This window comes from Helianthus annuus, chromosome 1, assembly GCF_002127325.2.
Source record: "Helianthus annuus cultivar XRQ/B chromosome 1, HanXRQr2.0-SUNRISE, whole genome shotgun sequence".
Lineage (NCBI taxonomy): Eukaryota > Viridiplantae > Streptophyta > Magnoliopsida > Asterales > Asteraceae > Helianthus > Helianthus annuus.
The window spans coordinates 116,882,682-116,954,770 of record NC_035433.2 but is presented as its reverse complement, the minus strand read 5'-3'; the positions used below and the strand labels follow the sequence as shown (position 1 = coordinate 116,954,770).

Sequence of the window (72,089 nt, the reverse complement as noted above, 5' to 3'; positions counted from 1 at the left end):
AAAGTAAATTCAAGGAACAGCCATACTAACATGCTCAAATTCCTTTCCATCGCTGCCCTTAAAGAAACCTAATCGACATTCCTCTGAATCAGGGGCGGTTCTTAATAGAGCCGTGGCAGGGCCACGGCCCGGGCAAGTTTTTCGGCCGTAGTGCTAATTTTCCGCATTTCGATCGAAATTTTTTATATATACTATGTTTGGCCCGGGCTTGCCCGGGCTTTTTTTAGTGCCCGTGTCTTTTGGCCCTAGCACGTTTAACGGGCAAGATCCGCCACTGCTCTGAATCAAACCGAAGATTGAATGCTACGCAAATGAAACGGTGAAACGGTGGGAAGCAATCAATCATGATTTGAGATATAAACTTGCAGATACAAGATACAGGGAGTCAGGGACGGATCATTTTCTCTTTCCCTTCCTCTGGATCGCGTCTTCCGAATTCCACATCTGCAACCACAAAAGGGCTCTTTAAAGTCACCGTTTCACCCTTTCACTAACCCTAAATCCTCTTCGTTTGGTCGTCATAAGGTGCTGTCCAAGATCAAATTAAAGATAAGGCAAGGTCTTAGGTCAGGCTTCAAATAGGGAAATCGATTATCATCAGATCAGGTTAACAACAACCGCTATCACAGATTCAATCTCTTTATTCTGCAGTTGCTTGGATACGAACAGGTGAAGCAGTAAGTCGTTATGATTGATTTTATGTTTCTCTAGGGTTTTTTGTATTCAGTGGATCTACATAAATGATCAACCAGGTTTGAATTTTTGGAACTTCACTTTTTGCAACGCTTTTGTTTCACCATTATGATTTTAATTTTTTTGGATCTTTTTTTAATTTTGTTCCACCAGGTTTGATTTCTGCTCAGATGGAACGATTTAATTTGGGATGTGGCTGATTAAATTTGAATCATCATTATATATAAATGGTTTGCAAAACGTCTCTATGGTGATTCTCGTTACTTTGCTTTGCTCATTATTTGCATTGTGTTTAGTACTTTACTTGCAAAACTACGTGAATTGAATTTGAGACTGAAGTGGAGATGTGGCGTTTGGAAGGAAGGAATGGAGGATCCTTGGATAGCAGATGGTGAATTTAGCATTCGGGTCTCAATCGGCTAAGTTTTTAAGATTATCTCAAGGTTTCATGTTCTTTTGTGCATCCTGTAATGTTGTGATCTATATGAATGTAGGTGTAAATACTATCATTTGTAATCTGATGTGTATATGCAGATAATATGATTATAGCTTTTCCTGATCTAGATGATAATTCGGCATCGTTTTGCTTTTGGGTTTACTAAAGAGTGATTTACTGGTATGTAGGAAGAGTTGGACATTGGATAAGTGCTTGTAAACGTTCAGACTTGAAAGCCGACGGAGAACAAAATCATTTAAATCACAAATGTTTTTATTCTTTATATTTTGAATTTATTTACTTATTATTCTTGTTATCTGCAGATGCTTTAGTTAATTCGCTTAGGAAACTTATATTAGGAGGTGACGAATATGGGTCGAGATTTGAATATGTGAACAGGAACTTAGAAAGAATATTGAAAATGGAGTTGATCTTGGATCCCCTAATGGAATATTGTTTAACGGGCTTGCCCATATCGATATGTTAATAGCATTGTTACTGATGGTATTACATATCGGATGATAAATGTTGAACCAATATGTTCTTGAGGTTCTTTAAGCATAAAGTTTAAAACTTTTGAGCGTTTTGTACGAAATCAGCTTGAAGCCAACAAGAAAGTCCTAATATTAATTTTCATTTGACTTTAATCCATATCAAGAAGCAAGACAGTTTTGGGTTTCGTAGAGGTGACTGCGTAGGCTGCAGTTAGCCATGTACTCGTAAACGAGGATAACCTTGGATTTATGGTAGCAGTATCCTATTAATGGGACTAAGTTGGGATTCCTGAGTTGAGATAATGTTTCAATCTCTTTGCAAAAGTTAGACATCAAGACTATTTTTTCGACCAGTTTTCGATCATGAACTTCTTGAATCGTTTCATGGCGACCACTCTGCTTCCGTAGTCGATGTAAGCTTTATACACAATGCGGGAGTCACCGGTGCCCATGATTAGGCTTTCATCGAAATCGTTTGTGCCTGAGTGAATTTCCGAGAGAACGAACCGTTGACAACCATCTTCGTACATGTTTCAGCTACTTACGGAGATAAACGAATCCATTTTTGCTGCTTTCACTCCGTTCCAAAGCAAATCCCATCTCCAACTCCTGAGTTTTTTGAGCTCCAGACTTATGAGTTTACTGGGATTGTAAGGGGTAGAAGAAGCGGGATGGTTGAAAAGGTTGTTGAACGAAGACAGAGACGAATGATAAAAAACCGCGAATCAGCTGCTACATCACGAGCTCGTAAGCAGGTTAGTGTTGTTTTTGTGAATTTAAGGTGTTTTTTGTTTGTCTTGTTCTAAATGTGAAGTAAATGTTTTGTTTGATTATAGTGAAGAATGAGTTGAACAGTTGGACGCTTTATGCGGTGAAAAATTACATACAAAAAGTTTCTTAAATCTTAAATTAACTCAAATATTAGTTGGCAATAGTTCTTGGAATAAATATTATGGTTTAAGGAATGAAGAAATGTGTTTATTCAGGCTAAAACATTAATAATGGTTTATCTTGTTTACTTTTTTTCGGCTTTTCGTAGGCATACACAATGGAACTGGAAGCCGAAGTGGCCAAACTGAAAGAACAGAATCAAGCATTGAAAAGAAAGGTAAAAAAAAATGCTTGTTTTTTCAATGAAAAAGATTAGTTTAAGACCGTACCAACTTGATAGCGTTGTTAAACTACTATAAAATGAAATTACAAAACTGATTCTTGTAAGAATTTTGAATGTTGAAAGTATGATGATCACATTGTTTATTTTCTGCAGCCTGAGATGATGGAAAAGCAACAGAATCAGGTATCATTCTAAACCATATTATTTTGTTCTAATTACTAAATTGTGAATTAACTTACTTTTTATGGCATTTTACTAAGTAACTATGTTCCTCTATAATGTTGTTGTGATGAATGTGAATACGGTTATAGTAAGATTGGATACTGAGAGTCTGTTTTCTGAATGCAGATTAGTCGAAACATAACAATAAACGAATATGTAAATGCTACACGATACGGGTATCTTCAAGGAGCAAATGGGGGGTTTCATAACCCGTATAACCACGGATTTGTGAAGAATTGTTCCGACTTTCTAATTCGAGGCTATACAGATGATGAGGAAATTACGTGGCCTCCTTTGCAACAAGTTGCCAGATAGTAGTACCCATCATACACCACAGTTTCCCCCATTGGCCTCCGGTTTTCTTTTCTTTTTTTTTTTTTTTCAGATTCTTCCTTGATCGGGCTATACTTGTGTTGGCCAGATTACCATAATTGAGTTATCTTACAAGACTTTTACATTATTTATCATCCAATTTGTGTAAAGTTTTTATTATATTTTTTGAGATGTGTAGTTTAGTTGATTAATGCATAATTGCATACCATCTCTATATGCACAGTTTTCAGTTTAGTATAACCATTATAAAAATGGTGTTTGTGCAGGGACATTATCAGTTTATTTAAAAAATTGCTAAAGTGAATCTCCTTCGACACAAATCTATTATTTCACTCATGGGTCGTGGTTCGTAATACACATCATAATTGAGTCTGATATCAGTCAGGACACCCGCCGCAACGCGCGGACTTACCCCCTAGTATTTTGTTAAACGTATGGCTATTGAAATAGCCTTGAAGATAATTTGCTCAAAGTTGTCTCAATTTCTTTTCCGTAATATGGCGAGCTTGGGGTGAGAACCGTGAGATAGAGCTAGCTCGTTCGCTCGCTCGAATAATGTTAATTTTATTTTTATTTTAATGTTTATTTTAACTTAATATCATACCTTATGTTACAATGTTAATTGGTTCACCAAATTTTGCCCTGGATGTCTTACTTGCTTTTCACATAAAACATGTCATTAGTTTTAATATCTCTTTCCAGCTTTCTCCTTTAAAAAAAGTCATTGCTTTTTCTTCTTCGATTCGTTGTTTGTTGTCAGGTCGTCTTCTTCTTCTTCGATATGACCCATGCTCACCTTAACTTGTGAACAACCCTAGTTCAGTGTGTAGGTGAAAATGGCCTAACTTTGATTATGGTTTCTTTAATTAAACTCAAAAGAATCGGATTTGTATAATTAATGGATGTCGTAAAAGTGAAACTTAGAAAAAAATATAATTGTTATTTTTTCCGGATGTCCTAAACAGGGACGGATCTATATCCATTTAGGGGGTTCCCGAGAACCCGTTCGATTCGTAATTTATAGTGTCGAGGTATATACAAAATTCTAAAGGAACCCCTTAATATTTTTTAGGGGAACCTTGAAATCAAATCTACAGACTGGTCAATTGGTAAGTATGCACGCTTTTATAGTTGATCACGTGTTCGAGTCGGGTTTAACACTTTTTTTCCCGAGTTTTTTAGCTTACCATCCACTTTTAGCATCATTTATTTATCATTTATTTGTTTTCTTTTTCTTTTTAAAAAATTCCCAATTTTATGATTTGCAGTATCATTTCTATTAAGATGTATACAATGATTATCAAATTAATGAATGTTGCAGTTAATATTATCATAAATCAAATTAATGAATGTTGCAGTTAGATATTATAATAGAAGATTATACAATTTCTTCAAGTTCTCAACAATTAAACCTTAAATGAATGATAGTAACAACTAATACAGATAAAAGAATCAGAATCACTTCTGGGTGATCACCATCTTTCTCTATTATGAACTAGGTTAGAACCCCGTGAATTACACGGATTGAATAAATATAACTTTATAAAAAAAATTACATCTTTAAAAACGTGTACTGCATGAGTTAAATAAACACGTGTATTATACGGGTTGATTAAATATAATACAATTTTTTAACACATATGGTCGTCAAGATATGTTTTTGAAAAAAAAAATGAACTTTGATGTATTGTAACATTTTACTTTGTTTTTTATTTATTTATTGTTATGTTAGAAACTTGTGTATTACACCCGTTAACATTTTTACTTTATTTTTTATTTATTAGGGCTAGAAACTTAAGTATTACGCATGGTTAAATCGATTAAATTTTCAATTAAATAGTTATTAATAAGCGGAAAAAGTAAAAGAAAACGTTAAAAGAAAAAAATGTTATTTTTTTTTTAATTTTCAGTATGATGTTATAGTTTTACTTTCATATTTGATTAGGTTAGTATAGTAGTAGCAGAGGAATTAACAACAAATAATTTTTTTGCTCCTTTTGAACTGATTGATTGGAAGATAACCCTAATATGATGTTATAGTTTTACTTTCATATTTGATTAGGTTAGTATAGTAGTAGCAGATGAAGTAACAACAAATATTTTTTTTGCTCCTTTTGAACTACTTGTGATTGATTAGAATTTGGAAATAATTCTTAACTGAGTCCGGTTCGTCATCAGTTTCCTTACCCATCGGTTATTAGATAGTAAATAAAGATAAAGATTATAAACTTTTATACAAACAATTAAAATTATCTTTATCTTTATAAATAATAAAAGTTTTTAATTTTATTAATTAATATATGGTTATCATTTATCCTTATTATTATCATCAAAATCTTTTAATTTTAATAATTAATTTATGGTTATCAATTATCTTTATCTTTATCATCAAAATCTCTTCTATAAATTTTCTTCTATAAATTTTAATTGAGAACACCTCATAAAACGACATGTGTCATAAATCGAGTAACAGTTATCCATGCACATGTGCATATGTATCATTACTTCGACAAATTCAGTAATACGTTATCAGGAATAGACAATTGCACTTTAATTTACAATACCATTCGTAATACACTACTTTTTACATTACCAATATTCAAAATGCACATGTGCATCATTAGGTATAACCATGATATAACGTGTTTTGGTACAAAAAGTTTGTGATTTTGAATGGAGAAATAGGCTCATATACATGTTTTTGGTTAGTTATATCTAGTGGTTGATGGTTTGGTTATAGTTGTCAATTTATGATGTAATATGTTGATTGGATGGTATAAATGGTGTTTACATACATGTAATAAAGTGAAAATATTGGTAATGGTATTGTATTATGGATGGTAGGAGGTAATGGTATTGTATTATGGATGGTAGGAGGTAATGGTATTGTATTATGGATGGTAGGAGGTAATGGTATTGTATTATGTGTCCCCAAAGTGGTTTCTTTTGCAGCGGAGGGATTCATTGGTTATATATCATGTTAGATGAAAGGAAAATGTTTCTTACATAATCACGAGCCTGTGTGTAAACCCGAGAAAAAATTAACGAAGTCAATCTCTGACTCGCACGTTGCGACAGACCTATCAAACGGGAAAAATAGACGTTCTGCGACGGACATTTCAAACAGGAAAAAAATAGATGAAAAACTGTTGAACCCCACACGCACGTTGTGGCGTGTTAACTCAGAATTTTAGAACGACACGTTAAACGGAGAACTTATGAAAGATGAAAAGTATATAAGAGACTAAAGTTGAAAGTAAAAAAAAATGTTGAGATTAAATTGTAAAAGATGAAAATCTTTGGGTTGAAAGTAAAAAAAAATTAAAGGTGTTAAATTGCAAAAGATGAAAACTTTTGAAATTAGAAGTGAAAAACCAAATTAATTAAAGGGGTTAAAATACCAAAGATTGAAACTTTAGATTTAAATTTGCAAAGATTGAAACTTTAGAGTTAAAAAAGAAATCAATTTCAAATTATGAAAACTAAAGAGATAAATAGATTTAGTTAAATTGATTATTATTATTATTATTATTATTATTATTATTATTATTATTATTATTTTATAAAAGAGATAAATAAAAATTAAAAGGTGAGAAATTACCAGAGAATGACACGTGTACAAAAAGGATTTTTGTTTATTAGTATAGAAAGATCTTGACCCATTGATAAAAAAAGGATTCATTTGGTATTTTGGTTCCTAATATTTACCGGTTTCGTTAAAAAAACAAATGCACACAACCATCCCATCTTTAATAGACTATTTCTTTTTCACCCATCTACAATAAATCATCATCTTGATTATGTCCATCAACTTGAGCATCCCCATCAACCATACCACCAACATGCTGTATATTCTGCATAATTTATGAAAGGTGATGACTACTACCACTATTTGAGTTATCCTCAATACCACTTGGCTGCCCACTCCACCGCAAAACCATCCCGAGCAACTGGCTTGTGAGATTTTGTTGCTCGTTAGTCGTCACTAGTTTTACCGGTTGCAACGACTAGCGTTGAAAGACATATACCTTACCCGACCCGAACCGAACCGTTGAACCGACCCATATTTTTTATCTTTGGACATATGATATTGGAACATTTAAAAAAGTGAACCCCTTAAAAAAAATTTCTGGATCCACCACTGATCCTAAAAGTGAAACTTAGAAAAAATAATGTACAATTGTTATTTCTCCAAAAAAAAAATTGATATTCATTTGTAACAACCATTCTTAAATTTAAATCAAGAAAACCTAATCAAACCTAACCAAATTAATACCATAATTTTCTTTGAGTTTGATTTCGCGATTCCAAACCTAACCAAACTATAGATGTTTGCCAATTACAATGAGCATTTTATCAAAAATAAAAAACAAAATAAAATAAAAAATAATGGCTCATTGTGTTAAATAAAATCCATAAACTTTAGTGGGTTATACCAACTTTTTTTGTCCTTTTATACTTTTGACTCAATATTTTTACAATTTTTACAATTTAAGCCTAAACTTTTTTATTTTCACTTTTAGTTCCTTATGCGTTTATCTTTTACATTCTTCATTTTACATTTTGGTTTAAATTCTACGAGTTAACACGCCATAACATAACGTGTGTGTGTAATTCAACATTTTTACGCCTATTTTTTTCTCATTTAATGACCTTAGCGTCATTGGTGTTACTTAACACGGTTTTTCATTCACCGCCACAACACGAGTACTTATACTTAGGGATGAGCAAATGGTACCAAATTTACCGAACCGGGTACATTTTCGGCACCGATTCGGTAATGACTTTTGACATTTTCGGTACCGGTCCGGTACGAACCGGTTCGGTACCCATTTTTACATTAAAATATCTGTACCGTACCGGTACCAAACATACCGTACCGGGTATATTCGGTACCGGTATCCACTTTAAGGGATTTTCGATACCGGTATTTTCGGTACCAATACCAGTTCGATACCAAACGGATACCATACCTAAGTTATACCAGCTTCTTCTAAATAAACAATATATATATATATATATATATATATATAGGGTAAGGATGGTGTAAAAGGGGCCTAAAGTGTGAGAAGTGTATTATAACACTATATATAATACTATATAACACCATATAAACACCGTATAACAATATGTAACACCATATAATACCATATAACACTATGTAACACTATATATCATTATATAACAAATATAACACTATACATCTATCATAGACATCCTATCAGACAACCTATAGTGTTATATTTGTTATATAGTGATATATAGTGTTACATAGTGTTATATGGTATTATATGGTGTTACATATTGTTATACGGTGTTTATATAGTGTTATATAGTATTATATATAGTGTTATAATACGCTTCTCGCACTTCTCACACTTTGAGCACTTTTTACAGGATCCTCTACCTATATATATATATACATATATATATATATACGGTAAGGTTCATGCGAGAACCACCCTTATTGCGAGAACCGCGAGAATCAATATGAACACAAAATAAAATCTAAAAAAAATCAAAAAAGCACTCAAATTTTTTTTTTAAATATTTTTCTTCAAAAAATCGCTATATTTCATTACCATAAAAAAAAGTTTTTTTTTTCGAGTAACAGTTATCCATGCACATGTGCATATGTATCATTACTTCGACAAATTCAGTAATACGTTATCAGGAATAGACAATTACACTTTAATTTACAATACCATTCGTAATACACTACTTTTTACATTACCAATATTCAAAATGCAAATGTGCATCATTAGGTATGACCATGATATAACGTGTTTTGGTACAAAAAGTTTGTGATTTTGAATGGAGAAGTAGGCTCATATACATGTTTTTTGGTTAGTTATATCTAGTGGTTGATGGTTTGGTTATAGTTGTCAATTTATGATGTAATATGTTGATTGGATGGTATAAATGGTGTTTACATACATGTAATAAAGTGAAAATATTGGTAATGGTATTGTATTATGGATGGTAGGAGGTAATGGTATTGTATTATGGATGGTAGGAGGTAATGGTAGTGTATTATGGATGGTATGATAGATAAAAGGGAAAGTGTATTCAAAGTAGTGTACCAAAACACCTTATTTCATGTTGATACATATAGATGCACAAGTGCATTTCTAATATTGGTAATGTAAAAAGTATTGTGTTACACATGGTAGTGTAAATGAAAGTGCAATTGTCTAATAGTTGTAATGAATTACGGAATTTCTCAAAGAAATGACAAAAATGCACATGTGCATGTTTGTGTATTATGGATGGAATGATAGATGAAAGAGAAATTACTGTACCAAAACACCTTATTTCATGTTGATACATATAGATGCACATGTGCATTTCTAATATTGTTAACGTAAAAAGTAGTGTATTACACGTGGTAGTGTAAATGAAAGTGCAATTGTCTAATATTTGTAATGAATTACGGAATTTGTCAAAGAAATGATACAAATGCACATGTGCATGGAAAACTGTGACTCGGAACTTTTTTTTTTTTGAAAATTTTTTTATTGTAAAGGAAGTATATAGCGAATTTTACAAAAAAAAAATAGTAAAAGAACAAAAAAAAAATTTTTTGGGTGATTTTTAGATTTTTTTAGGTATTACTGTTTGTGTTCAAACTGGTTCTCGCGGTTCTCGCAATAAAGGGTGGTTCCTAATGGATCTTTGTCATATATATATATAGGGCTTGGCTATATAAGAAACTCTATCTTTTTAAGAAAACTATGAAAACCCATTTTCAACCATTGATTACCTTTCATCAAACTTGATCAATGGCTATGATAATTTTGGTATGAATTATATTAAAAAGAAATCAATTAACTGCCATTAGTACAAATGAAGGGCATTTTCGAAAGTGGGAAATGAACATTGGAAAACAAAATCCCTGCCATGCAGTAGCCGTCTAATCAAGAACTTCAAAGCAATTCAAATTTTTTTCTTCTTTATCTTCCCCACAAGATACTCATTACTCCTTGTTCATGTTTCTCTCTCATCAAAACAACATCGATACGTACTTCTCTAACCCTAACACAGGAGCCGATAGTCTCGATCTTGAAGAATGAGGAAATCGTTCATAATATTGTCGTCGTCGGTTAAACTGAAACGATTAAGGAAGATTAAGAGTTCAATTAGAGGGTTAGTTCTTGTAATCGGTCATGTTAAAGGAGGTTTGGTTCAATCGATTTCCCCCAAAAATGGCAACTGATTTTGTTTTGTTTTATATATATAGGACTTCGAGACCTATATTAGGGTGGAAAAGGTCTGAAAGCCGTAGTGTTGTGATTATCTCCGACGAATCCAAGGCAGGACCCTCCAATCAACAATCTGTCTTTGGTCCGACCTAAAGGGAGTTAGGTTAGAATTGCATAGTGTATGAACCTTCAACATAGTTGAAGGTGATGTATATATGTATAGTGTGATGGATTAGTAACTGTTCATAACAGACTTTTGTTGGCTGCGTTGCAGTGTATGATGATACCGATAGTGGGTCACCAAGCCCTAGGAAACGACGGAAAACTGGTAAAGGTTAACCAGTAATATTGGGTATAATCTGTATCATTTGTTGTTGGAGTAATCGTTTTCGTTTCTAATTTATCAGGGCGTAATGAAGGTTATGTGGAAAGAAAAGGGGGACATACCAAAAATCACAAGGGTAAGTGCCTTTGGTTACAATAGTTGGTATTTGAGTATCAAGTTTAACCTGAGTAACATGTGTTAAACGGTAGGGAACAAAAAGCATTTGCTTTGGTTACAATAGTTGGTATTTGAGTATCAAGTTTAACCTGAGTAACATGTGTTAACCAGGGAGTTGCTGTTCCGGAGCCCTGCCCATGTAGAAGGGTCTCGGGCTATGTTCAAGAGTTTAAACGTTGGCAATGGGGTGTCGGATGGTATTATCGACTGTTGGGCGGAGGTGCTAAACTTCCAAGAGAAACGGAAATCAAGGGAGGCTTACAGTAGGCACTTCTTTGGTACTAAAATTGTGGTGAGTGTTTTGTATATAGACATTACGGTGTGGCGAGTGCTTGTCTTTACTAATTTCTCTTTTGTGCTCAAAGTTTACGTGGATGTTAACAACTGAGGAAGGGGGAGTCGAGGCGCGGATGCACAAGTTTCGGGTTGGAATAAAAGGTGCGGTTAACAGCGCTGAAAAAGTTCCTGACTTTAGAAATGACGACATTGTTTTCTTCCCGATCTTGGAACACAAACATTTTTACTTGCTAGTGTTTGAGTTACGGGACCCCGGAATTTATGTTGTTGATAATGACAAAGCAAGACAAGGTCAGGTGATAGAAGATAGTGTGTACTACCTCCACAAGGACACACCGTATAAGTTTGTAAGTTATTAAAATGACCCATGTTGAACCGTAAGTGTGATAATATTGAAGATGTGTTTTTTTATTGAGCATGGCTTGTATATGTAACACCTCGAAATTTTGTGTCCAATAATGTGTTAACATGTGTCATTAGTTTACACGTGGCCTTAGATAATAAATAAAGGACTAAAGTTGACAAACCTTGAAAGTATGTAAATTCGAGGGTTATAAATGTCAACGAAGGGTATATATACTGTATAGTAACCCTAAACGATGCTCGTGCCTTCAAACGAATAAATCATGGATCGTACGGAGCAAAACGCGGAAGAAAGTGAGAGATTACAAGCTAGAGGGGTTAACTGTGTCAACATGTTTAATTATACCTCTGAGTGACCCTTTGACGAACCCGAGGCCTTGTAACAGTAAAATACGCTCACTAGAATGTACTATATAAATTTCGCGAAGTTCCGTTTTAAAACGAGAAAGTTATGATCAAATTCGTACGAGAGGGGTTAAAAGCGTCAACAATAAAAGTTAAGGCTTTTCGGATAGTAATTAAACTAACCGGGGACTTAACAGCGCGGGTAAAAGGCACGAGGCCCTTAACGGTAAATAATCGAGGGCCAAATCGCAAAGTTACCCCTTCAAAACCGAAAGGTTAGGTTATTAATTACCAAAGATTTGGTTAATGATTACAAAAGATTTAGAAATCTTGAAAATCAAGTCTAATGCGGGCCGCGTTAAGATTATGCATGAGTTGATGCGGGCCGTGAGCCACCTGCAAATACGCGTTCTGACTTAAGGATTTAGGCGGCCCGCGTACAAGTTGCCTGATCTCTCATGCGGGCCGCGTGAAAGTCCCAGATGCAGAAACTTCGGACAGATTCAATGATTTAGCTTGTGAACGAACTTGTGAGCATTAATTGAAGCATGGGCGCCCTCTACTTGCCCCCTACCACCAAGGGCCACCTGCTGATCATCCATGACTCAATGTAGGGTGAGTTGTGATGATCCTAAGCCTCATTTTTCACTATAAAAGCCAATGCATTGTGCACAATTGAATCACACCTCAAAACCTGCCTTCTGATCATTCTTGGAGCTCTCAAGCATTCCTCTATCATTCTAAGTCGTGCACCAAGCTTCTGTAAGTTGCCTAACCCTTTGTGGTTTCTTTTTCCATAGTTTTAGCCTAAAAGTCAATCCGTCGTAACTAACGGTTGACTTTGCGATAAATCACGAATGGTCCAGTGGTTTGTCGAGTCAAAGATAGTTATATGATGGTAATCATGTGGGCATTAAACCCCTAAAAGGGCACCCTCTGATTCCCACTCTAACTAGATCAAATGTCGAGTCAAACGTGCTTAGAAAAAGTCAACAGAAATGTCATTTTGCGATTTCTTGCATAATCTGTAATGTAGATGATATGTGACCTGTTTGAACACTCATAAAACATAATAATAAGTATATAAACTAGTCTAAGCTTGTTTGATCCGACCATTTTCTGTTTAGACCCGGTTCGGAGCCGAAAGTCGCAAAAGTTTGACTTTTGCATTGACTTCAGTTCTGACCCGTTAAAGTTTGATTTAAATATGTCTTAGGACTCTCTTAGGACCAGGTTACATGATGGTATAACCCTCTGTGACCGGTTCGTCGTTTGTCCGAGTCTTTTACACATTTCCGTTAAATGCTTAAAAGTTGACCGTAACGCCCTTTTTAATTTAAAACGAGAATTTCGGACACGTGAAAGGATCGTGACCTTGGTTACTGATTTCTAAGTATGTTTCTAAAATTTCATGTCAATCCGAGGTCCAGAATAGGAGTTATGCTAAATAGCGCAAATTGCGAAACTTTAGTAATTTAGATAGCGCAATTAGCATAACGCCTATCTAAACCTGGATTTCGACACCAAACCTTTTACTCACTGTTGTAAAATAATATTTTGGGATTTTTAAAGATTTTTAATTATTTTTAACCTGCTCATAACCTGCGGTTATGGCAACGGTTCGGTAAATACCGAATATGCCCTTTTCGGCCATAACTTGAGTTCTACAAGGTCTTTTGACCCGATTCCAGTTGCTACTGATTTTAAATAATAAATAAAGTATTTTAGACTTTATAAACTGTTCGGGAAACTCAGATTCCCTGTAGAACTCTAAAACCTCTTTTATAATCTTTAAAAAGACCAAAATACCCCTACGGGGCATAATATGAACTTAAACTCGTTACGGGCATTACGGAAGGTATCCTACTGATACCACAACCTCTTTAAAGCATAATTGACTTAGGAAAACATTGTAGGACTCTTTCGTTTACCCGTTGCGCCTTTTGCGCGCGCGGTTCGGCTTGTGTAACTAGTTTACATAAATTAGCCGAAACGGGTCAAACCATATTGTTTTGACCCCAAAATCCAGAGTATGATTATCATACCCATATAAAACAAGTCTTCAAACTTGTTGGGTCAAAATCACACTCCATTCACGGTTTTCGCCTTTCACGCGATTAAACCGTAACTATACTTTGAAACTGACCGGTCTAAGCTACGGCTAAAATAAAGAACCGTTAGGATTCTAATAGGTTAAATTAAACCTTCGTTCCAGATTAGGGGACCAGTAAAAGCTATCTGCAATTTATTTCAAATTAAGGAATTATACTTGCAAAGGTAAATACTTTTAACTTATTTTCCGTGATACGGGCTTGGGTTACGGTATTTAAAATACCGCTTGGTCGGGCAATTGACCCCAACTCATTAGTAGTTGGGTATTATCAATATGACCCGTTTAAAAACTTGTTTTGTTGGCTTCACGCCTTTGGGGGCTTAATGACCATGTCCCGGATATCCTTGGCAGCATTTACGAATGGCCACGACCTTGACATCCCGGTGTAGGCGTACACCCGGCATTATGTCTATGACTATAAAAGTGTAGCCGTTGGTTACCCGCCACGGTTTTATACTATGTGGTGTGTCTATTAAACTTTAAACCGATACGACTCGGGCGACCGAACGCATAGTAACATGTAATTCTTTACAAGATTTGCTTATAAATTATCCCAAGTTATAAAGAGTTTGTGCCTTGAGCATTTAAACCAATTTTATTAAACATTTTACAAAAGTGTCGGTTGAATGTATTTACCAATGTAAACTGACGTATTTTCCCCAAAAAGACTAAATGCAGGTACTATGCGTAATTGGCTGGGATTTCTCCTTAGCATCACTAGAAGTCTCGCAAGCTTAAGATGCCTGAAGTCTGTTGAACAATACTTTTGTTATTATTATTTGACCCCTGTGGATTATCATTTCAACAATGGTGATACATTGATATTACACTTAACGTTGAAATATGTAAAACCCTTGCAGGATCAATCAATGATATCAACAATGTCTTGTGAAGGTGCGGAATTCAATCACAAGATGATTCAAGAATAAACAATGACAAAAACAATTATCTAGAATAATAGAAATCACAAACCAAAAGTATCTTGCATTCAACGATCAACGATGACTGATACAAGACCTTGCAGTGGAACTCGCAACCTCCTATGTGATCAACAACCTCAACCCTAAGGTTGAGGTTTGCTTAAATACTAATCAAGTAGGCCGAAACCTAAGCCCACTATCCAACTCGGTTGCGACATGACCCACATACATATAATCGGCCCACATACATACATAAAAGAAATAAACAAAACAACCCTTAAACTATGCTAACCTACATGAATAAACCTTCGGGTTCCAACAATCTCCCCCTAGTTTTATGCATGAAGGTTCTTCTGACTTCAATTGCCTTGATCACCACCACTTATACGATCTTTATATCCACCGAATCCTTTCTTATGAATATGCAGAACAGACGCTACAGCAGACGTCCAACCCTTAGCAATTTCTTCATATTTCTCTGTAGCTCTGATTTGATTGCATACCAATACTTCTAGATCTTCAACAGCAAGATTCAACAAGTCAATCTGATCGACCAAACAAAAACTTGCATCTCCATCACAAACAATCACCGCCTGCCCAAGTCGTTCATCATATGCCCAAAAGTGTAATGTTTTCAGTGCACCTTTGGGAATCTTTCTCACTAACGGAATCGTCTTCTCTTTATCCGTAGCTGGCCAATGCACAATCTTCATACGCTTGTTTGTGTAAGGATCTCTAATCCCTTTCGCTGGTTTAACAATGGAATCTGCCGTACGCATTGAAGGAAAACCTTTAAGAACCTCCCTCTTCAACCTCTCAAAAAATGCATATCCAGCACCTCCAGGCTTATCATCCACATAAGGTGCATTAGACAAATTTGTCAAATCCACCTTAGTGAAAGACTGAAACTGTCCTGAACGTTTGTACCACTCGACAGGACCAACTTTTCTCTTTATCCACCATCTCTTACGATCATGGTCATATCCCCAGCTAACTACACCAGAACGATTACCAACTTTATCATAGAGAGTTTCACCAACATCCATTAAATGATGAGTTGCATGAGCATCTTCATCATCTGGATTCACATTCTTGTTCTTCAAGATCACTAACTCTCTTTTCTTTTTCATCCTCTCTGCCCTCTCTTTGTCTGCAACTGGATCTGTAACTCTCGTGAAATATTTTTCCATCGCAGCACTTCTTTCAGCATCATCTTTAGCAATAGCTTTTCTTCTGTTTTCAACATCAGTTGGATCAGAAAATTCTTGCCCAAACTTCTTCTCCAACTTTCCTCGTAAATCATAAACAATATTGAACAACAAACTAACATCTCCTTGAAGTTGCTCAATCTGTTGATCTTTCTTTACAATAGTATCTTCAAGTTGGATAATCTTTGCATCTTTATGAATCGAATCTTGCTCAAGCACAACCATTCGTTTCTTCATATCTCTCATGCTGATAAATTCATCTTCATCACTTGAATCATTATCAAACGGCATTCTTAGTGGTTCTTCAGGTCTTTTACCACTAGAACTGCCAGGTTCATCATGAACAATTCCAGAGGGCCCAGCGTCATTGTGAACTTCAACATTCATCGTAGCTATCTCATCTCTTTGAGTATCAACGTCAAACTCAAAGATATTCTCTGCAGTGGTGGTAGTATCGCTAACATTCTTTTCAAAATCGAAGTCATACAAACCTTCGTCATCATCAGCAACGTTCACGGATTGATCTTTTCCTTGCTCAACAAACATTCCAGGTCTAGGATCCCTCCTTTTCCTTTTTAATGGAATGGAATCAGAATCCAAAGGGCTTTCAACAGGCTCTTCAGTTGATACTGACAGATTGGAAGGAGGATTTCCCATCTTGTCAGTTACTGACTTTATTAGCATAGCCAAGCTTTCAGCAGTAATCACTGGTTCAACCGTAGAAACAGCATCAACTTCAGGAGGAAGTTCTATGTCATCATCAGAGTCACACATTATTTCAACACCTTCATCGTCAGAGTTAATTGTAATACGCTCTGTCTCGGGCTCACCTTCAACTCTCCTCAGTATATCATGTTCTTCAGCAACAATAGCACGTGCAGATACACTATGCTCTAGAACAGATCGTGTCATTACTGGATTCTCACCAACATCTTCCGTCTCTGCGAACTGACCAAATTTCTCCAATTCAATCAAACCTTCAAACCTTTTCTCAGTTCCCTTCTTTGTAGTAAGAGCACCAAAACATGAGGGACCCATAGGCTTTAATTCCAACGTATTACCAGATCTCTTCAATCCTGGATAACACTCATTCAAAATCATCTGCACAAACCTTGGATACATAAGAAACTTATCCTTTTGAAGCCCAATTGCATTTCTCTTCATTGCTTCCAAGATATATCTTGAATAATTGAACGGCTCATTTGTAATCACACATATCAAAGCAGCAGACTGAGTGATATTCAACTGATCAATTCCCCCTCTATTTTCTGTCATGCACAAAAGGAACATGTGCAGTAATAGACGCCAGTAAGGATGCACAAACTTCTTTACCAGGGGAGGAAAGTTTCCTTCATAGCTTAAACGAGGTAGAATTGCTTCCACTGTTCCAGCAGGAAGTTCTATAGGATCTGTTTCCTGATCATTAAACTTCAACACTTCTCTAATCATCTGCTCAGTCACTATAACTTTCATCTCTTGAATCTCAGCAACTATAGCTCCCTTTCCTTCAACGATTTCGACTTTAGCACTCTTCCAAAAATCTCGGATAAGGCTTTCATAAACAACTGGATTCTCACGAAGAGCATGAACAATCCGGCACGTATTTAGGCCTTTCATCAATGACGTATACAGCTGCTTGTGTTTCTCTGGTGGAGGTGCTAAGTATCCAACTTGATTATAAGATATAAACTTTAAATCCATTTTTCTGCACACAACACAAATCAAATAAGTTTCCAATCTTGGTTGTAACAGTGATAAAAATAAAATAAAATAAACACTGTCACTGTTCACTCGAGACCATGAGTCGAAACTAAAAGGTCTCGAGTCGAAACCACTTGTCTGCGAGTCGCAACCATGAGTCGCAACCAACAGACTTTGAGTCGCAACCATGAGTCGCAATCTTGATGATGCGACTCGTAACCACTGGTTTCGAGTCCTTGTATTGTTTGAGTCGCAACCAAATAAACACATAAACTTCATCTAAATGTTCTTGATTGCGAGTCAACATCTTCAAAACTTCATCGGAAACTTCATCGGAATCTTCAAATCTTCATCGGAATCTTCAAATCTTCATCGAAGCTTCTTCAATCATTCATAATTTCCTGCAAAAACTTGAATAATGACATCATAATACCTTGATTATCGATAAGCAGATTGCGAGTCGCAACCGGAGACAGATCAGAATCTTCAATGATGACCGGAATTTCGAGAGAGAATAAAATTTAGTTGCGAGTGAACATAGGTTAATTTAGTTGCGAGTGAACATAGGTTATGACTCGAAACCACCTTTTATACTCCACCTTTATCACGGGCCCATGTCTTATGGGCTTGGGCCTTAAGAACTTGGGCTCAAACAGATTTATCAAACATTCTCTTTAACCCCATTTCAAAATCAGATTTAATTTTAAAAATTATCCGTTAACCTTCTGAGTAATGTTTGCAAAATAAAAACCTAAAACAAAATTAAATAATAAAATATTATTTACAAAAATAAATTAGGAAATTTGCATAGATACTCAGGGATCAAATCACAAGGTTTCGGGCTTGACTTCATTTATCAACACTGATCTACTACTGGATGATCTAGACAACTGCCAGTATATTTGTCCTCTTAAACTCATCTCCCTAGACCTTTTCCATATCACTGCCTGTATCTCATTTTATCATGTTTTGATATTTTAATAATGAACACCCAAACAAATACTAATCAACTCCTGGAATTATGCACAGCTCACTCTATCATGCAAGCAGTTTCCCTACCACATATTTCACAAGTCCAATCCAAATTTCTGAAATCTTAACTGGGATTAGATTGAGAAGAGAACAGAATAGATCTTAAGCAGAGATGGTGTAATATACAAATCAAATGAGTTTTCTCAATTTGATATAGGTTTCATGGGTTTCTTTTGGGCACTTGAGGGCCTCTTTCGGGTGTTAATTGATCTACAGATCGACAACGTACAGCTAGGTCAGCATGTATCTGGATGCAGCAGAAGCTGACGTTGCCTAGCACCTCCAGGTCAGCATATATCTGGATGCAGCAGAGGAGGTACACGACTTTTTCAGAGAAGATTTCAGAATCAGATCAAAATTGTGTGTATCGGGAAAAACATACAGACATTCAAATAGACATGAGCTAATTCCAAGTGATTTTTCTGAGGTCATGTACTATTTAGTTCTGAACAGAAACAACTAATGTTTCCAGTCTTTAAGGATAGAGCCTACCAACACATCATACTAGAGTCAAACTATTTCGATACTGGTCTTACATGAGTCAGCCCTCAACCATAATGTGAAAATTCATTTCATTTCCCAGTCCAGCCACACTTCTTTTTGTATTTTTCAATTTTTTAATGTTTTTGTATTTTTCGATTTCCCCCCCCCCCTAAATTTGAGCATAAATAAAAAACTACCTAAGAATAGAAAACTTTATGAACAAATTTACCTACGAAAAACAAAAACATGCTCAATCAGTAAAACGGATCATTTTTAGAAAATCCACAAGCACTCTGAATTTCGAGCTGCTGACAGGTTTGGTGAACAAATCGGCAGCATTTGCATCTGTGTCGATTTGTTCAAGAGTAATAAGACCTCTGTCAAAACAGTCTCGGATAAAATGAACTTTAATATCAATGTGCTTGGTTTTGGAGTGAAAGACAGGATTTCGAACAATTTGTATTGCAGCATCATTATCGCAGTAAATAGTAGTGTTAAGATAAGTCAAACCATAATCCTGCAATTGATGTTGCATCCACACCACTTGAGAGCAAGAAGCAGAAGCAGCAACATACTCGGCTTCAGCTGTAGATATCGCCACTGTTTGTTGTTTCTTGCATTGCCAAGAAATGAGCCGATCACCCAAAAATTGGCATCCCGCAGATGTAGATTTCCTGTCACTGTCAGTACCTCCAAAGTTGCTGTCAGAGAAAGCAAACAAGTCAAAATTGGAATCCCTCGGATACCACAGGCCAAACCGAGGTCGGCCTTTAAGATACCGAAAGATTCTTTTAACAGCAGTAAGATGAGAAGTTTTAGGATTAGCCTGATAGCGTGCACAGTTGCAAACAGCAAACATGATGTCCGGACGGCTAGCTGTGAGATACATCAATGACCCGATCATGGACCTGTATTGACGTTGATTTACAGACTCTCCTTCTTCATCTTCAGTCAATAGTGGTCTCTCTGCCATTGGTGTTTCAGCAGGCTTTGCATCCGTAAATCTGAATTTTGCCAGCACATCATCCACATACTTCCCTTGATGAATAAGAATCCCTTGCGAACTCTGCTTGACTTGTAGACCCAAAAACAGTGTCATTTCCCCCAGAGCACTCATTTCAAACTTCTTCTTCATAACTCTCTCGAACTCCTTGCAAAGATCCTCACTTGTAGATCCGAAAATGATATCATCAACATAGATTTGAACTAAGATTTGATCACTTCCTACTCTCTTGATAAACAGAGTCTGGTCTATGGTACCACGCGTATAACCATGAGCCAAAAGATGTTCTGTTAAGGTGGCATACCAAGCCCGAGGAGCTTGGTGTAAACCGTACAACGCCTTGTCTAGCTTGTAAGCGTACTCAGGATGGTCTGGATGCACAAACCCTGGTGGCTGCTCGACAAAAATTTCTTCCTTCACATCTCCATAGAGTAACGCGGTCTTGACATCCATCTGATAAACAGTGAATCCCATGTATGACGCGTAAGCTAAAAAGATCCGGATGGCTTCAAGTCGTGCAACCGGAGCATATACTTCATCATAGTCCAGTCCTTCAATTTGTCTAAATCCCTGAACCACCAGCCTTGCTTTGTTTCGAACAATGACTCCTGCAGAATCCTGCTTGTTTCGAAATACCCATCTAGTTCCAAGCTTACGTTTTCCTGTTGGCAACTTGACGAGTTTCCATACTCCAAGTTTTTCAAACTGGTTCAGCTCTTCGTGCATAGCATCTACCCAGCCAGGTTCCTGCAAAGCTATATCAATGGTTTTAGGTTCGATTTGAGAAAGATAACAAAAATATAAGCAAGTGTTAATGGTTCCTGATTGACTCCTGGTTAAAATTCCTGCATTTACAGGACCAATCACATTTTCTATTGGGTGATTGCGTTGAACGCTCGTAGGTATGGCCAAATCAGGTACAATCTCCTCTTCAGTGGTGGTGTTGCTAGACTCCCCCTCATTAGGTGCTGTTGTACTATGAGCTAAAGGAGTGGTGACAATGCAATCCTCAGGAATTGGTTCAGGAAACAGTACATTGTCAGAACTGCTTGATGCAGAACCACCAGTTGGGGCACCTTCAGGGGATCGATTGAACGTCGGCGGAGGCGTAGGATGCTGCGTAAACGACATTCCCGGTGGATCAATGGTATGATGTCTCACGCTTTCTTGCATCTGTTCTTCGTCTTCAGTGTCTTCAAATGACAATGGTTGTTTGGGAATGGACGTACCTGCACCTGAGAAATCACATGACAAAGGGTTAAATGATTTAAACAATTCAGAATAATCGTATAACCAATCTGGACCGACTCTAGCATCCATAGCATTCTCTTCAAGCCACTCTATGTTGCACGACTCGACGACCTTTTTAGTTACTTTGTTGTATACTCTATAAGCAGAGCCCTTAGCATATCCAACAAAGAAACATTCGTCCCCTTTGACTTCAAACTTTCCGTTGGAGTCCATGAGTAATAATACACATGGACAACCAAAGATACGAAAGTGTGAAACCGAAGGTTTACGTCCCTCCAGAATCTCATAAGGCGTTTTCATATGACGTTTGTTTACTAAAGCGTGATTCTGGATGTAACAAGCCGTGCTAACAGCCTCAGCCCAAAAGAAGCTAGGAAGCTTCGAATCCGCCAGCATAGTTCGTGCAGCCTCGATGAGAGTACGATTCCTTCTTTCAGCAACTCCATTTTGTTGAGGAGTTCGTGGCGCACTGTACTGACGATCTATTCCCTTATCAATGCAGAATGTATCCAAAGTAATGTTCTTGAACTCTGTCCCATTGTCTGATCGAATGACCTTCACCTTAGCACTCGCTTGATTTTCAGCCAAAGTGATGAATTGTTTCACCAATACAGCAGTTTCATTTTTATGACTGAGAAAGTACACCCAGGTGTAGCGAGAGTAATCATCGACGATTACTAGACAATAAGCTTTCTTCCCAATACTTAGCACATTCACTGGGCCAAAAAGATCCATGTGAAGTAGCTCGAGTACAGCTTTTGTCGAAGGTGATGGTTTAGTCTTATGGGGTTTTCGATGAGCTTTCCCTTTCGCACAAGCAACACATTTCTCCACCAACATGAAGTCCTTGATTGGAAGATCACGTACCAGTTGACCTTTAGCTAGACGGTTCAGGTTTTTCATATTCACATGCCCAAGTCGACGATGCCATAGTAGACCATCATGCTCCGAAATCTTTGAAAATAGACAAGTGATCTCTTCACACGGTTTCTTGTTCATATCAATAACGTAAGCATTTCCCTTTCTCTCAGCTGTCATCAAGAACCAGTCTTCTGGAATAACAATCCCAGGCTTAAGAACATGACACCCCTTCTTCGTGAAATGAACTGAATTCCCTCGATCACAGATCTGTAAAATACTTAACAGATTGTGTTTCAATTCTGGAACATAATTAACATTCTCAAAGCTTAAGACGCCGTTTTGAACAGTTCCTTTTAACGTGATTCTGCCTGACTCTCCTCCCGCAAATGAGACATATCCACCATTAAACTCTTTGACATTTACCAGTTGGGATAAGTCTCCTGTCATGTGCCTGGAACAGCCACTATCCATGTACCAGAGGCGCACGGTAGTCCTCCACAGCTGTTCCTGCGCGATTAGCGGGATTAGTTAGATTTAGGAACCCAGCCCATAGTGGATCTGGGTTTTCCTTGTGCATCAATATACGTCACTCTCTGCCACACTAAATTATCTTTATTCAGAAATTTTGAAACATCCCTTTTGGCGACATTTTGATGACATGATTTTATTGAATTGGATTGCATACCATTAGCTTTAGGTTTCCAAAACTGTCTTGACCAGTTAGAATTGAAACTTTCAAAAGCATTACCAAAAGAATTACTTCGATTACGCTGAAAATTTGTTTGTCTATTCTGATATTGATTATAGCGTTTGGCTGCATTCCAATCCTGATCAGAAGGTCTAGTCCTATGATAGTTGTTCTTCATTGTCTTAGTCCTTGCAGACATCATGGACTCCGAACAGTGATATCGGTTATACGTGACCTTCTGATTTCGCCCTGATGTTTTCTTGTTCGATGTCCTTGGGAGTTTACCACAATTTCTGGCAATGTGACCAGCAATGCCACAGTTAAAACATGTTTGACGTTTCATATTTTGAATATTCTTGACATTTTGACTCTGTTTGCTTGATTTCGTGTGATTTGATGTTTTAATTTTCTGAACATGTTTGACTTGTGATTGCTCTGAGGATTTAGATGATTTGACTTGTGGTTTTTCTTTAGATAAATTTTCTTTTAAAGATTTCTCTCTTATATCAGCATCCTTTTCATTTTCACTTAATCTTGATTCAGAATTTGAACATGTACGAGTTTCATCCAAATGCGTTTTATCAAGGCATTTATCATATGAAACTGATTCAGGTTCACTTCCCGAACAAGAAGAAGTCTCAACAATATGCTCTTCCTCAATGCATTTGTCATGTGAAACTGAATCAGGTTCCTTTTCTGAACATGAAGAAGTTTCATCAATGTGCATTTCCTCAGAGCATTGATCATGCAACACAGTTTCAGGTTCATTGTTTAATTCAGTTTCCAATGGGGTCCCACTAGATTCAACATTAGGGACACCCACTGAGACAGATTCAGAAGAAGAATCAGGATACTCTTGATTTTCTTGAGAAGTCGTTTCAGTGGTTTCACTGAATGCATCCTGAGGGACCTCACCTGTAAGATTTTCACAAGCTGAAACATTAGAGATGTTAGGATCACAAACATTAGCTGAAAAACAATCATCACCACACTTATTGTTCAAATCATCAACACAAACATTATCAGTTTTGCCCAAAACAACAGGCTCACAAGACGAAACATAAGCTGAAAACGACGCAAACAAAGAACTAGTAAAAGCAATGTCAGACTCAGTTGGTTCAGAATAATGTTCAAAATATGGTTCAGAAACATTTGAAATAATAACCGGTTCACTCCCATGAACATCATCACACTTTACTTCAGAGCTATCATCTGCACACGAAGATGAAACATTAGGATCAATTGTGCCTTTGTGAACAAAATTCAATAGAGTAGACTTTTGTGGCTCAACATGTCTGTCATGAACAGACGATTTGTGGTTTTTCGAACCATACGTCATTTTACTCTCATTTATCATCTCCTCCTCGGTCATTGGTAGATAAGTATAATTATCATTGTACGGAGGAGGAGTCTGAGTGTAACCCAAGCCACGCCCTTTCTTTTCTTTAAAAGCGATTTGTTGATCACAAAGATTTTTAACCAATTTACTGGAAGAATCAAACTTCTTGATATTAAGTTCATTAATTTGATATCTGTTTCTAATATCTTCCAGTTCCTTTGTTAAAATGCACACCTTTTCTTGAGCTTCTAGGAAATGGGCTGTTTTTACACTCACATCATCCTTTAGTTTGATGATGTCCTTTCGCTGAGCCTCAATTTTTTCTTTATACAGTTTCTCATTTTTAGACAAAGTAAAGTTCTTATTTTTTATGTCATTATAATCTTGAATGAGCTCAGCGTTGTGTATTCTATAAGCCTCAACCCTTTCCCTACACTCAGGAGTACAGAAAACGGAAATTACCTCTTCTTTGGTGAGACCTTTAACAGGAGCTGAAAGAATTTGAGTCATGAACGCAAAGTCATCAGCTGCAGTCTCTTCCTCTGGCTTTGGGCTATGTTCGCTTGAAGTCATGAATGCAATGTTGGATGTAGCAGTTTGATTCTCTGGAGCTGATATGTTCAGACGCTCAATTTCTGAAGTCCAATCAAAATTGAGGTTGGGCTGAACCACCAGTGCTTGTGCTAATCCTTGCGGCTGTGGACTTCTAGAAGCAGCAGCATCTGCTATACTTGTAGTGGTCACAAGAGCTCTTTCTCGATTAGGAGTTGCAGGTTGGGCAGGAGTTGCAGGAGTTTGATCTCTGTTTATAAGTGGCTTCGGGCAGTTTCGAGCATAGTGTCCTTCCTCATGACAGTTGAAGCAACGAAGATTAAAGGGCACTTTAGCAGCTCCATTCCATGCATTTCCCCACCTGTTTTTACCTGTTCTTTTCACAAACTTTTGGGCTCTGAAAGCTGCCATTGCCATCTGCCAGGTGATGTCCATTTCTTCAACATCATCTGGATGAATCTGTGTCAGATCATCAGGACTCCACTTTGGTGGATCAAGTTTTCCTGCAATAAAAGCATTCAAACAGTTGATCACTGAAGCTGCGATATCCAAGTTTTCCTTTGATTTTTTAGCAAAGAAAGCTATCATTTCGTTGTTTGCAGCGGAAGCAGAAGCAGCAGTAGAGATATTTCCAGAATTTGGAATGGAAGCAGAGGCAGCAGGAGAAACGACTTGATTAGAGGATCCAGATGAGTGCACCTTTGCTGAAGTTGGAGTAGCGGATGAAGTATTGCGAAACATCTGAAAACCTCCTTGAGACAATAAGGCTGTGTTGCTGTTGTTAGAGGAAGCGGGAGCAATGGAGAAACCAGCAGCTAGCATACTGTTCTTGTAATTTGTTTCTCTTTGCTTATCATCCAGTTCGCATGCCTTAATTTGAGAGATCATCTCTGACAGAGTGCATCTAGCGAGATCTTTAGTCTTCTTGATCATAGCAACATGATGATCCCAACTCTTTGGTAGTGCATTAAGAAGTTGTCGGTTTGTGGATGCATTTGTTGTATGAATTTCTTCCATTTGCATTTTGGTGATCAGCTTCACAAATCTCTGAATCTGGTTGTCTATCGTTTCACCATAAATATGGTTGAAATTGTTGAAGTTTTGTTGCAGCAGATTTCTTCGGCTCTCTTTCATATCTTCGTTTCCTTCATATACTTCGATCAGAGAATCCCACAATTCTTTGACAGATTTGCAGGTGCGAAATCCAATAGCAATATCAGGACCCAAACCCATGGTTAAGTAAGAAAGAGCTCGATCATCTTCTTCAACAATAAGCAAATCATCTTCAGTGTACTGATCTCTAGGTTTCTTTACCTTAAGACCTGGTTCAGTGGAGCTTTCCATCATAATCTCCCTAGGACCTCTCAAAATGCTTCGCCACAGTTTATAATCCTTAACCTTCAAGTGCTGTTCAAAGCGCCACTTCCACTCGGGAAAATCATTAGCATCGGTTAACCTAGGAATGCGTGTTGTGGTTCCAAGCTTTGAATCCAATTCTTGTTGTTGATTAAGGGCAGTCAATTCACTGTTGTTTGTCGACATGTTTAATTAATCAGTTAATTAATTAATTAAATATATTTTTAAGTCCAAAAGTCAACAGTTCAAAAGTCCGTAAATCAGTGTCGTTGCGAGTCGAGATCAGTGTCGTTGCGAGTCGAAACAGCTTTGGTTGCGAGTGGAGACTGACTGATGGTTGCGAGTCGTAACTAAAACAGGATGAGCCGAAACTGTGGTTGCGAGTCGAAACAGCTTTGGTTGCGAGTGGAGACTGACTGATGGTTGCGAGTCGTAACTGAAACAGGATGAACCGAAACCGTGATGGATGCGAGTCGAAACCAAACGTGATGAACCGCAACGGTGATGGTTGCGAGTCGAAACCTGCAAAAGAATAAAAGATAAGATCTGTTGACTCGCAATCCCTATTTTTCAGCACTTCCAAAATTCAAAGATATTGTAATCCTTGAATTTGTTGACCACCAACTTCCCGTAAAATCAGCAAACACCTTTTCAAAGATCAACAAACCAAAATCAGTAAATTTTTAATGAATCGATCAGGAACAGACTAAATATTTCAATGGTTTTCACTGCAAAAACAAGCAACAAACTGGATCAGTAGCACAAACAATTCTTGAATCCGAATGATATCAAAACCGAGCCCTTGAATGGCTTCAATGGCTCTGATACCAATTGTAAAACCCTTGCAGGATCAATCAATGATATCAATAATGTCTTGTGAAGGTGCGGAATTCAATCACAAGATGATTCAAGAATAAACAATGACAAAAACAATTATCTAGAATAATAGAAATCACAAACCAAAAGTATCTTGCATTCAACGATCAACGATGACTGATACAAGACCTTGCAGTGGAACTCGCAACCTCCTATGTGATCAACAACCTCAACCCTAAGGTTGAGGTTTGCTTAAATACTAATCAAGTAGGCCGAAACCTAAGCCCACTATCCAACCCGGTTGCGACATGACCCACATACATATAATCGGCCCACATACATACATAAAAGAAATAAACAAAACAACCCTTAAACTATGCTAACCTACATGAATAAACCTTCGGGTTCCAACAAAATATATTATCTTATTGCTTCCGCTGTGCATTGATATATTGTGTGGTTTGACTATAATGTTGCCAACTACGTCACGGTAATCCCCCACCGGGCCCACCGGTGAGACACGTGGAAACCGGGGTGTGACAGTATATGTATATGCAGAAAGATATGTTTGTGCAATACCTTCGGGAGGTTGGGAATCCGCGAGCCGATGACATAGACTACTGCAACATCCAGCGTATGCCGGTTAGTTGGGCGACCACAGCAAACACAACTGATTGTGGGGTCTTCTTGATGCGACACATGGAGTGCTACATGGAGAAAAACAAAAGTTTTAATTGTGGGTTCAGCATGAGGGTGGTGCGAGGAAGATGGTGGAGTTGCGGAAGTTGAGAAAGAGGTATGCTGCTCACATCTTATGTTCGGAGGTGAATGTGCTGCTGCCTAAAATCAAGCAGGATTGCCGAGTAGAGTAACGTGTGTTTGGGGGTGAATGGTATTTACTGTTGTGTAGGTGTGGCGTTAACTGTGCCAGCTTTGTTTTGGTTGTGTCATGTACTTTGTTATGGGGATGTTGCTTTAAACTTATTGTGGGATAGGTGTTTTTTGGGTGTGGCATGTACCAGGTCTTTTGGGGATGGACTATCTATGTGAAATCTGATGTTTATTAAGTTGGTAATTTTATACTCTGAAGAATATTGAGGTATTCTTGGATGTGTTAGAATGTTATTGATGTAGTTGATAATGTTTTAAATGAGGCTGTTTTAAATTATATGTTGGTAGGTGTAACATTTAAGAAAATGAAAAAATGCTGCTTCATGTTTTCAATCGGGCCACTGTTCTAAAAATGTAGTAGGATTATTGGAAGTTGGGGAAAGTAGGTGGCAGAAAGTCTACTAACATAGGGGTTGGTGGCTAGAAAACAACTTTATTGGAAAAGGAACCATTGCTTTTTTGCCCCTTTATGGTCACATCAAAGTCAAGTCACAGCAAGTATATTAATTGTATCCATGATATACCTCTATAAGTAGTGTAATGAAGAACCAACTAGTATTCTGTAATACTTCACTACTTCAGTAAACCAAAAACTTTGAGTGAACCCAAAGTGGGCTAATGTGATGGAACCTTATAAAAAAAAGGTCATGGCTACACCACCAGGCATGGAGAAGCTGAAGCAAAAGGGGAAGGAAGCATGTGAGGGTCGGTACGGGGTGTGCTATGAAAGAAAAGTGTTTCACAAGAAGCACGAAGACGTGAAAACTGGAGGCCCGGGTGGTGATGATGCTTCAGAAAGCGGAACAAACAATGTAGCTGATATAGCTGGTGTTTCACAAGAAGCTACGCGCCGTACGGAGCACGTTTTACCAGAAGCTGAAATTTTAAAGGGGCTACCAAAGGAGTTGGTTAGGTTGCTGACGGATCCAGACCATGAATTATGTGGTTGCCCGTTGTGTCCATACTCACCCGAAACAATCAGGTCCTGGTGTTACCATGACCCATGGGAGAGTGAGCATAGCACATCTCCTCTGTACTTTCATGATGAGGATGTTGCCACACCATGATGAATAGCTTCATAGAGATGGAGGATAAGAAGGGGTAGTTAGGATGTGGTAAGTGGTTATAGTTGTGTTAACCTGTTGACCCTATGTTTGTAGACGACATACTAACGTCGTTTTCTTGTTCTTTTATTATGGTTTTTTTTTTTTGGGATGGGTTGATGTGATGGCTCGTTAGTCGATCCATTATTTTAGTTGCGGTTGTAACCTATTAGTAGAATGTGTGGTTAAGTTGGCTAGTTGTGGAGTTTAATTCTATAACATGATGTGTCTTTATATATAAGCTATTGGTGTGGGGTTAACACCTTTTGAGTTGATCCTTTACAGTTAAAAAAAAACCCCAGGTACGGGGGGCTAACATGTGTTAAGCATCTGTTTTTTATGCTGTTGTAAAATATAAACCAAAAACCAGAATTATCCAAGCATATAATAATAAGATAAGTCCGTTAATAGCAAACAGAGGTCCACAAAAGTTGGGCTACAAACACAAAAGTGCCGAAAGGCCATAAAGTTTTTACAAGACAAGAAATGATAAATGGTAACAGGTTATTTCCACCTTCTTACACACGTAACAGAAAAGAGCAGGAGGATGTTAAAAGACTGTTACATGTGTGTAAGAAGGCCAAAATGAAGAGAGTCTCCCATTACATAGTACTAGTAAAACGAGAATAAAGATTTTAATCAGAGGTGGAGGCACCATGGGCGGTCTGCCTTTGTTGTTCAGCAGCTGCCTTTGCTGCTTTCATTGCGGCCACCTTAACGCAGTTGCGTGAGTCGTGGTCGTCGACATACAGACCACAACGCTTGCATAAACGAAGCTGCTTTGGACGTTTTGGTGGTTTTGCCTTTGCCTTCTCACCGGGTCCGGAAATGCGAGTATGTGTACCACATCCCTTATTGCGTACAACATCTGGATTAGCAACTTCGACTGGAATGTTGATTGGTTGCCCAACTATTTCTTCCATTTCACACTCGTTTGTTTCATTTTGAATTGTACCCAATGGTTGCTTGGAAAGCACATTGATCTTGAAATCCCGGAGTTGGGCAACCAATTTTGACAACGAATCTTCGTCGGTTCTGGCCATATCAACGCATTCAGTAACGAGGTCGAGGATTTCATTCCGCATAATGGACGATGCGTGTGGGTTGACTCCGTATCGGCTGGAAAGTGAAAAAACATCTTTTGGGAGTGCATCTCGGCGCCACCTATCGTTTATGTATTGCGGTGGTATCTTTGCAACATTTTTCAATCGATAGACGCAAAAGACATGGCGACACAGATATCCAATACGTGTGAAATTCCTGCATGAGCAACTGGCGGAGTGGTCTACAGTGTTATATGTAACCTGTTAGGAACAGAAGGAGCCAAAAAAGGCCTTTAGATCTAACGTATGTTAGTGGATGGGTAATAATGAACTTGCCTAACATGTGTTACCTGATAGACGTTTGTGATGTTGTTCCTTTTGTCCAAATGAGTGACGTCTATCAAAAGAGTGGTATTGCTGGACTCGGTTTGGTTTGTGATGTAGCATAAAAACTTCCCTTTATTTATCTCCTTTTGAACTTGCACGAAAAAAGTGTTTGTGTAAATGGCGAACGCGTGCTGTTCTATCGCTAAATCAGTATTGCCCTTGAACACCGTGGATGAGGTTTTGTACTCCGATACACGTTGCCGATAGCGTTGGTTGTCTACCCTATTTTCAAAGCACATCATAAATTGTACAAGGGTGTTTGCGCTTGTTGAGTTGACCTTGAAGGCAGCGTTAGAGCTTTCGCAGCGTGATGTGGTCTTCATCAAGCAACACATTGGCAGTTCCCTGAAGTAGGCTGGTACCCAAAGATGTTTGATGTTGTACATGTCGTTCAACCAAGTGTGGTCTTGTAGGCCAAATGTTTCTAGGAGGTCATTCCAGCGGGACTCAAAAGTTTCTGGTTTGATATAAACATTCCAAACCAACCGGTGAATGCAGGACCGAACATCAGTGTTATCAAGAACGTCCGCAGAGATCTGGTAAATTTAAGAGTTACTAACACATGTTAGATTAAAAAGTTTAAAAAGACATATAAGTCTGTGATGATGAATAACACATGTTAAAGGCTAACAATTTAACCTAACCTTGGAGGGTAGTTTTTTCATTATATGCCACATGCATAGACGGTGGCGTGATTCGGTAAAGACCATAGGAACAGCTTGAAGCATGGATGGGTCTTGATCACTCAGCACGAGAGTTGGTTGAGTACCGTGTGCCTTCAAGAAAGCCTTAAGCAACCACACATAAGATTCAATGGACTCGGTTGATATCAAACCCGCACCAAATGTAACACATTGGAAATGATGATCCACACCCGTGAATGGCACAAAAACCATCTTGTACCTATTAATAAAAATGGATTTGAGGTTAACAAAATGTAACACTTTTTTGGTTAGGTTTGTATACTTGGATATCAGGCCTAACACATGTTAAGGGGGAACTAACCTGTTAGTGCTGTAAGTCGCGTCAAAGGCGAGGACATCGCCAAAAGCTTTGTAGTTTAGCTTTGAAATCTCATCAGCCCAGAATACAGAAGACAACTTTCCATTTGATACAGTATAATCAAAATAGAAGTTGGGTAGGTTGTCAAAGCGCTCACGCAAGCGTTCTAGGAAAACTTGTGCGTCGCGTTCACCAATAAAAATTTGCAACTGGTAGCTAAAATTTTTAAAATCCACCGGAGTCCCATTGACATTATGATGCCCCCCTTTTAAAGCTACAAGACATCTATAAGCTCTCATGGGTCCGATACGGTTTAGACTCATATTGTGAATGAATTGTTTGGTGGAGAATGACAGCTTCCGTGATATCTTGCTAAGATCACGGTTGTAATTCTCAACAAGTTCATGATTATGAATATCATTGAAACTCATAACTGTGTATGTATCATTAGAGATTGAGACTAGAATGCTTGCCTTACAGTCACACCATGTGAAGTTGGTTCTCCTAGGCTTTACAGAAGATTCATCTAGTGTGTCAAAAGTCCTCTTGGGTTGTGGTTTCCCGTATTTTGAGCATCGAAGATACTTGTGTGTGGGAATTCCATTCCAGACTTTAGTTTGCCCTTTTTTAACAGAAAAACCAGCTTCAAAAGCATAAAGTTCATACATGGAAAGAACAGCCTCAAATGTTGGATAAGATTTCCCACACACTGGTATGAACTTATCAGCGACGGTAGGAATCCAGTAACGGGTTCCCTGAGGGGTATCAAAAACGAAGTATGGATGCGCTGGCCCTGCATCAGAAAACGAAAAGGTTAGGAATCTGGTATATGGCAGGACAAAAGGTTAGAACTCTGGTATATGAGTATAAAGTTTGCTCCCATGGAAAATAAACAACCGTCTAAAGGGCCGTGAGATGATTCAGCAAACACAGAAGGGCCCTGAGGTGATCCAGAACCAGCACCCGGCATGTTAGCGTAGCCAGAATCTTGGGATGCTACATGTGAACATTATGCAATATGTTAGAACTATGGCATATCTGGGGAAGAAAAATCAAAACCAGTGTATAGAAAAACAAACCTTGATCATCATCCATAACCTCGTCAGAATGGAAAGCGCTGTTGATGAACTTGTTGGAGATCAGAACATCCGGTGATCTAACAGGGACTTCAGATGATAGAGAACCATCAACAGGCATGTAAGTATATACAGAAGCTTCGAATGGAACAGGTGAACATTGCCATGCAGTATATTTGGATTATTCGATTAAAAAATTGTAAAATACAAAAAAAAAATATATATTCGAGAGAGTTAAGTTAGATAAAGAGACAAACCTTGAGCATTTAATTCCTCATCAGTATGGAAGTCACTGCTAAGGAACCTGTTGGGGAAACTTCGGACCGGCGACATTAACTCGGAGGTTGGTGGATTTGTCTCCATAGTCATTAATGGAGAAAGGATAATTTGGAGAAGAAGATGATAATGGTTTTATGGTTTTTCTGTTAAAGCATATATAAAATGAAATATTGTAAAAGAAATATGGGGGTGGGTGATTTGTACAATTGAGATGATGGGCATTAAATGATCATGTCAATTCAAATTGGGAAAATATCTTGGGTTGGGTAAATTACTGATATAACCTTGCAAGCAAAAGGGAAGAGGACTATGGGCAACGTGGATATGGGCAACGTGGATAAATGTAGGCCACATGTAGAGTTTGCTAAGTTTTCTAAAAAAATGGGGTTTCTTGTAGAGCATTATCATATATATATATATATATATATATATATATAGGACAAAGATCCGTTAGGAACCACCCCTTATTGCGAGAACCGCGAGAACCAGTGTGAACACAAACAGTAATTCCTAAAAAAATCTAAAAAACACCCAAAAATTTTTTTTTTAATTTTTTTACTATTTTTTTTTGAAAAAATCGCTATATTTTGTTAATAAAAAAAATAAAAAAAAAATTTCAAAAAAAAAAAAAAAATTCGAGCACCAGTTATCCATGCACATGCGCATATGTGTCGTTTCTTTGTCAAATTCCGTAATTCATTACAAATAATAGTCAATTGCACTTTCATTTACACTATTACGTGTAATACACTATCTTTTACATTACCAATGTTAGAAATGCACATGTGCATCTATATGTATCAACAGGAAATAAGGTGTTTTGGTACACTACTTTCTCTTTCATCTATCATTCCATCCATAATACACAAGCATGCACATGTGCATTTCTGTCATTTCTTTGACAAATTCCGTAATTCATTACATATATTAGACAATTGCACTTTCATTTACACTACCATATGTAATACACTACTTTTTACATTACCAATATTAGAAATGCACATGTGCATTATATGTATCAACATGAAATAAGTTGTTTTGGTACACCACTTTGAATACACTTTCCCTTTCATCTATCATACCATCCATAATACACTACCATTACCTCCTACCATCCATAATACAATACAATTACCTCCTACCATCCATAATACAATACCATTAACAATATTTTCACTTTATTACATGTATGTAAACACCATTTATACCATCCAATCAACATATTACATAAAAAATTGACAACTATAACCAAACCATCAACCACTAGATATAACTAACCAAAAAACATGTATATGGGTCTACTTCTCCATTCAAAATCACAAACTTTTTGTACCAAAACACGTTATATCATGGTTATACCTAATTATGCACATGTGCATTTTGAATATTGGTAATGTAAAAAGTAGTGTATTACTAATGGTATTGTAAATTAAAGTGCAATTGTCTATTCCTGATAATGTATTACCGAATTTGTTGAAGTAATGATATATATGCACATGTGCATGGATAACTGTTACTCGAAAAAAAAAAGTTTTTTTTTTTTTTTTTTTTTTTTATGGAACGAAATATAGCGATTTTTTGTTAAAAAATATTAAAAAAAATAAAAAAAAAATTTTGAGTGCTTTTTTGATTTTATTTTGTGTTCACATTGGTTCTCGCGGTTCTCGCAATAAGGGTGGTTCTCGCATGAACCTTACCCTATATATATATATATATATATATAGGGAGGGGCTCATGCGAGAACGACCCTTATTGTGAGAACCTTGAGAACCAATGTGAACACAACCTGAAATAGCTAAAAAAACACCTAAAAAAACCTAACCCCCACCCCCCCCCCCAAAAAAAAAAACCTAACCCCTCCCCCCCCCCCCCCAAAAAGCTAAATGCTAAAAACTAAAACCCCAAAAAACCTAAAAAAAAACTAACCCCCCCCCAAAAAAAAAAACCTAAACCCCCCTCCCCCACCCCCCAAAAACCTAAACCCCCCCCCCTAAGCTAAAATGCTAAAAACTAAACCCCCAAAAAACCTAAAAAAATAAAAAAAAATCAAAAATTTTTTTTTAATATATTTTATGCTCAAATCGCTACTTTAAAAAAAAAAAATTTGCTTCGAAAAGTAGCGATTTTTATATAAAAAATATTAAAATAAAAATTTTTTGTGTGATTTTTAGCTATTTTTAGGCATTTTTGGTGTGTTCACATTGGTTCTCGCGGTTCTCACAATAAGAGGTGGTTCTCGCATGATCTTCTCCCTATATATATACAGGGTGGAGATACAATAGGAAGTTTATTTGGCTAGGAAGGCTAGGAAGTGATCTTGACCATCCATTAAGTTAATCAAGGGCTAAGATTAAATCAGGGAAATTGAAGGAAGAAAAGAGGTGCGTGAGTTTGTTCAAGGGCATTCTAGTCAATCCAAGCCAATAGTTTCTCTCTCCTCCAATTCCCCCCATTTTTTAAACGTTAATAACTCTTTCATACGACATTATTTTTTTATAAAAATTGCACCAAAAAAACGAGCGTTTTTTATCTTTAAAACGAGTATACTATTGCTATATTTAAAAAAAAAAAATTAAAACCCAGTTGCGTAAAACGCAATAGAAAAACCACCAGTTACGTAAAACGCAATGAAAAAAAAACCTAAAAAATGACATTTTTCTAAAACGCAATGCACCAAAAACACAAAGAAATGACTTATTTGTAAAACGCAATGGCCAGAAAACACACAGAAATGTCTTATTTGTAAAACGCAATGGCCAGAAAACACATAAAAATGTGTTTTACCTAAAACGCAATGCACCAAAAACACAAAGAAATGTCTTATATGTAAACCGCAATGGCCAGAAAACACTTAAAAATGACTCATTCTAAAACGCAATGGACTGAAAACACCTAAAAATGTGTTTTACGTAAAACGCAATGACTAAAAACACTTAAAAATGTGTTTTTTTCTAAAACGCAATAGCCAGAAACCACATAAAACTCTCTTATTTCTAAAACGCAATGGACACATAAAACCGTCTGTCACTATGAACTGTCTGAATTGGACCCCGGTAGGGGCTGCCGCCCCTGGGACCCCGCTACCAGGGGCTGCCGCCCCCGGACCCCCGCAAAGATCGTAAAACGCAATGACTGAATCAAAAACCTAGATCGTGAAAATGAAATTAAAGAATTTCTTACATGGATCGAAGCCGATTTCTTCATCAATTGACGAAATTTGAATGATAGAAACACTTATCAACGCTCGAATCGAACGAATCGAGTGATTATCTCCAAAATCACCGGAAAAAACGAGATTTTTTTATGAAATTAAACTGGGTTCTCTTCAAAAAAAAGCTGAAGAACACGTTGATCGGGTTTTGAATCATTGATTGGTGATGAAAATCTCACTATAATGTAGTGATTATTGAGATAGAAAGTGAAGAAATAGTTGAAGATGGTGGGTTTTGAAAATGGTGGGTTTTGAAGTTACTGGGTTTTGAAAAAGGAAGAAGAAGGAGTTTGATTGACTAAAATACCCTTTCTTTTTATTTTAAAATTTGCCACATGTCATAATCCTATGGCTTCCTATCCTTCCTAGCGAAAATTAACTTCCTATTTGATCTTTTCCCTATATATATATATATATATATATATATATATATATATATATATATACTAGCCTAAGTACCCGTGTGTTACACGGGTGAACCAACAATAATTAATATTATTCAACACCATCTAAGTAAACATCTTAATTAAATAAACGTTGAACTACAAACATCTTTATCAACATTACACGTAATTGAAAACAAACAAAGAAGACAAAGTTCACAATTTGTTAACATCGAAATTCCTAACCAGCTCCGAGATCACGGTTGTATTATCTGTTAATTTGGAAACAGAGTATCCATCAGACTTCTTCTGGATGTTATAGAAACTTATAGCGATCTTGAAGGCCAACTTCTTTTCGAGTAAAGCTTTAAGTTCCTATGGGAAACTTCTTTCATTAGCCAACTGTAAAAAATACATGAGAAGGTTAAAATTAATCTAAATAACATGCTATAGTTTATACACAACATGTCGGCATTGCTACAATATTAATTTATACATGAAATACCTCCAAGTTCTTGTCTAGCAACTGAATGGCGTTAACGTTGAGAAGCTTTACGACCTCACGCTCAAATATGGTAAGAGTAACAATGCCCGTACAATCTTGAACACGGATTAGAACCTTTATCCTGAACAACGAAAATTATTCATTGATAACTGATTGTACAAATAAAATACTAACCAAAAAATTGGTAACATATGTTATTATTATCTTTAAGTTCAAACGGAAAGCTTCTAACAACATAGCCAATTACGTCTAAGAAAAAGTATAGAAGAAAGTTAAATCCAAAAAGGTTTATAACATATAGCTATACAGTGTAGCATATCATAAGAATATTCCAACTTAAATATTTATATATACATATATCTATTATATAGTTGTACTTTTTAGGAATTAAGAAAATATAGAAAATACCAATCGAAGATCTGAATGAATTGTTGTCATCTTCAGGGTCCTCTACTAAGGAGTCAAACGGAACAAACTCAAATCCCCACTCAGAGCCAACAGCCTCGTTGCAAGCAGTAACAACCGTATTATCATTCAGATTAATCTTCAATGCTAATGAAACGTACTTAACTTTTTGCCGATTTTCGCCCAACGATGGATTACGAATAACCAAACAGTGGTTTTCCTTCAGCAGATCTTCATACTCTCGCGCATTTTTTGCTAAAACAAACGCCTGCATTTTAGTACCCTGCATTTGTCCATAAAAAATAAATTGTTACATAAGCAATAATGAAACAAATAAATTTACACTATCAACGATCTTTATTTTAAAGAGGTAAATATAATAAATAGAATTTATGTTTGGAAAACCTACAGCTTGGTCCATAATGATCATGTCATAGCAGTAGACCTGTCTTGGATTGTTGAACGATGGTCTTGACCATAATCGGACAATGTGAACCTTGATAGTGTAGTTATCTTGGTTCAAATCCAAATGATTCAGCAGTGTGATTGGTTGTTGTTCCATTTCTAAATGGTGTCAAACAAAACAGTTAGTATGATCAACGACAAAAATTAAAAACAACACATATCGAAGGTAAGTAAAAAATGCATTGTATAATTAAAGAACACGAATAAAGTTCGATGACATTTGAAAAACCTACGTATGTCTTTTGTGATGTATGTCTTTTGTGATGTTGACACAGGAAAACGATATGTTTGAATGACATACAACATAAAGTATATATAATTCATGAAGTGATTATATAATTTTGGAAATAATGTAACTAAATGATGTAATGGTGGTAACGTTAACAAAAAATGAAATAATTTACATATTTAAGGAAGTGATTTATATAAATTACTAATACCTTTCCAAATTCATTTAAAATCATTGACCAAAATACCGTGATAACTTAGAATTTTAGTTTATTTGTTTGATATAACATAATTGAATTATTTAGGGTAGTGATTAGAATTGATTGAATTCTTTAAATCACATCCTTAAATACCGCTTTCCATATATTAATATATAGAATTATATAATACTTTAACTTTTTATGTTATAAATAAAAAATTTATAAAATTAAAGTACTATAGAATATCTATCCAAGAGGTCTTTGTCTAAACACACTGTTTAATCAAAACATAAGCACAATTTTCTAATCCTATTTATATCATTTTTAGAATATGGTTTTAAAGTTTGGATATACAATACTTTATATTATAAATAATAATTGGAATTCGAATAAAATCATTACCTTGTATTGGCAGTAAATTGTGCTTATGTTTGGATGTAATAACACATATCATTTCACCAAAATATAAGAAAACCCTAATATAAAAGCCCTAAAAATTGATACAAATCAGAAGCTTCACAAAAGATTCATATGTTTACTTATGTTATTCAGTGGAAATCGATACAAAATCAGAGATTGATACAAAAACATATTAAAAAAAAGCCCTAAAAATTTATACAACATCAGAATAAGTCAATATAAGAAAACCCTAATATAAGAGCCCTAAAAATTGATACAAATCAGAAGCTTCACAAAAGATTCATATGTTTACTTATGTTATTCAGTGGAAATCGATACAAAATCAGAGATTGATACAAAAACATATTCAAAAAAAGCCCTAAAAATTGATACAGATTAAAGACCAGAGAAATATGCATACAGATTAAAGAATCGTACCTTAAATAATGCTTGACAAATTGATTGACAGCCAAATCGATGTGAAGAAACAGAGGATGATTGATAAATCGATTAACAACTGAATCGATGTGAAGAAACGACTGAATACGTATGGATTTATAGATCTAGGGTTTATGCAACCAATGATCCTTAAATATGGAAACTCGTTCATATTTTGGAAGATGATCACAGAGAAAGATGGAATTCGGATCTCTGGTAGAATTATTTGAGATAATATGAGAAAAGGATGGAAACTTTCATTATTTGAGATCAAATGAAAGTGAAAAGCGGGATGCCAAAAGACCTACAATACATTGCCACTTAAAAGATTATTCAGACATACAATCAGATGACACGTGGCAATAAGGTTTTTAAGAATAGGACAAATGGCATAAGTTTGTTTTGTTTTATTATAAGGTATATATATATATAGGGGGCTGCTAGAATGAAAACCACCCCGAGTTGTAAGAACCGCGAGAACTACACCCCACGGAGCGCCGTTCGCCATGATTTTTTTTACAAGTAGATGTGTGTATTATAAACACAGCCGTAAAAAATCATGGCGAACGGCGCTCCGTGGGGTGTAGTTTTTTACACCACAAGTTTGGTGTTTCTAATTTTTTTTTCTTTTTTCTTTTTTTTTTTCACCAAACTTGTGGTGTAAAAAACTACACCCCACGGAGCGCCGTTCGCCATTATTTTTTACGGCTGTGTTTATAATATACACATCTACTTGTAAAAAAAATCATGGCGAACGGCGCTCCATGGGGTGTAGTTCTCGCGGTTCTTACAACTCGAGGTGGTTTTCATTCTAGCGGCTCCCTATATATATATATATATATATATATATATATATATATATATATATAGGGAGAAGATCACCTCTTATTGTGAGAACCGCGAGAACTAATGTGAACACACCAAAAGTGCCTAAAAACAGCTAAAAATCACACAAAATTTTTTTTTTGAATTTTTTAATATTTTTTATAAAAAAATCGCTACTTTTCGAAGCCAAAAAAAATTTTTTTTTAAATTTTTTTTAAAAAAAAAAAAGATTTTTTTTGGCTTCTAAAAGTAGCGATTTTAACATAAAAAATTCAAAAAAATTCAAAAAAATTCAAAAAAATTTTTTTAGATTTTTTTTAGATTTTTTTAGGTTTTTTGGGGGTTTAGTTTTTAGTATTATAGCTTGGGGGTGGGGTTTAGGTTTTTCTTTTTTGGGGAGGGGGGGGGGTGGGGGAGGGGTGTTTAGGTTTTTTTTGGGGCGGGGGGGGGGGGTGAGGTTATGTTTTTTTTAGGTTTTTTTTAGCATTTAGCTTGGTGGGGGTGGGGGGTGGCTTAGCTTTTTGGGGGGGGGGTTAGGTTTTTTTGGGGAGGGGGGGAGGGGGTGGGGGTTTAGGTTTGGGGGGGGTGGGGGTTAGGTTTTTTTAGCTATTTTAGGTTGTGTTCACATTGGTTCGGTTCTCACAATAAGGGTGGATTCGCATGAGCCCCCCCTATATATATATATATATATATATATCTATACTATATATAATATACATATCCAAAGGACTTCTTAAAGTCATTGAAATTTCCTTAAAACACCCTTAAAACATAATGTACAAGTCTTTTAAGCACCAGAAATCTTCACTTTCCACTTATACCCTTTACCCTAAACTAAACACTCGGACACACAAACACAAACTAGGGTTTCAGATTTCAAAACATTTCAAAACGCCGCTTCCCTGCTCCTCTATCTCTCTCTGGCGATTCAGGAACGATTTCACCAGATCTGCTCCTCTTTCTGGCGATTCGGGAACGATTTCACCAGATCTATGAAGTTTCAATAGATCGATGAAGATTCTGACCTCCTGGTTCCGTTTTCCGGCTTTTATTGGCGTTTTGCAACATTCGTCAAGGGTAACTGACACCGTCCTTTTGATTCTGAACACTATTTCTTTATGTATTCACTGGATTTTACTTACGTTTGTGTTTTAAGATGGATTTTCGTTTTTTGTAGGTCATGGTTTGAAGACTAGATCTGGTGAAGAATAATAAGAATACTCGGAAGGAGACAACAAAATCATGGAGAAGAATCAGATCTCGGTGGTTGGAGTTCTACATGCGATTCTGGTCAAGTATATGGAGGTGACCGAGGTTTTAATTTCAGTACAGTGGATAAATTCCCATATTTGTGTGTTCATGTGAAGTTTCGTACATATCTCACATTTTTATTTATCAATGGTGTTTATTGCTGAATTTTATTTTCACATATTTGTTTAGATTAAGTGCGAAAGTTGTAAAAATGGTCAGGGACCTGTATGTAGAGAAGAGGAGTCGTTTCTGATGGTCAATCTACTGCTTACAGAAGTTATGATGAAAGGGTCATGGCCCCTGATGAACTTTTGGTGAATGTATATCCTGTAATTGTTTCATTGCATTCAGTGATTTGATATTCACATGATAATCAATGTGTTGCACAATTGGCTATTTGAAATTTTTTTATTTTCTTTTTAAAAAGTAGAGAAGTGAATCCATTCAATGAGTTATATATGGTTATAGAAATATTAACTATCAGTTCTTGATTTTGGCTGCATAATGTGCTATATCTGCAGTTTGATCCAAACATAGAGAGCCCAAAGGCAAAACTCAGAGGAAATCGGTGAAGAAAAATCAGTTCATGTGCAGCTACAAGAACTTGAGAAAGAGTAGGTAATTCTGCCCTTATTGCCATTAAATTTATTATAACTTTAGTACATAGGTTTGTTCTAAAATTGATCACAATGGCTAATTACATGTTTTTCTCTTAAATATACAGAGTGATTGGGAGTCTTGTTGCTGCTATACAAAAATTACATGAGGTCAAAGTAGATAGGATGCTTCTATGCAAGTTTCAAATTAAGAATCAATTGTCAGCTGTTTTTATTTCACCTCACCGACACCTCGAAACCAAACCGAAGACCTGTTTTGGCGGTTTTACGATTTGAAACCGAACCGTGATCACCCCTGCAAACGACTATAAACTAACGGTAATATTTCATTCATGTAATGGTTCCCTGTTGTCTACGTATCATCTAGGTCACCGGAATCTTCACATTTTTTTTGTAGGTTCTATAGGTTCCAAAATAGCAGACCAGTAAATCGAATTCTACACATGATGAATCTTCTGCCATGTCAGCTGCAATGGAAGGTGTTTACGAGGTCAATGGTTTGGAGTATAAAGGGTCCACTATTGCATGAGCTGCATCAAGAGACCAAACCGTGGATACATCAGGTATTTACTTGTTGAAGGTGTACCATATTATTGCAAATTTCATGTTTTATATAAAGCTCTTCCACACAGGTCACTGGTGTATACAAAGATAAGGAGCATGCTGAAATGGAGTTTATGGTAAGTTTTGTGTTAGCTTGAGTCTATGATGTAAGTAACAAGTGTATATCATCCAATTACATATTTCTATAATTTAGTGCTAGCTTGGACCTATACCTATAGATGATGGTGTTCGGAAAGAATTAACTACTCAGATCACAACTAGCTTAAAGAGAAACAAGACATTCTATACCGACTCTAACAGGAGAGTCTTCATATAAAGGGTATTTATATATGGCTATATTTGTATATTAATATTCCTCTCTTGATTAATAGTTGAGTCAACTAAACTATTAGCCTAAATCACTGGTTTGCAGGTTCTCGATTACAGAACTGACTGGAATCTGGAAGTTAATGAGCCAGTTGCTGGAAATTACTACCCAGTACGTGCTCATATAATAATTCATAATATTCAGTAACTTGTTTGAATTTTTCATTATTGTTTTGACTTGTTGCTTAGATAAACCTTGGAGCTTATGTTGAGGACGGAAGTAAGGAGCTTTCGGTGTTAGTAGATCGTGCAGTAGGTGGCTCGAGTTTATTAGATGGTCAAATAGAACTAATGCTCCATAGGTATGATTTTCCATCATCAATGATAGGCTAACCTTGTAGAAGAATATCTAACAAGCTATATTATTGGTCTCTTTAATTTGTTTTTGCAGGAGGCTTCGATACTTCCATGGAACCAAAAACTCTGAGCCAAATCAGATAGATTGAAATTTGTCTATAAATAAAGTTTGTTCATTTATTTACTTTTTTGTAATTTTCAAAACTCGAATCTAATTTATTTAATTTTTGTAATTTTCAGATGGGTAGTTTAAACTCTATGCTATCTGTTGAATGTTTGCAATCTATACCATTGGTTTCAAAGAACTCTATCATAATCTTCGGAATGGATGTGTCGAAACATGCTGTTCGATATGATTTGGAAGCTAAACTGGCTTCCAAACTAACAATTGAAAGTGGTAAGGTTGGTGTTAGTTTGGATGAGGAAAAGAAGATTGGTGAGAAGAACAGCTCGGTTTCAGATAAAGCGAGTGATGGGAACAGCAGCCTTCTGAAGACGAGCGGGAGCGCGCGTGTCGATTTTGTGGAGAGTGGGAAGAGTAGTATGTGTAGAGGAAGCACAAGCAGCAATGTGAGTGATGAAAGTAGCTGTAGTAGTTTCAATAGCAGTATCAACAAGCCGCATAAGTCGAATGATATGCGAAGGGAAGCTATTCAAGTGGTTCGAGCGCAAGACGGGGCGTTGGGTTTGACCCATTTCATATTGTTGAAGAGATTAGGGTGTGGTGATATTCGTAGTGTTTACTTGGCTGTGTTAGCCGGGACGAAAGCGTATTTTGCTATGAAAGTTATGGATAAAGCGTCTTTACCTAGCTGTAAGAAGCTTCTTCGAGCTCAAACCGAGAGAGAGATTCTGCAATCGTTGGACCACCTGTTTCTTCTAACGTTATACACTCATTTTGAGACCGATAAGTTTTCGTGTTTGGTGATGGAGTTTTGTCCCTGAGGAGATTTGCATACTCTCAGGCAAAGACAGCCCGGGAAAGACTTCACCGAGCAGGCTGTCAAGTAAGCATCTTTTTAATATGATCCAAGGGTGCACGACCCGCTTAACCCATTTATCTGCACATGTGAAATGCGTTGACGGGTCGTAATCATGTTGTAAACATGTTAATTGGGTTGGTGGGTTATAAAAACTTGGTTAAACGAGTCAAAACATGTTAGTGAGTTGGCCTGTCTAATTAATTAGGTTGGTTGGTTTGTCTGTTTGACGAAAACGGGTTAAACATGTCAACCCGAACATGACCTTTTTATTAAACGGGTTAAATATTTAAACCCAAAACCTGATTATTTTTGTGTCATGTTTGTGTTGGGTCATAAATTGCCACCTCTATGCATGCATAAAAAGTCATTCAACATGATGTTTGGCATGTATTGATGGTTTTTGAATGTTAAATTATGTAACATGCATATGACACGATCTTGTTTAGTTTTCAGTTTTACCCTTTCAATACCAGATTTATGCTTCATGTTTTGTTTGTTTGTTTATTTATTTATTTTTACATTTTTTCTTTAAATTGGTTTTTAATTACTTAAATTGAACTTGTTTAATTAATTTGTAGGTGCCAAATCCTCTGTTTGATCTTGCTGGCATAATGTGCTGGCAAAAGAGTGATTGATCATTTAATTGGTTTAGAAACCTTTTAATTAGAAATCCGTGTTGCATATTTGTACATCTGCTGAAGTAAGGCAACAAACTGCTAAAGATTCTTGCCTGAGGCTTAAGATATGTTCATGAAGAACGCAGAGTAGGCTGTTTTGTGCATTCAGACATGCGGGCTGCGGCCAAACAACATCCTTATAGACATGCTGCAATTATAATTCATTATTATATAGTAGTCTCCCTTCTATTACGATGTAATCCCAACTAACAATGACATATATATTAGTATTATAATTATTTATATTTGTAAATTTTATTTTAGCATAATTTAGAAAAAGAAATTTGTGTGCATACCTTCCTGTCTATTTAAATAGATTTGCCCTTGGTTTTTAGTTTGAAACTTTATCTGCTTTGCTTTCAAAACTTGCAATATGGAGTTTTTATCAGTTTGACCCGGTGTCAAAGCCTTTTTCAAACTTGAGTTTTAAAAAAGAACTTAAAAAGGTAAATAAATTTGAAATTTTAAGTAAACACACCGTGGGCTGATTAATTTGTTATAGAGTACGGGCTTGGTCTCACAATAATGGGCTTATATTTGTAATAAAAAAACGAGTCTAGATTTGAAGTTTTAAGTAAACAGAAGTAAATAATGTTAACGTTCATGTACAAAGAGCCTTAGCTTTGTGTAATTTTGCAACTTCGTTGTAAATTGTCTCCATTGTCAACAGTTCAAATGGGGCTTAAGTTGTGACGACTTTACATGCGAGAACAAGCTATGTAGGTTGTGGGTTTAAGTTGCGACGCCTTTGCATTTGCTGAAATGGGGCTAACCCATTCAACATGTATATCACTTAGAAGATTAACCATCTTGAATCGGTTTCTATTGAATATGTGATGGATCCACGTATATGTTTAAAATTTATACAACACAAACTGTGGGTTTGTAACTATGGACATAACTTCATTTTTATTTGTCATCTAATTACATTTTCGTTTGAGTACTATACAATGTATCAAGAGATGATCAATAAACTAACAACAAACGAGTATCGTATTGCAAAGTTTCACCCTTAGAACTACAACGTACATAGCCCTAAACTCACCACCGTAAGTGATATATTTCCCGCCGCATCGCGCGGGTAAACGACTAGTATATATATATATATATATATATATATATATATATATATATATATATATATATATATATATATATATATATTGTAGCAAATGATAATAATTTAATATCTACATCACACCGATAGAACCAACGGTAACCATACATTTCTCATTACCATTTTTTAACCGCCAAAAACCATGCTCTCCGCCGGAGCTCCTCTTGCCGGCGGCAACAACCTCTTCCTCCACCGTAACAACTTCCGATCATTCAAACCAATTGCCACCACTTCCTTCACATTCCGATCGATCTCATCAACCCTAAAAGAACTCGACACTTCATCATCACCGGCGACATATGATGATCGGAAACTGAGTCCAACAGTCACCGGTACGGCGTCGTTTCCGCCGCTGAAGGTTGCAAAACGAGTGGTTCTGGTGAGGCACGGGCAGAGCACGTGGAATGCGGAAGGTAGAATCCAAGGGAGCTCTGATTTCTCGGTTCTTACTCAGAAAGGAGAGGCTCAAGCTGAGACTTCCCGCCAAATGCTTATTGATGACTCCTTTGATATATGTTTTTCAAGGTTTATGTTGTTCTGGTTTCTTTGAATTGGATATTGATAGGTTTGTGAAATTAGGGTTTGGTATAGTAAGTAATTAGGGGAAATTTTTAGTTTGGATCTAGGTAGGTGTGTTCATCCGTTCTGATATGTTTATTTGGTGTATTTGGTTCGGTTTTGAAGTTTTTTTGGGGTAAACTGATAAACGAAGCGCTCCGAATTATAACTGTGTCTAACCGAACCAAATTCAACCGATTAAATTGATTTATTTGGTTTATTTAGTTCTTGGTTCGGTTATCTGATTAAACCAGTTACTCGTTTATTTGATTGAATTCGGTTTGGTTATCCAAATATGCAAGATTTGTGGAACTGGTAACCGAACCGAAAACCGAATTCACAGTTAGCCTAGTTAACTTGTCTGTGGTGTACCGATATCAACCGCCTAATTGTATATTCTAAAGCATAAGTTCAGATGTAGAGTTTTAAAATGAATGCTACATACTTGCAGTCCGTTGAAAAGATCGAAAAGAACCGCAGATGTTATATGGGATTCTCGGAAAGCGGAGATCCTTACAGATTATGACTTAAGGGAGATTGACCTGTATTCATTTCAAGTTAGTTTGAGTTTGTTTATATGCAAATAACTGTCATAGTTAATTAGTTATTGTAATACTTAAACTATAGGATTTCTTTAGGGTCTCCTGAAGCATGAAGGTATAGAAAAGTACGGTCCGGCGTTTCGTCAGTGGCAAAAGGATGCTCCGAATTTTAACATAGATGGTCATTATCCAGTGAGGGAATTGTGGGATCGTGCTAGTAGCTGCTGGAAGAAAATATTAGCTCATGATAGCGGTTCTGTTCTTGTGGTTGCTCATAATGCTGTTAATCAGGCTCTTGTTGCTACAGCAATGGGTAAATTTCCTTTCCTTTGTGTGTATGTGACAGAGCCGTCCCCGATAACTCTCAAAAAAATTTAGGCCTCGGGCGCGAATTAAAAGAAACAAACCCTTGGTGGTGGAGTCAAGACTTGAACTTGAGACCTTTAAATTATCTTGGGATGGTTTTTCCACTCCACCACCAACACTTTTTTGCATAACGAGTGGATGCATATATTAAATATATAATTAAGTATATATATATAAAAGCTCCTAGAAACCTTTCGGGCCCTTTAAAAATTTGGGCCTCGAGCGACGGCACGGGTTGGCCGGCCCTGGTATGTGAAGTGTAACGGCATGAATTTGTGTATGAGAGGGTAAATTTATTTTCAGAGATTGAAATCTTGACAGGTTGAGTAACATGTGAATACGAGTCTGGTCAGTTTGACCCGTTAGTTCTTTTTATAGAAATCTACATATAACTAATGTGAATACGGGTCTGGTCAATTACAAAAACTGAATTATTCAAATAATATCTAAATAGTTTGAAGATTAAAATGCCATTTCATCCCTGAGGTTTGGCTACTTTTGCGACTTTAGACTTGTTTTTCCGCATCTGGATCCAAAAGGTTTGAAATCTTGCCATTTTCATCCGACTCGTTAACTCCATCCATTTTTTAACGTTAAGTCAGGGGTGTTTTCGTCTTTTTAGACATTTTTGTGATGATTAAAGGATTTAGGTGTGGAGAAAGTCAACAGAGGTGGATCTTTATTTCTTATAGTGTTTTTTATTTTGATAAAAATGTCTAAAAAGACGGATATGCCCCTCATTTAACGGAGAAAAATGGATGGAGTTAACAAGTTGGATGAAAATGGCAAGATTTCAAACCTTTTGGATCCAGATGCGAAAAACCAAACCTTTGGACGAAAGTCACAAAAGTGGCCAAGCCTCATGGACAAATATGGCATTTTACTCTAGTTTGAATATACGAGGCTGAAAGCATTCAAATAACATTTTGGGAGACTTTCTAACCTACTTGAGCTGTTTCATTTTTTATTTAAACTTGGCCCATTTGACCCGTTGGAGTTGAAACATAATCCAAATTGAATCGTTTTTGGGTTTATTTCTGAAAATTTTGCTCATTTCATCTTCAGGCTTCGGAACTGAGTACTTCAGGGTCTTACTTCAAAGTAACTGTGGTGTTAGTGTGCTAGATTTTGTCCCGCGGCCTGATGGTGGATCTCCGTATATATGTCTTAACCGATTAAATCAGGTAAACTATATCTCATTGGTAGATATTATTTCGAGTTGTTGGTTTAAAGTTGAAAAAAAAAACCCGTGGTTTCATATAGGGCTGTAAATTAACCGAACATTCATCGAACAGTTGTGAACCGTTCGGCGGGAAGTTCGTTTATGTTCGTTTGTTTAATAAATGAACGAACACCAACAAGAAATTTCGTTCGTTAAGTTAAACGAACGAACATGAACAGAGGTTGCGTTCGTTCGTTTATGTTCGTGACCGTTCGATAATGTGTTCATTTATGTTCACTTGTTTATATTCATTTGTGTTCATTCATTTAAAGGTAAAAATATGTTGTATTTTTGTTTTATTGTTTATAGTTTTAAAACATTTGAAACCCCAATTATACTATATGCCTCCCCCAACATCCCTATTTGACCATTTCAATATTAGTTTGTGTTAAAGCTTAAGAAACTTATTATTTTGTGTTAATCATGTTTATGATAATTATGTCAATTGTGTTCAGATAATTATGTTAAATGCTTATTTATTTGTTTGTGGATACTTTGTAATCTTTGTGATGAAAAATTTGGATTTTATTCTAAAATGAATATATTCATTGTATTTATTTGTGTTTATATAAATTGTTTGTGCTCATTTATGTTCATGAACATTTGTTTTTCATTTGCATTTGGTAAGTGTTCGTGAATAGTTCATGAACACGTTCATTTCCTTAATGAACGAACACGAACAATTCGTTCGGTTCGTTTACAGCCCTAGTTTCATAGACAAAACATTCATATACAGATTACCTTTCCATTTCCTTTTATTATTAAAGTTATATGCTTTGCTGCATGTTCATATATAATCACTTAATAGGGCATTATTTTGCAAATTTACAGCCATTATTATGGTATTATATTTAAAGAGAAAAAGTATATTATGCACAGACTCCAAGCTCTCCTATTGGTGGTGGAAGTAATGCAGGCAGGAAAGCCAGTAAACGGATCGTACTAGTCTGTCATGGGTCAACTGAGGTAAATCCTTAAGTATGGTGATTTCATAAAAGCTCCGACTGAACATTGATATCTTACCATTATTTTTCTAATGAAAATTTGTTTATACCCTTCGTACACATTGAAGTTCGTTTATAGAGCGGCAAACAAAATCAACATACTTTGATCTAGCGCCACTTGATACCTAACAATTTACACCAAGATACCATTATATTTACTGCAGAGTAAAATGCCATTTTCATCCCTGAGGTTTGTCCAGTTTTGCGACTTTCGTCCAAAGATTTGTTTTTCCGCATATGGATCCAAAAGGTTTGAAATCTTGCCATTTTCATCCGGCTCGTTAACTCCATTCATTTTTCTGTGTTAAGTCAGAAGTATTTTCGTCTTTTTTGTTAACTTAAATGGCAATTCGGTCTTTTTCACTTTATGTAAAAAGACTGCATTGCCCTTTCAGTTAACAAAAAAGACGGAAATACCCCTGACTTAACGGAGAAAAATGGGTGGAGTTAACGAGCCGGATGAAAATGGCAAGGTTTCAAACCTTTTGGATCTAGATGCAGGAAAACAAACTTTTGGACGAAAGTCGCAAAACTGGCCAAACCTCAGGGACGAAAATGGCATTTTACTCTTTCCTGCTTGATAACCCTAGGTTTGATACAAAGTAGAATATGACTAATATACTCTGATAATTCTTATCAACAGGCCAGCAATGCTGATGCTGGTGACACATCAATGAACATGCTTGGTACCATTCAAGTAAACAGTTTTTCTTATATATAAGTCCACTATATGCAAGAGGGTATACTCTAAGCCATTGTTTTACAAATAACAGTCACAAAAAACAGCAGAACTGCTTCTTGATTTGAATGTGAGATCAATAATTAGCAGCCCTAGAATCGCGCCAACTGAAACCGCTAATGCTATTGCTCGTGTAAGTCTCATCCTCAAATTTCTTCTCTTGCTAACCAAATCATTTGATGTTTATATCATTAAATGGCTACTTTTGTAACATTATAGGTTCAAGAAGCTGCTGATTGTCTTGGTGCTGATTGTGTGCCACGATACGTAGAAACAAAGCAGCTGAAAGACCTCGATGTTCATGACATTCTTAATCGTTCAAAAAAGGCAAGTGACATACATTTCATATTTACTAGTGTTTTTTTAGTCCATTGTTTGGTGTCAATGAGTGTGTGCATTATAGCAGGCATTTTCGAATCGTTTACTATTGTAATTGTGTCAAACTAGCAAGTTGCCTCGCGTCGCGGCGCGGCGTTGAAACGTAAAGTACCTCGAATTTATACCGTCTAATGAAAACGTATTATATTTGACCGGAATGGTTTCCGAAAATTTTTTACGTTAAAACGTAGACCAACTGAAAATGTACATAAAATTAATCACGAAAATGTATATATCTAACCCAACTCATTTCTAGTAAAAAATAAAATTTACGTCAAAACGTAGACCAACCGAAACGTACGTAATAAGCATAAGAACATATTATATTTGACCCAACTCATTTCCGGAAGAAAATTACATGGAAACGTAAATCAACTTGAATTTATACCGACGCGTACATAAAGAACACGTAAAACTCGATTACAAAGTCTTTTCGATAGTTGAGGGGTTGTAAGTGTTAATGCTGAAAGTTGAGGGGTAAAAGTATACAAAATTACAAAAAGACAAAAAGTATACAAAATTACAAAAAGACTAAAAAGACCAAAAAAAATTCAAAGTAATGTTAAAACAAGTTGATAATTGTAATATAGATAATAATTGGGTAATAGTTTATACTTAACGGGTCAAATAGGCCAAACCGAATATATATACAGGCTGTACCCGGATTAGGGTTGATGTCTTTGACACGAATATATATACGGGCCGTGTCCGGGCTCACCTATTTAACCCGGCATCCCAACACAAGTATTTGTTTTATGATGTTTTGTAAAGATTTAAGTATTTTTTTCCGTTTCATCTGATCTTCCTTCTCTTGAACAGGAATCAATTAATGCATCAAGTCTACAATCTGGGTGGATGAACGGATTCGAAGATGAATTATTAACAGAAATATGGAACCGATCAGGAGCAGCATGGAAATCACTATTAGACGAACTGTCAAACGAATCTGAACCAGACAACATTGTCGTAACAGTTGGTCATCCAATCATTAACATTGGATTATTAACACATTGCCTAAATCTAACAAAGGATTGGATTGGATCGTTTCATCTTGATGCTGGTAGCATTACTGTCATTGATTTTCCTGATGGTCCTTTCGGGAGAGGTGTTGTTCGATGCATAAACTATTCGGCACATCTTGGGAGGTGGTCGATTCCTATTACTAGGCCGACACAAAGTGATGAAGAATTCTAGTTCGTGAGTGCAAGGGCCTTACATTATAACATCGTGTGACACTAGTAAAAAGTTACGCATTGTATAGTATCTGGTATTCTTTTTTATGTGTTATATATGTATCTAGTGACACCCGAACGTTTTTGAGGAGCGACCGATCCTGGGTCCGCTGATTAAGTGTGTGTGCAAGCATTTTCATGTTGTAATCGCGCATGCGCATACCGTTTGATAATGAATCTTTGATAAGAAAAAAAAATCCAGCATTGTTGAAGTGATGATCATTATGATTATTCTCTTTACCCAGTGTTTTCATGGTTGATATAATATTATTAAAACACAGAAGAATTGTTAGACATTAGATTTTTATTAAATTTGTTTTGTAGGTATAAGTAAAATTCTCATATACGAATGGGGTGGTGGTCCATTGTCAAAGAAAAAGCCTTTAAACATCTTTGGAGGAGAAGGTTTTAGTTCAAATCCCACATGTTGGAAATTTGTGAAAATAGCACTTTTCACAAATACAGGAAAATGGTTTTTCCTAATTTTAGACTAGAAATAAATATAAGAAACTGATGTTTCTTTATATATTTATTTGTCGGTTTGTGTTCTATGTTGGGAGAGCTTCGCAATGAACTAAACTACGTCCAAAACGGAGCTAAGATGAATGAGATATCGATGCTCAAAATTTGGTGTTTGAAACATAGAATGCTGAAAAAGTGGGAAAGTGGCCCCTTGTCTCACATAGGAGAGATGAAAATTAAAGGGGTATTTAAGTGGTAACTCTTCATCCTTATTGTTTCATGGAAGCATACACTAAGTGTACTCGCAGAGGGTGCGGAGCACGCTAACCCGCACGTGCGTGGCATGGGCGATGAGATTCAATGTGGCTCTTTGATGGCGCACTTTGCACTTCGCCCGCTTGAGAGCCGCCTTTGTATTTTTGACCACGTGCGCGCGGTGGAGCATAGGGGCTGCAAGGACCAGGTGGTTGGTGACGTGGCATGCATGCGCATGGGTACGAGGCGCATGACCCAGATGGGTCTGCGCGCAGTGGCGGATGACGTGGCAGTCTCGCGCGTCCGTGCGCGAGTACACATGGCAGGTTGGCGCGCATGGGCACTGAAGACGTGCGCGGGCGCACCAAAGTGAGCGAATACGGCGCGACTGTGTGGCGTGCTCGTATAGGATCACTGGTGGCTGGCGCACGCGCGCATGAAAGTGAGACGAATCAGCGCACGCACAGGGGGGCCTGCTTACGCATGGAAGTGAGCCAAAATGGCGCACGCGCACATGAGTGTGCAAGACCTGCGTGCGCATAAGCCATAAGGGCGCGCGCGCACCAGTCTATCCTTCGCGCGCGCGCAGGAGCTTCCAGCAACTAATGACAATGCAGATACATTTTAGCATTTGAAACTGACGAGTCAACGGTTTTTGGCTGAGAATTAAATGACGAATTAAAGTGCATTGAAAACGTTTAATGTAATTTAATTCTCCCATTTAATTCTTTTTTAGTTTCGACTTTAGACCTGCAGTATATATAGGGAGGACCCAGCTGCAGATGTAGACACCAAAATACACAGCTCTGATACAATCTTCTCTCCCTACTGAATACACTTATCTTCTTCTTCAAGCAGCAAGGTACACCTTCGGGTTGGAGTCAAGACCGAGAGTGCAACTGCTTAGGCTGTTGTATCCTGAAACAAACGAGTTCTCCTGGGAGACTCGAAATTTGTTTTAAGGGGCCCGTGTCTAACACAATCCTCAGCCAAGAACCGTTTTTTCTTTCCGCAATTATGTTCTTGTTTTCTTTTATTTCAATTGTAACAGTATTGTATTTCTGCTTTCCTTTTACTAGTTGTAATTCAAGTTAATAATAAAATTATTTATTTTATTTTGTACGAACGGATTCCTACAATCTTAAAACAAATTTTTAAAACACCGTTCGTGTAGAATCACAAACTATCTGCTGTGATTTCGAACCAGTTTTGACTTCACACAGTTTGTGTTTTAAAAATAGATTTTTTTTCACTGTATTCATCTTCAAAGTAGCGACTTTGGTTGAAAACAGTGCTGGTACTTTTTCTTTGTACTAAAAGTCATAAACTTTCTATCTTTGAGTTCTAAGGTCCTCTGGTGAATTTAACTTGAAAGGGACTTTTCCATCGGTTGAATGTGAGCCTAAATGTGAAGTCTATTATACCTAAAAGATAGTAACATTTAAGTATTCATTCAAAAGATCTCAAGTTTAAGAAATTATTTGTTTGAATTTTAGTGATAGTGATTGATAGTTATTTTTGAAGTGGTTGGATAATGTGTTTAGAATGAGTTTTTTGGTTTGAAAAGAAGAAAGGAAAAGTTAGATGGTTGTAACTTTTTTTTTTCAAAAAGGAGATGAAAAAGAAGAAAATGAGAAGCAAACCGAAACACCATCAACATACATTATCTTTGTTTAAATTATCATGTACTACGTATTCTTTATGAATGTTTCTCAGTGTATATAGTTATGTCATTATGCAGTTAAAATACCCGGCTTACAGACGGGTAACCAGCTAGTTTAATATTGTTGATATTATTTTGTTTATTATTTTACAACTCTAGAATTGGTTGGATGTCACATGACAATTTTTAAATGGTTCTTACCGTTTTGAACAAAATATGATTTGTATTTGATCATACTCGGAAACCATTTTTCAAGACATTTCTTGGAATATATTAAAAGGTATCAATTTATTAGCCGGGTTCCGGGAAAATGGGTTTGTGGCGGGGCAAGCGGTACTGAAAGCAGAGTCAAAGAAGGTGGAAAAGCACGCGAAAGCTTGTGAGGATAATCAGCATGCCTTTGTCCCCCTGGCGTTTGACACGTTCGGCTCCTTGGCGCCGGAGGCAGTTCGGTTCTTGTCTAGAGTTCAGCGTGTGGTCCACAGCAACTTTTCGACCCCTCGAGGCTTTTTTTTTAGTAGACTAGAGTTTTTTATTCAAAAAGGGATGGCGGCGTAGTTTGTTGCTCGTCTACCTGCTATCCTTATGTAATTTGCCCTAATGATTAGAATGAAATAAAAATGTCATGGCTTTTGTTAAAAAAAATTATTAGAATGTTTTAGTTAGAACTGTATTCAAGTAACTAATAACTTGGTGAGGAGTGAAATTGCGTGAAAGTTGTGTTATAACATCTATTAATGCTTTTCTCACTCTATTTATCATTTCTTTTATATTATTAAATTATTTTTAACGTAGGGAATGTTTGAAAATACAAAATACAAAATAAATAAATAAATAAATACTACATTGCATTTGCATGAGAATGAAATAAAATGAGACCTTTGTTTTGAATTTCAAGTTGTTGCCATCTTCTAAACTCTTGTCGCCACTCCAAACCTTGTTACGTAAAATTTCATTATGAGAAAAGAATATGTATTTGTTCCTAGATGTTTATTTCTTTTACTTTTTTAAGTTTTTTATTGCCAACATTTCATTTTCGTTCTCTAACCAAATTGTTTTTGGTTGGATAACATGGGTTTATAATTGTTTAATAATCAATATAATCTTAAATACACTATTCATAAGTATTTGCGATCTTCGAGAACTAATATTGGACCGGGGATCAAAAAGGGAAAAAAAATTAAAGTCTTAGCACATATGGCACAAAAAGGTAATCCGATTTCGGTAAGACTTGATCTGAATCGTGGTTCAGATTTTTAATAATCAATATAATCTTAAATACACTATTCATAAGTATTTGCGATCTTCGAGAACTAATATTGGACCGGGGATCAAAAAGGGAAAAAAAGTAAAGTCTAAGCACATATGGCACAAAAAGGAAATCCGATTTCGGTAAGACTTGATCTGAATCGTGGTTCAGATTCAAGTCGGTTCAGTAAGGGTGACCGCGAAAGTCACCAAAGAGACCAGTCTTTTCCTTCACCCAGATTAAAAAAAGTAAAGCGGGAAGAGCATTATAGATGTCCGGGACGGACATGACTTCTTCTAACGCTAGAAGACCACGGGAATACACCCGGGACCGGATCATGTCGTGAAAGAATTAATATTCAGAGTTACACAAAATTAACTTTGAGCAATCCTAAACGATTATCGAGTTTTATACAAAAAAAAATTAAAGCAAAAAGATAATTAACAGGAGCGGATTAAGATTATGAGGTGTTATAAAAATATTAATTATGAAAAACTTTCACTATAGCTAAGAATATATAAATTAATTTAATAAATGTAAGTTTTTTTTTTCATAGAACTCACATTCTCAATGACTTCATCTATATATTTTTTATAGCTCTCACATTCGCAATGACTTCATCTATATAAAGCGTACAAATTCAATTGCAACGTTGCTAAATCTAACTTTCTGAAAAAGGCAATCCTATTAGGAAAATACATAAATCTTGGAGCAATATCCTCTCACACCATAACTCTTGGAGCAATATCCTTCCACACCATTAATTCTTTAAAGTGTAATTATGTAGTCAATTATATCCATGTATATAGGAGTAATTCTCTTCTCATTAGCTGTCTTTAATTTTGTATTTAAAGACATGCAAAGAATGAAATAATCATGTTGAACCATTGTGACTTCTAGTTCCTCAAGTATGAGAATTTTCAGTTTTATATTGCTTGCAATGCTAGGGATCGTATTTAAATGCTTACAAAAAGAACTCATCATCATTTTTGGGGAAATTGATTAATCAAGATGAGATAATGTGGTGTTGTTTAGAACTGTAAGAACAAAAAATTTGTAATTATTTGAGTGTTTGGAAAAATCTGATCATTTAGAAAAGATAATGTATAAAATGAAATTTATTGCATATCAGTCCACTGCCTCATTATATGGCCCAACTTTGACAAGGTTCTTGCGCAGCATAGGCCAACCGTGAGAAAAAGTGATGTAGAGGGAAAGCAATAAAACACACAGTAAACTCTCAAAGAAAAAAAATGTAATTTGTGAATGATTTAGACGTTTACAAGGGTAACATTCTAAAAGGATAAACTTGGCAAGGTAGCCAATTTTTAAGTAAACTCTCAAATAAAAAAAATGTAATTTCTGAATGATTTGCCAATTTTTAAAATTACGAATTTAAAACAGAAAACTGAAATTGAGTGCATAAAATCTTCGCGTGTTTCAAACTATAGAAGGGAAGTACTTAAGATTGACAAAAAAAAAGGGAAGTACTTAAGATTGACACAATTGGAGCAAAATCTTCATTGATGATATTAGAGCCTTAAATTAAGAAATTTAGCTAATACATTAAATGAAAATGGGAATCATTTAGTTACATCTCAAATTTAGTTCAAAAATGATTATTTAAATTAATTCTTAAATTATTAATCAATCTACAATTAGCTTTGCATGTTTAAAAAAATATTTTTTAATGAAAAAAGTTTTATTTTGTTTTTCTTTTAACTCTTATGTATTTTCTAAATAAATATGGACAGCTTATGGTGGTTTTGCACAATCTTAAATTATGATTTTAAAAATTGTGACGTATCTTTTTCGTATTTTCTAAATACACCCTTACAACGTGTGTTCTTTCTACGTTTTGACGTGCAAATGCATGTGTGATGTGTGTTTTATCTTTTTAAAAACTTTTTTATATATTCTTTTTAAAAACTTTATATTTTACAGGCCCGTATTCTCTATTCGCTCAGGCCCACAAATTATCAAGATTTTCGAAGACGGCCTTGTCAAAAAATGACCTCTATAAATTTTATATAAGCACTAGAAAAAGAGTACAACATACAAAAACAACAATACCATAACTCTATAAATTGTGTCATCATGAGCGTTGTTTGTTAATATTATCCATGTCTAGGTAGCAACCAATGAATACCTTAAGTTTATGCCCCGTTGAAGAGTATTCATCACACTTGCGCCTCAAGATCTCATCTAGGGATGAGCATATCGGTATCCGATATCGAACCGATACCGATACCGCCTAATACCGATCCCGAATTTCACCCAAACTAGGTACCGATACCGATACCGAAACATGTCGGTTAGGTATCAGTACGGTACGGTATCGGTATTATACCGTATTTTGAGGGTCGGTATCGGTATAATACCGATACCGTACCGTACCGATACCGAAAACGCCAAAAAGTGGATACCGATCGGGATACGATCGGGATCGGGATCGGTACGAGATCGGTACGGAATCGGTATTCGGTGGCATATGCTCATCCCTAATCTCATTAATATCTAAAAGATTCTATACTATTCTAATTAGTTTAGTTACAATTCAAGTTATATATTACTAACAATTATACATTTTTCAGGGAACCAAAACAAGAAAATAAAAGCCGGCTATCCTTCAACTCAAATTAATTTAATAAATGTAAGTTTATTTTTTTTATGGCTCCCACATTCTCAATGACTTCATCTATATATTTTATTATAGCTCTCACATTCTCAATGACTATAAAGCGTACAAATTCAGTTGCAACGTTGCTAAAGCTAACTTTTTGAAAGAGGCAATCCTATTAGGAAAATACATAAGTCTTAGAGCAATATCCTCCCACACCATAACTTTTGGAGCAATATCCTCCCACACAGTGGCGGATCCAGCCGGAGAAATCACTGGGTTCCTTTTTCCAAATCATACAAGGTTTACACTACAAAAAAACGTTTTTTTCCAAATCATACAAGATTTACACTACAAAAAATCGTTTTTTTCCGAAAAGACTGGGTTCCTGGGAACCCGGTCTTTACCTCTAAATCCGCCCCTGCTCCCACACCATTAATTCTTTAAAATGTAATTATGTAGTCAATTATATCCATGTATAGAGGAGTAATTCTCTCCTCATTAGTTGTCTATTTAAAGGCATGTAAAGAATCAAGTTGAACCATTCTGACTTCTAGTTCCTCAAGTATGAGAATTTTCAGTTTTATACTACTTGCAATGCTGGCGGTCGGCCATGGAGATACTGATAGAAAGGTAACAGTATCCATCATTGTCATTTTTTTATAGTTTGGCATGCTAATTTCCTTCCAGAAACATTGGATTTGTTTCTAACTTATGCTTTCAATGTGGTAGCATTACATAGTCTACATGGGACAACACTCGCACCCGAGCTCAGAGTCTGTCATCTCGGCTAACCATGACATGCTTGCATCGGTTCTCGAAAGGCAAGCTAGTTTATATATAGGACTAAAACTATAGACATTCGTTTGATTCGTTATATTCACACAACTATATCTTCTTAGTCCCATCTGAATATATATTCAAATGGGACCTCGAACAAAACCCTTATGAAACCGTTTCTTTATTTTGCAGTTATAGTGGAGCAAAAGAAGCAACAATCCACCATTATACTAAAAGTTTTAGAGGCTTCTCGGCAATGCTTACACCTGATCAAGCAATAAAACTTTCAGGTGATCACCTTACTACAAGAAAACAGATTAAAAGTAAACTAGCTTCTTTTGTGGCCCGTAGATTTAGGTTCTAATCTACAACTTTAGTGACACAAATCTAGAAAAAAAATCCAGCCTATTTCTTTATTGGTTGGATGAGACAAGTTATAGAACAAGATAAGAAAGCATGCATGATGTGCTACGTTTATATTCATATAGATTAAAGGTGTAAACATGCCAAACGGTTCATGATATAGTAAAAATGGCTGGCATAAAACATGAATCAAGCTAAGCTTAAACATGGTTGAGCTTAAATTAGACTTCGTTTGATAAATGATAGCAAGCGCAGCTTGACTAAAGTTCGTGAACCTAAACACACACATACTTTATACAAATATTATTTTATATAAATAACAGTGAATATTATTGGTTATATAATTATGATAAAACAATTAATTAATATATATTATATATTATGTTATATATATCGTACAATATGACTTAAGCGCGTCACAATTGTTATCGTTTTTTAACGGATTACAGTCTGGTTTGTGTGGCAGAAAATGAAGATGTTGTTTCGGTCTTCGAGAGCAGGATGAATCGATTGCATACAACCAATTCATGGAAATTTTTAGGAATAGATTCTATTATTATCGGTGTCATTGATTCAGGTACTTGCTACAAATGCTGGTTTCTTATAAATCCACAAGCTCATGTTTAGTGTCTTAATGAAAAACAATACTTGATTTAGGTGTATGGCCAGAGTCACAAAGCTACAATGACTATGGATTAGGGCCTGTGCCGACGAGATTCAAGGGAGAATGTGTGTCGGGGCAGAATTTCACACGCTACAACTGCAACAGGTAATCGATGTGACGCTTGTCTTTGTATGCCGAGTTTCACGTTCAGATTTACACTAGTAAAAGTTTAACCATCTTATTTGGGGGGTTTTAGTCGCTAAAAATTTGTTAAAGCTGTTACTCTTTCTACGGTCGTCGCTAAAGGGACTTGTCCTGTCTATTGTGACACATTTGTGAGCTTTTCTATCGAGGTGAATTAAAACCCATTAGGCATTATTATGTAAGCATTATTACAATAACAACCAGAAATTAAAAAATATGTATTAGTTAAGCACTTACGGTTAATTGCTACAGCTACCTATTTGTCACAAGTCATCCTTTACAACACTTTTTTGTCACTATATTTGTTTTGCGTAATGTGATGTATTTGTGCTCAGAGCCATGAGATCTTAGTTGCCGATTTTGTCTATTTCAATTGGTGTTTTTCAGGAAACTTATAGGAGCCCGATACTACTCCAAAGGATTCGAAGCGGTAAATGGTCCTCTTGAGAGTTTTAACCAAACTTTTTTCAGATCAGCACGAGATAGTGAAGGCCATGGGACACACACATCGTCTATTATTGTTGGATCAAAAGTTTCCAATGTTAGCCTGTACGGGCTAGGCTCAGGCACCGCAAGAGGGGGCGTGCCAAGCGCTAGACTGTCTGTATACAAACCTTGTTGGTTCGAAGAATGTACAGATGCCGACATTCTTGCAGCATTTAGCGACGCTATTCATGATGGTGTCGATATTATTTCCTTGTCTCTTGGTCAAGGCCCTCCCCAACAAATTTACTTTGAAGAAGCAATTTCTATTGGTTCATTTCACGCGTTTCAGAAAGGTATTGTTGTAAGTGCATCGGCTGGTAACAGCTTCTTTGCAGAAACAGCTACGAATGTGGCTCCATGGATCCTCACCGTCGGTGCTAGCACCGTCGATCGTGAGTTTCCGTCGTACCTACTTCTTGGGAATCTTAAACAGCTGAAGGCTTTCGGGGTAAACACAAAGCCAGATCAAGGGAAACGGTATAGTTTAATATACGGGGCCGATGCTGCAGCGTCAAGAATTCCCTCTAGAAATGCAAGGTATTTTAAAAAAGCTGACGCATAGCGGAAGCAGAAATAATAATAAATAGACTACTCTTAGGAAAATCGATATAAAAAATGAATGATTAAACCATTATGTCAAGTTCTCTTTTATAGGGTAAAATTGACGGCCTAAGTATTGAAATGGCTTCTTATAAATTGTCACTAAAATAGCAACAAAATGTACCCAACTGAATTTGAAGATAAGCATGACATCTATTGTGGTTTTTCAACCTAAATAAATTGCCACTAAAATAGCAACAAAATGTACCAAAGATATCACTATTTGTAGCGTGTGACATAGCGACGCTTATTTTCCGAACTAAACAAATATTTGTTGTTTTATCTCCTCTAGTTTCTGCAAGAAAAATACATTGGATTCAAACTCAATCAAGGGGAGAATCGTGGTATGTATTCTCGAGAAGCTTGGTGACGATATGAATGAGAAGTTGACTGCAGTAGAAGAAGGCGGTGGTGTCGGGATGATCCTCGTCGATCCCCTTGCGAAATACACATTGCGTCAGTCAGTAATTCAAAGCGTTTTAATCGGGGAAGCCGAAGCTGAGGAGCTTTATAAGTACATGACAACCGAAAAGTAAGTCACTAAATCATGAATACATTCTCTAGACAATTAATGGGTTAAAAACATAATTATCGTCTGACCGAAATAGTTTCATCGTAATTCTAGGAATCCAACGGCTAGGATCTCCCTAACGGTAACAAATGTCGGGATTAAACCAGCACCAGCGATGGCGGTCTTCTCCTCCAAGGGACCAAACGTTATAACTCCCGACATCATTAAAGTCGGTATCTTTCCAATATGTATTATTTTACCACATGAAACTCTGAATTCTAATTCGTGCAACGAAAATGAATGCAGCCGGATATAACCGCACCAGGAGTGAACATTTTGGCCGCATGGTCTCCAGTATCGACAGCAGACAGCATCAACTATAACATTCTCTCTGGCACCTCTATGTCGTGTCCACATGTATCTGCGGTGGTTGCACTATTGAAATCGGTTCATCCTTATTGGAGCCCAGCCGCGATAAAGTCTGCAATAATGACAACAGGTTAGCCCTTTGCTTAGTAGGTTGGACAAAAAATGTTGTTTCTTAGGCCTCATTTGCGACCAAAAATCGGTCACAGTTAATTTTGTGACCTACTATAGTTGAAAATGTACTAGTTAATCTCTTAGTAAGTTAGACAGGCTGTTTCCTTTGATGCCCTGTTATGTAACTACCGTTGCAACCAGGGATATTCAAAAACTGTCAAAACTGAGTAACGTGTCACAACTGAAGTAAGCCGGCCGGTTTAAGATTCTAATGATTCGGTTTTCACGGTTCGAAGGTCTAAAGGTTTGGTTCAGCTTGAAGCTTGGAACCAACCATGTAAATCCAACCGACTGTCTGACTAACCAGATATTATCAATTTTCTTACAGCAACCATCGCTGATAACACCCGAAATTTCATAAGAAACGACGATTCTTCAAATGCGATGCCTTTTGATTACGGATCAGGACACATAAATCCAGCTGCAGCAATAGATCCCGGGCTCATTTATGATTATGACACCAACAATCTCATCGATTTTCTTTGCAGCTATGGGGCAAGCGTTGCACAACTCAAGAACTTGACCGGAACACCGGTTTACTGCAAGAATCCTCCCATACCCTCCTATAACTTCAACTATCCTTCTATCGGTGTTTTTAATATGTCTGGAAATGTATCGGTTTACAGGACTGTTACATATGTCGGTGAAGGCCCAACTGTTTATTATTCAAAACTACAAGCAATTACAGGAGTAAGAAGTTCGGTTTATCCTAATGTCCTTAGGTTTTCGAAATCAGGGGAGAAGTTGACTTACAGGATCGATTTCGTGCCTTATAAGAGAAGCAATGGCAGCTTCGAGTTTGGATCATTGACATGGAGAAATGATGTTCACATGGTTAGGAGTCCTATTGCGGTTAATGTGGCTTCGGTTTGATACATATGAAGTCACATTTGTAATTTATTTTTATTGTACTTGGGATCTTCTGAACATCTATATTTCCTTGTCCTTGTATGTAAATGCCAACATTCTTGGGAATGGAAATATAAAAAGAAATTCATATTTAGACCAAGCGTATGGTCCTCGAAGTAGAAACATTCTGGTGTTGCTGAGATTATTCAAGTGAAAATATAAGCCTTGAAGTATGTGTAGCTACATCTAATTTCTGATTTATTCAGAGGTTAATATAATAAACCTTGTTGCAACTTAAGTACTTTATTTGAAAGGGGAAATATTGGTAATACAAGTTAACAACTTGTTAGCTTGTAAGTATAACCATATATAGTTAGTACCTAACCTTCTAGTTGTTTAAAAGCCATGTTAAGTACCTTTCAAGTTGTGCTAATTAAGTACAAGAATCTGTTTTGGGACGGTTCTATTCTATGGGAGCAAACAAGTTAACTGGTTATTATTTACCTTATCGTGATGAGAGGTGTTAGAACTTATAGCACACACACAAATTGGTTTTCAAGTTGTGCTAATTAAGTACAAGAATCTGTTTTGGAACTTAAGGTGATGGAATGAGTTTCGCAGCATGTCCTGGTATAATTGATATACTCTATTATTATATCAATGTGGAACTTATGGTGATCTTTTAACTTAAGGTGATGGAATGAGTTTAGCAGTAATGGCAGCTTCGAGTTTTGATCATTGACATGGAGAAATGATGTTCATTTGGTTAGAAGTTCGATTGCTGTTAATGTAGTTTCGGTTTAATATCATAAAGTCAGTTTTGAAAATTTACATATATCTTACTTTGTATCTTCAAACTTAAAACTTTTTTTTTGGGGTGCATACAAGTTGTGTTGAGCCTGATCGAGCTAATGAGCGAGTCATCTCATTTATACTTCTCAAAATGCCTCCTAAAATGGTTTAGTTGACTCCTTGCGGATGCAAATGTAGATATGACAATAGGGCAATTGGATTTGAATCGTGTTCGTTTTACATATAGAATCCGGATGAAATTGGAATTCAGATTCTATTCCTTATCGTTTAGATTCCTGTAAAAAGAAAATTTTTGGTGAGAAGTGTGAGAAGACATAGGAATTGACATGTAGGCATCATGTTTTGGAATTTGGCATAATGTTTTGGAAAGAAAAACACAAAACATAATAATTTAAGACACAATGCAATGAATTCTACGTTTAAAACTTAAACATCATGCCAAGAACATCAGTGGCAGATCCAGTATTTTTTTTCCTATGGGTTCACTTTTTTCGGGTGGTCAAGTTTTCACAACCATACGTTATAATTTTCGGGCCGGGCCAGGTTGGGTATTTGAGTTAAAAATTGAAAACCACAAATCACAAGTAACAAATTCATATCAAAATCTATCTTCTATTGAGTATTTGAGTTAAAAATTGAAAGAAACTTCACCTGCCTACTTTGATGCTTAAGACCGTCGAGTAAATGAAGGGAGGACTCGAAATACATCAAAGCACTAGCTGCATTTGCACCCTCTGCCACCAACACCACCATCATCAACAAACACTTTTATAATGTAAAATTGCTCTAGAACAAGGTCCCAGACCAAAAAAAAAAAAAAAACCTAAAGTTGGTGAATTTAACATACCTAACTAAAAGATTAGCCTTCTTCCTATGGTGTTACTATAAAACCAGAACTTCATTCAGCAATATCTGGAATGAATTCACAATTTATGTATAAATATCACAAGACAAACTAGAGTAGCTGCATTACACTAAACCATCAAAACAATTTAGAACAAGTTAAAACATCAAAACAATTATATATCTATAAAAAAGCAGCTTAAAGTTGCGACTTAACCTGAAAGTATGGACGTATCGTTTCGACACATCACTTGAACAAAAAAAAAAACGCCTTAAATTTGCAAGTTACTACAAAACCGGAAAGTAACGGAGCCGGAAAATAACCGATGCACTGTTCCAACGCACCGATTGGAAAGATAAAATAAACAAAACGAGTAGCTGTCTCCTTTCATATCATCGCATTCTCTCCTAACAACAACCGTCAGATCCCTTCATATTTATATAAAAGCGGGATTACAACCGTGCTCATAACAACTCATCCACCACAACAAACAAAAGCAAAGTATCTCTCCTCTCACTCGCTGGAAAATAAGGATCCAAATCACATCACTTGGTTCGTGGTTCACAAGGCTGCAATTCAATTCGATTGACGGGGATTTCAATTGTATGTTGTCAGTGTAACGGAGCAACAAGAATGCGGGTTCGCTGACCACCGGGAAGAAGAAGAAGAAGAAGAAGAAGAAGAAGACCATGCTAGTGGTGGAGAGGGGTTGCCGGCCACAACCACGAAGGGAACGGAGTGTTGAAGCACCGATAGATACAGATCCGTAGATGAACATCGTAGATCTGATGATGTTTTATGTTGCAAATCAGCGCACATGGTTTCATCTCATGTGATGATTTTCTTTTCCTTTTTTTTATTTGTTTTAAAAGAATTATCATCTACTATAAATAATTTTTTTTTGTATTATAAAATTAAATTTTAATATCATTGTTGCTTTCATGCAAATAAATTATTTTGATTTTACTATGTGTTTTTATTAATTTATTAAAGTTAAATTGAATTCATAACTATTTTCTAAGAGCATTCATATCCATACCATCATTAAATTTTGTGTATGGAGTTTTTATAATATAAAAAGTATAAAAAGTAGTTGTGAGTGGAGAAGAGAGAAAGTGTTATTGTTTATCTGTATATTTGGGGGACACTGTTCACCCCTTATAATTTTTTAATATATTTTGAAAGTGGTTGTGAGGGAAGAGAGAGAAAAGATAATGATAAAGGTATAAAAAATATTATTAATTGAAAAGAAGATAGAAAATGCAGTGTTTTTTAGTTTAGGGTGAAAATATGATTGAATGGATATGAATCCTCTAAGTTGAACCTGACAACGAAAGTTATCCTTTTTAAACCGATTTGTGAAAATATTCATTTATATCATATTCAATGAGGGATATTGACTTTTTTATTTTTAACAACGCAGGGTTAGGGTCTCGCTAACCGGGTTAGTAGTTAATATGTAGTATCACCAAGTTAGTATTAAAATTTTCTCATGCCTAAATTTGAACCCAGGAGCTCAAAGAGAAGCAAAAATTCTCACCCCCCACTTGACCACGAGATCATTGATGATGTTAACTTTTGTTATGACAGTATGTTAAGATGTTATCTATATAGTGTGTTATTTTTGCCTACATTTTTATTTTTAGATAGATAATGATGTAGGTTATGTGAAATTGTGTCTCTTATGAATCTTTTTCAAGAAGGACCTTCGTGTCTATTAGCACATAACCTTCCGCACATAAACACATGTCGTGCCCCATCTTTTAATATGCTGCTTTTAACCGTCAATTGACGAATCTGTTTTAGGCGAAAATCACACATAAAAAATTTCCACCAAGTTCAGTTTTGTTGTCGGATTTATTATTTCTGTCGGAAGAATTAAAAATAAACCCCTTTTTAATGCAATTTGTGAATGGAATACTCATACTAATAAAATTACTTTCAACATCCTGTCGCAACGCGCGGGTTGGTGTCAACTTGTTTAGAACAATTTGGAACACTAGTAGAAAAAACAATCAAAAATCAATAGTTGATCATGAGAATGCATGGCTTTCACGAACAATGCGTGTACAACAGGATTGAAAACGACGTCAAAAAAATTGTTTTCGCTAATTTTGCATTCTAAGAAAAAACACTAACGTAATAAAATTTTATAAACAAAATAAAACAAAGTGTTAAAAAGTTGAAATTTTATAAAAAAATATTTCATTGTAAATTACAATTTGGTTTACTTTAGTGGTAATTAAATATCTACCATTTACAAAAAGGGGTAATTAAATATCTACCATTTACAAAATGTTGAAGTTTTTAATATGTATTTTATTAACTTTATGATTTTTTAATCATCAATGTCACAAGTTATGTCACATCTTCAAAAGTAACTATTTTACTTTCTTATGACAATCGAATACCGACCCATACCCTTATTTGGTTAGTCGGGTTCAGGTTGTTCAAGTTTCGATTTAAACAGTTTCGGATACATTGGGTATTTAGATTGTAAAAAAGCAAATGGGCTGCTATAAAGTAAAATCTGAACAATGTGTTATGCTGCTAAAAACAAACTATGTAAATCCAATTGGGATGTGCTACATAGTAAGTAAATCAAATCATGGAAACGTATCTGGCTTACATACATGATTCGACTAAAGAGTCTCCAGAAATTAAAGACATACCAGTCGTACGGGAGTTTGAAGATGTTTTTCCAGAAGATTTACCGGGGATACCACCCGAGTGCGAGGTGGAGTTTGGCATCGAATTAGTTCCAAGCGCAAAATCGGTAGCCAAAGCACCGTATCGATTAGCGCCATCAGAACTACAAGAATTGTTATCGCAATTGCAAGATCTTCTCGATAAAGGATTTATTCGGCCTAGCGTTTCTCCATGGGGAGCACCAGTATTATTCGTAAATAAGAAAGACTGAAGCATGCAAATGTGTATGTTGGGTCTAAAATTGAGACTGAAGCTTGCCAAATTGAAGATCACATCATGCATGATGTTGACGGTTCTAAGATGATGCAAGAGTTTGATAACATTAGCCTACGGGGGAATATTGTTGGATCAAATTAGAGAATGATGTTATTAATTAAGGCGACTTTTATTGGCGATTTTATTACTTGTATGATGTAGCGTGAGTTAGCGATGATAGTTATTATAGTTGTGCTTTTTAGTGATTTTACTAGGTTTTCCAAGCAAGAGGCGGCTTGCTTGGAAGACAAGGCTCAAGGGTCTATATATAGAGGACTACACCTCACTTGGAGGGTGTGCATTTGGGAGCCACCACCCCGGGGGAGCTCACCCGGGGTGGATGATTATTATGTATTCTCTTTATCAAATCAATGAAACTTTCCTTGTTCAATCCTTATTGTTCATATATCTTTCTAGTGTTTATTTGTTTGTTCTTGGCTCGAATCACCCGTCTCACTATTTTTCACCGAACCAAGACTGAAATCGGATCGTTACGGGACTATCATTTGGTATCAGAGCTAAATACCCCGGGGGAGCTCACCCGGGGTGGATTATCTTGTATGTTCTTATCCAATCAATGAAATATCTTTGTTTAAAAAATATTTTTTTTTTGAATGTAAACAACACCAATATTCATTCAAGAGCGAAAAGCTTGCCAAGGTTACAATGAGAGGGCTATATATAGTGTTCCTGACTAGCCTGGAATCTTATCTACACTAGGTCAGGAAGCTTAATTCTAGAGAATTACAAAATAAGCCCTTGTACAATCAAAATAGGTACAAACCATAACTAAAACTAATCCAGCACAAGTATCAACGATCTCAAAAGTTCTAACAGTGTATTGACTATTGAGTTAAATAAACTCACGGTAAAGAATCGATACCCGCTTCCGAGGATCGACAACTTGTTCGATCAGTTGCAAGGCGCAAGTTGGTTTTCAAAGATTGATTTAAGATTCGGGCTATCACCAGTTGAAGGTGAAAGATGAAGATATACCGAAAACGGCGTTTGGAACGCGTTATGGACATTACGAATTCTTAGTAATGTCTTTCGGATTAACGAATGCACCTGCGGCTTTCATGGACCTCATGAACCGCGTCTGCAAACCAATGCTAGATAAGTCAGTGATAGTATTCATCGACGATATTCTCATATATTCAAAAAGCGAAATGGATCACGAGTGTCATTTGCGTGAAGTATTAGAAACGCTTAGGCGTGAAAGACTTTACGCGAAATTTTCGAAATGTGCCTTTTGGTTATGCGAGGTGCAATTTCTAGGACATGTTATAAGTGCTGACGGGGTATCGGTGGACCCGTCCAAAATAGAAGCTGTGTCACACCCTCAATTTCCACATGCGGAGTTTTACCACGAGGCGTGTGACCGACCAGGATCTAGCCAGTAATCATGTCGAACTAATTACTTGAAATCATAAACTTCACTAATGACATGATTATCGAATAAGTTTAATTACCCAAAACATAGTTTATAACGCAGCAGAAAAGAAAATAAAGTTAAAAACCAACAAAACCAAAACCACAAGTTAAGTAAGTGTATAAAAACATAAAGTTTTTAGCAAACCACCAACTCTTGTCGATTGCAATGCCTATCCCCAGCTGTACTACTGACCTGCAAAGCATGCAACTACGTGTCAACAATAAAGTTGGCAAATTCACAAAATTTGAGTTTAGTAAAAGTAAAGTTCACAATGTTTTTTATTTAAGTATGACTCGGGTAGCTAACCCTCATCATATGACTAAACTGTGTACCGAATGCTGACGTTTTCATTTTTGCCCTCAATAATGTCTATCAACATTAAAGTAAGAATGAAGGTTAAAAGTCCACGCCAGGCCTCCAGCACGGTGTGAGGTTTGTCAAACCTAATAGCGCTATTAACTAATACCCCGCGTATGCCCACCCAGCAATTTAATCAGTAAAATACAGGGACTTTCATGATAGAATTTTTCGTTTAGTCTATGGGTACTATCCATGTGACAACCCGAGATTTCAAGGTCTTTCCTATACACATCACTGACTTCTCAATCCTGTTTTTACAATTTGATATATGTGGTGTTGTGTTATCTGAATGATAAATGTTTTATGTGTAATGCTTGGTTGTTATATGTGTAGTGTTAAATATAGCTTATTTAAGGTTTAATAATATAAGGTTCTTCGTCACAAGTTCACTTCGACGAAGAATGGGATTCTTCACCACCCTTGGTCCTGACTGTAACAGCCCAGCGTAACCGCACCATGATATTGTCCGCTTTGGCAGCCAGCACGCTCTCAGCGTCCGCCCCTCACGGCTTTAAAACGCGTTATGATGGTGAAGGTATCAAGCCCCCTATAAGGAAGCCTCCGTTCCCCTTCACAACCGATGTGGGATATCACAATCCACCCCCCTTAAGGGGTCCAGCGTCCTCGCGGGACCTGGCACCACCGGTCCGGCCCTGGCTCTGATACCATCTGTAACAGCCCAGCGTAACCGCACCATGATATTGTCCGCTTTGGCAGCCAGCACGCTCTCAGCGTCCGCCCCTCACGGCTTTAAAACGCGTCATGATGGTGAAGGTATCAAGCCCCTTATAAGGAAGCCTCCGTTCCCCTTCACAACCGATGTGGGATATCACACTGACGAAGAATGGGTTCTTCGCCATCCCTAGCTTCGACGAAGAATGGATCTTCATCGAGCATGTCTTTCGCCGAAGAAGGACCTCGGCCCAGAGTGGGTTGCGGCCCAACCCTTTTGTGTTATTTGTATAACCTCTTGTAATCAGTTTACGTAAAACACAAAAACCCTAACTCCACTGTCTTCATTCTCTGTGCGACGGCAGTAGGGAGTCTCGAAGCTTTTTCATCTCGATTTATCTAATCAATCCGGCCACGGTTAGTGTCTAACGTTGTTATTCGATGAAATTCTAGTGTTGTGATTTTGTTGTTGTGATTTGTGTGAGATTAGGTTCTTTAATAACATTTAAATCTAGAAATTTTATGATAAGGATTGATGGTCTGAATACGTTTATAGTCATGAAACTGATAACCTGATTTGCTTGTGAATGAGAATGTTATTAGTTGGATTGGAATCATGAGTATGTGTAATCAAGACTTATGTTAATCCATGATGTAGTATTTCGATATTAAGGTTGTGGGGTTCTTATTTTGATGATTGAGCAGTAGCTAGGGTTTATAGAACTTGTAAAGAAACTGATGTTTGATCCATTAACCCCGCTGAAAACGTGTTAGCAGTTATTTTGAGATCTTGACGAATCTTTTTGATACTTCGTCACTCCCAGTCACGGCGAAGGATGGATACTTCGTCACATGTAGTCTCGACGAAGGATAGATACTTCATCGCATGTAACCTCGACGAAGGTTAGGTACTTCGTCACCTGTGATTTCGACGAAGAATAGATACTTCGTTGCCAGGGTTCTTCGCCGTGCCTTGAACTGAACAGGACAGTAGACTGTTGTGAAGCATATGTTAATGAATGCTTGTGTTTACAAATAGTAGATGTTGCATGATAATAATACTAATTGAGAATAGGAGATCAGATTTATCTTGTGTGATTAGAACATTTATCTGTTATGTACTGAATTGTGATATTCACATGGGATGTGGACTTGTATGAGAACTGGGCACTTCGTACTTGTTATACAGTGATGAATGCATTCTATGTTGAATAAGTGACTTAGTTGATTGTGAAACTGATGTTGATTGGTAACCACGGTAGGGTTTGGGTTGACCAACTTGGAGGGGTAATTTAACATACCGAGCAAATCAAAGGTGAGTTCATTCCTCCTGAGCATGCGTCCCGATGGGTGGGACAATCATTGGGTATTCTTAGAGGAATAAATCATTTGGGTAAAACTGGGATGTTGGATAATATACTCATTCCTATCACCATTAAGTCCCATCTTATTTGTTACCTGAGAGGTAACGGGGTATTAGCTGATAGCGCTATTTAGGTTTGGCACCCTCACCCCGTACCTGAGAGGACGGGTGTGAACTAATGACCCAGTCATGCCCAATGCTTTGATAGGGGCATTGGGGAAAGGGCAAAATATTCTGGAGCCATCTTGTACGGTACTCGAGTTATTATCAACATTATAATCAAAGAATTAAACTAAACACTTGGTAATCAACGTTTTCGTAAAACTATGAACTCACCAGCGTTGTCTGATACACTTGTTGCATGCTCGCAGGTCG

The 72,089-nt window shown here is 36.5% G+C and overlaps 3 protein-coding genes and 1 long non-coding RNA gene across 27 annotated transcripts; 3 read left to right on the top strand and 1 right to left on the bottom strand.

Moving 5' to 3' along the window:
* Positions 1 to 31,737: 31,737 nt before the first annotated feature.
* LOC110928386 (protein FAR1-RELATED SEQUENCE 5-like) lies at positions 31,738 to 32,418 on the bottom strand. The gene has a single exon (XM_022171407.2). The coding sequence runs from the start codon at positions 32,416 to 32,418 to the stop codon at positions 31,738 to 31,740; it is 681 nt and encodes a 226-aa protein (XP_022027099.2).
* An 8,593-nt stretch (positions 32,419 to 41,011) lies between these two features.
* LOC110873008 lies at positions 41,012 to 45,212 on the top strand. Of its 24 annotated transcripts, none has more exons than XR_004859707.1 (13): positions 41,012 to 41,241; positions 41,342 to 41,469; positions 41,635 to 41,729; positions 41,937 to 42,029; positions 42,140 to 42,350; positions 42,430 to 42,595; positions 42,665 to 42,712; positions 42,790 to 42,915; positions 43,009 to 43,074; positions 43,152 to 43,264; positions 43,354 to 43,426; positions 43,500 to 44,266; positions 44,821 to 45,212. It is a non-coding gene; the product is annotated as an uncharacterized LOC110873008 (long non-coding RNA). The 24 variants fall into 24 exon arrangements; XR_002554872.2 differs by having other exon boundaries at positions 41,635 to 41,735; XR_004859705.1 differs by having other exon boundaries at positions 41,635 to 41,744.
* Positions 45,213 to 46,106: 894 nt separating this feature from the next.
* On the top strand, positions 46,107 to 52,302 carry LOC110873036 (probable 2-carboxy-D-arabinitol-1-phosphatase). Its single transcript, XM_022121957.2, has 9 exons — positions 46,107 to 46,561; positions 47,046 to 47,151; positions 47,233 to 47,449; positions 48,568 to 48,686; positions 49,604 to 49,690; positions 50,372 to 50,425; positions 50,502 to 50,600; positions 50,687 to 50,794; positions 51,665 to 52,302. The coding sequence occupies exons 1-9, from the start codon at positions 46,179 to 46,181 to the stop codon at positions 52,037 to 52,039; spliced, it is 1,548 nt and encodes a 515-aa protein (XP_021977649.1). The 5' UTR covers positions 46,107 to 46,178; the 3' UTR covers positions 52,040 to 52,302.
* Positions 52,303 to 58,572: 6,270 nt separating this feature from the next.
* LOC110938252 (subtilisin-like serine-protease S) lies at positions 58,573 to 63,385 on the top strand. Its single transcript, XM_035988860.1, has 10 exons — positions 58,573 to 58,959; positions 59,059 to 59,150; positions 59,299 to 59,396; positions 59,882 to 60,046; positions 60,127 to 60,238; positions 60,665 to 61,300; positions 61,656 to 61,895; positions 61,989 to 62,103; positions 62,181 to 62,373; positions 62,743 to 63,385. Exons 1-10 carry the CDS (start codon positions 58,894 to 58,896, stop codon positions 63,285 to 63,287), a joined length of 2,262 nt encoding a protein of 753 aa, XP_035844753.1. The 5' UTR covers positions 58,573 to 58,893; the 3' UTR covers positions 63,288 to 63,385.
* Positions 63,386 to 72,089: the final 8,704 nt, after the last annotated feature.

Bases quoted from the DNA above. Each gene is read 5' to 3' on its own strand.
- LOC110928386 (XM_022171407.2), bottom strand. From the start codon at position 32,418: ATGTATGAACTTTATGCTTTTGAAGCTGGTTTTTCTGTTAAAAAAGGG.
- LOC110873036 (XM_022121957.2), top strand. From the start codon at position 46,179: ATGCTCTCCGCCGGAGCTCCTCTTGCCGGCGGCAACAACCTCTTCCTC. The intron at 47,152-47,232 runs GTTAGTTTGAGT...GGATTTCTTTAG, and splicing joins TTGACCTGTATTCATTTCAA to GGTCTCCTGAAGCATGAAGG. The intron at 50,795-51,664 runs GCAAGTGACATA...TCTCTTGAACAG, and splicing joins TTCTTAATCGTTCAAAAAAG to GAATCAATTAATGCATCAAG.
- LOC110938252 (XM_035988860.1), top strand. From the start codon at position 58,894: ATGAGAATTTTCAGTTTTATACTACTTGCAATGCTGGCGGTCGGCCAT. The intron at 59,397-59,881 runs GTGATCACCTTA...ATATGACTTAAG, and splicing joins TCAAGCAATAAAACTTTCAG to CGCGTCACAATTGTTATCGT. The intron at 62,104-62,180 runs GTCGGTATCTTT...AAATGAATGCAG, and splicing joins TAACTCCCGACATCATTAAA to CCGGATATAACCGCACCAGG.